General features: G+C 41.5%; 1 protein-coding gene across 1 annotated transcript; it reads left to right on the top strand.

Annotated features, from left to right (window-relative positions):
• Positions 1-17,753: 17,753 nt before the first annotated feature.
• LOC140573973 (neurexophilin-1) lies at positions 17,754-59,858 on the top strand. The gene is made up of 2 exons (XM_072693624.1): positions 17,754-18,325; positions 58,326-59,858. Exons 1-2 carry the CDS (start codon positions 18,272-18,274, stop codon positions 59,124-59,126), a joined length of 855 nt encoding a protein of 284 aa, XP_072549725.1. The 5' UTR covers positions 17,754-18,271; the 3' UTR covers positions 59,127-59,858.
• The last annotated feature ends 12,231 nt before the right edge of the window (positions 59,859-72,089 follow it).

Genomic DNA, 72,089 nt, shown 5'->3' with positions numbered 1-72,089 from the left:
ACCTTTTTTCTGACACATTGAAATCCAAATAGTGGAGTTTAACCCCTGTGAAACATGAGGCATTGCTTAGCACTGCTTTAATACAGATTTAATCTGGCAATGGATTGGACAGCCTCCACTCTGAAGGGGGAGGCCTAAGAGGGGTTCCTGACCCACACCCTAACCCATACCCCTCCGGACCCAGATATTTTTGGGTCTGTCATGGTTAAAGCCAGTTACTTAAAAGCGTGGAGGATGATGGATGGATGGATGGATGGTGCCCTCTCTGCACATTCAAGGGGGCTGACACATAGAGTATGAAGGCGGGACTTAGTGAGGAGTGGGCAGGGTAGAACTGAACCAGTCAGAGGCTTTCTGCTTCGTAAGTCTCTGCAGCAACCAGTGGGAGAGTCCGCATTAGAAAGCTCGCCAACCACCACACCACAGCGAAAAGCATAATCCTCACGGTTTCATCGTCAATTCAGAAGCTACAGATGCAGCACAACTGAATTTTCCGCATGCTAGACTGTAAAAAAAAAAGCACAATGGTTGCCAAAGACCTTAACTCTTCTTACACCGTGCGCAAGGCACACTGTGATGCTCATTGCTATCTTACACCCCGTCAGCAGTTTTTTTTTTTCACGCCTTCCGCTCTTACATCGTTTAAATAGCAATTATGCTTGCGAATATATCTATGCTGATGGGCATGTTGGTCTTCAAATGAGGTGTGTTCAGGTAAATTTCTGGCGTATTGCTAGCTTGACAATAGAAAACACAGGTGCGCCACTGACTGAAAACAACCTAAGCAGACGTCAACAGTCAGACGTTCATTGCTATCTTGGCAGTGAATACAACACAGGCAGGGCGCGTATAGCCCCACTTGTTACGCACACATGGACACACAGCACATAGCACGTACCAGTTGGCAGTCATAAAATAATGTTATTCTAGAGCTGAGGCGCTCCACCGCTTCAGCAAGCCTTCCTAGATCATTTGCTATGCGCCATTGAAATAGCAATCCGCCAAAGTCAGACTGCACCGTTTACTGCATGTTACGCCCAAAACACACCCATGATTAATTAAGAGACTTAGTACATGCTTCTTGCATGTTTCTAGATGTGCAAGGTGTACTTTTCCTATTGTTACGATAGCAAAGACACACTGGGCGCTGAGAATGGCAGCTTAGCAAACCTGGGTATTGAACCCACAACCCAGTGAACAACAATCAAGCATTCTAACCACATATCCACAACTGCCCTGAAAGGTTTTATTCTCGTCACATAACTGCAGCACTCCTGGAGCAGACAGAGTTCAGGGTCTAGCTCAAGGGCCTTACAGAGACAGCTTAGCAAACCTGGGTATTGAACCCACAGCCCTGTGGTCAGTAACCCAGTATTCCAACCACTAGGTTATCACTACCCCAGATTTTGCTTATTGGTCGACATGTGAGCATGTGATTTGTGCTGCTGATGGCTCACTTTTTCCACCACTATGCTCTTTGGCTGGCTCTGATTGGCCAACATAATAAATATCACAGAGATGTGTAAACATGCAGCGCGCTTGTGGGATTGATTCTCACACACTTTATCAAGACGGTCGGGTTTCTAGTTTACTTCTAAACATGAGCTGAGACATGACTGCAAAGGATGGATGTCTGTTCCTCCATTTTTCCACTCCCTCCACAGCCTTCCTGATTATATGTAAGTGTGTGTGTGTGTGTGTGTGTGTGTGTGTGTGTGTAATGGCCTTGGCCTCACCACTCACCCCTAGTGCCACTCCAAGCACTAAAAGCTTTTTTAATTATGAATTCCATTAGTCGGTCTCGCTTTCTCCCCACAAACACACACACACACACACACAAACACACACACACACACACACTAGTAACAGGCTGAAACATACACTGTCAAAAACAGACACCCTACTTACTTAAGACTGAGTGTGTATGTGTATATATGATGCTTGCCATGGCCTCCAGTGGCCACCTCAGACACACACAGTTCAGGAAGCATCACTCAGCCAGAAGCCCACAGGAGCCCCCCAGGGGATGAGTCCCATCAGGGAGAGGGAGAGATAAGGGAGGACTGTGCTGCATGATTGATTTTCATCTGAAGAGTGTTCTGACATGAACACAAAGGCCTCGCGAACACACTCCAGCACTCTGCGTTAACTGTGCTTACACACACCAAACACAAGAGACTTATTTTATGTAAGATTTTTTTTTTTTATTGGTTTAATATCTTCATATTGTAACATTCATGCCAATAAAGCACTTCTAAACTGAGAGAGAGATAGAGTAACCAGGCCTTACTGCATATGCAGCCACTGCATGCAGGATATTTATTAATTATTATATTACACTTCCAGCTCAAACTGCACAGCATTATGTTGTACAATCGCTTTCTGCACATATTGCACTCTGCACTTTACACTCTGAAGGTCTAATTACGGATGAAAAGTAAAAATGCATGTCAAGTCGTGTATTATTAATACACACGTATATTAATGAGGTCTTTCACATTGAGTCCAAAACTGATGGACTGCAACGCTGCGTAATTTTTTTTAGTTGAAGCCTGCTGTATTTTCTGGGTTTTACAGATGATCAAGGCTGACCAATCAGAGATCTGATATCATGTTTGCAGACCAAACAAATGAGCATTAAGACTGCAGAATTGTTCTCCACAGCAGAATGAAAAGGCTTATATGACAAACAGCAAAACACTGGCTATATAAATGTTAGAAAATATATGGTACTTTAGTGAGTCATTTACAGAATTTTGTTTAGGTAATTTACAGCAAGTTTGTCTAGGTGCATCCTAGTGTGTCCATGTCCACAAAGAACTGCGAGCTAAAGCCTCCATTGCTAATAAGCACTAATGAGGAGGAGGGAAATTAAAGAGGGCAAAAGTGGACAGGGAGCAGAGAAACAGGAAGAGTGGAAATTTAGCTATGAAGAAATGCACCAGACTTGGTGTGAAGGTTCCACTAAATTAAAACTCGTGCCATCTGAAAACATAGTACTTGGTGTGAATAGGCCTTTAATACTCCTTTCATACTCCTATTTTATATTACACACCAGCTGCTCACTTCATTCCAATTTCATATTTTTCCCTATATATTTATGTGTATATACTGTTAATTCTATCTTTATATATTTGAATTTGATCTCATTATCTCTGTATAGTGTCGCTGTCTGAAAAAAAATGTGTATCTCCAAAACAGCAACTTTTACAGGAGAAGGAAAACACCTTCTAAACTTTCGAGGGAAGACAATGTAGATGTCATTTCGGAGAACTGCTATTGGTCCATTCATAATGAAAGTCTGACACAGTGTAAAGTGAAACCATCGGTCTCGTCTACTGTTGTGTCATGTGACCGGACAGTTTTCAGAACATTTCACCACAAGTTGGGCAACAATGCATCAAATAAACTTTGACTGGATTTGATTAGCTCTTATAACCATTAACGTTTGATGCCAAAAAGCCTCTTTGAATTCATTTAACCTGAACTGACAGAAAACTCAATTTCATTAAAGCTGTATGACAGAAATAAGCCACTGAGTGAGAATTGAGTTATTAAGGACTGTGTGTGTGTGTGTGTGTGTGTGTGTGTGTGTGTGTGTGTGCACTATAGAGAGAGTGTGTAATCCCCCACTGCACACACATATGAAAACACTAATCTAATTGTCGCCATTTTCAGAAGAATATAGCTTACGTCTGACCCCTTGTTTCTAAAGGTCAGAGCTACTTCCTGTTTGGGTCAGTTCATCTGCACTTGGGGGGGGGGGGGGAGAGAGGGTGGGGCAATCTCCCCCCCCCTCTCTCTCTCTCTGTATGTGTCTATGTGGAATGATGTGGTAATTATGAATCTGAGACAGAAAAGCAGATCGGGACTAGACGACTGGGAGAGAGACAGAAAAAGACAGATGGAGACACAGTGAGAGAGAGAGAGAGAGAGAGAAAGCACAGAGGGGGATGGGTGTAGGAAGATATAAGGTAAGAGAAAGAGAGAAAAGGCATAGAATGGGGAGAGACAGAGAGAAAAAGTAAGAAACAGAAAGATACACTATGTGTTCAAATGTTTGCGGACAGCCCTACTAATAAATGCATTCAGCTACTTTTTGTGGCACCAACTGTTGACAGGTATGCAAATGTACACATCCTTACACAGCTTATCAAGTCCCTATAAACAAGTACTGCAAATAGAATAGGACAATAAACATGAATCTATTGGCATCATGGGAACATGGGATAGAGGGGTATAACGCAATCAAATCCTTACAGCAATAATCAATCAAAATTTAGTAAGAAGCCTTTTTCCCTGGACAGCAGAGACAGCTAGTCCAAACAAAGACGGATAAACTCTTTTGAATTCCCCTTGATTTCAGGAGAAACAATGAGTGAACATGTGTCCAAATACTTTTTCCCATTTAGCATAAATAGATAGACAAAGAGAGGGAGAGAGATTGACCTGCTGTCATTATTAAAAGGGAAAGTCTGCAGGAAAAGCAGTGACGCTCGAAGACTCTTTGTGGGAAATGTGGGAAATGACAGTAATAGAGTTGAGAACAAGCTCTGTCTTGTCTGGTTTAATAGGACATTTGGCTCATTAAGTAATCCAACATAATAACCGCGTTGTTTTGCTTTAAAGATTAATATGACGTAAATAATTAATGAGCTTTTAACTGATGTAAAAGGTAATTCAATTAGACAACATTTAAGAGATTGAGAGCCTTTCTCCTGCTCTCCCCGTTTGAAGATGGGATGACAACAGCAGAACAAAACGGCAGATGAAAGAGCCACCAGCTCTCCTCCCTCTGCTGTCAGGAGCGAGGGATGAAAGGCATCATTTGAACAGAGGAGTGCTCTAATGACAGATTTTCCTGAGACTTTAATGTTCAAGCTCCTACTTTCTCACACGCTGAGTCACACAGACTCGTATATACGTGCACGTGCGCACACACACACACCTGCACACACACAAACATACACTTGTAAATAAATGCAACCATTACGTTAACACCGCCTCATTGTTTCTACACCCACTGTCTATTATATCAGCTCCACTATATAGGAGCACTGTAGTTCTACAGACTGTAGTCTCTGTGTACTCTGTTAGCTTCCTTTCACCCAGTTCTTGCTGTGTCTGAGCCACTTGTACCAGCGCAACAACTGGTGTGAAAGGGTCTTTAGATCTGTGGTGATTTTAGCATGCAGATTTTATAATGGATTCTTTTTTTTTGGATAATAAAATGCAACATAAACCCCACTACAGTGCAGACCCCCCAACTCACAACACAGCATATGCTACTACATTAGCCCCTATTAGCAGACTAGTAACAAAACAGATCATTTTGCGGAGTGGAAGTTTTATGACATCTCCTTTATGTGCATGGAAGTGAAACAAAAACCCAACCCAGAACACTTACATGAAATGGACAAAAGTATTTGGACACATGATCATTTATTGTTTCTTCCAAAATCAAGGGAAATTAGAAAAGAGTTGATCATGCTTTTGTTGAAGTAACTGTCTTTTCTGTCCAGGCACCATTATTTCAGGGAACACAGTTCCACTTGTCCACAGCTCCATGCTGGGGGGCTTATTACCCCTCTAGCCCACGCCTGGCATTAGACATGGTGCCAATAGGGTCATATTTAACTGCAGAGAGTCTTATTCTATTGCCAATACTTCTCTACAGGGACTAGAAAAGCTGGGTGCGTGCAACTGGTGCAACTTAAAGTAGCTAAATGCATTCGTTAGAAGGGCTATCCACATCAGTGTAGTATATGCAGACATGATTATAAACCCACATGTGCAAATGTATATGTATATGCATACATACAGGCATGTGAGAATGCACACACATGCAGTGATCTTTCAGCAGTACACGGACACGGGATGAATGAATGTAAACAGACAGGTGACACTGTTGGGCTCCAAATAAGCCATAATTGACCTGAATTAACCGTCACATCCAATCAGTGATGCTAATTAGACTACTTCTGTACTCACTGATTGCACAATTACAATGACAGAGAGAGGGTATGAGAGGGAGAGAGAGCGAGAAGGAGGTCATCATTTTGGACTGTAGTAACTCAAGTGTTGGATCAGAATGTGTTTTGCTTGTGTAAATCAGTCAGTGTGATGCTAATGGACAAAATCCAAAATCCACTGCCGACCAAAACACGACCATGTGTTTCTGTCGGTCCTGTAATCACAGCGTCCAAGTGAAACAAGCCAGGAATACACTGTGGTCCTCTAACGGTCATGAAGGCAATGCGCTGTAGACCATGAAGACTTGAAGATGAAGAATGACAGTGAGGAAAGATGTGAATTAGACAGAAGAAGGTGAACGAAGGAAAGAGATGGACTTGAAATGCAAGAAGGTGGAGATAAATGGGAATTTCATATCTCCATATCAATTTTTTTATTCACAAATTGGATAGATTTTTGTATTAAAAAAGGGAGGCAAGTGTGAGACTTGGTGTTTCTTGTTTCTTGTATTACACTTTTATTTTGACAATAATTTGTCTTGATTAGTGACTTATTTTAACATCTCTTTGTTTATTTGTATTTGTGCCTTTTAGTTAGAAATGTTCTGTTTATTTGTTTGTATTAGTGACTTTTCTTTTGACAAAGTCTGTTTGTATTATTGACTTATTTTGGCCCAGTCTGTTTGTATTAGTGACATGTAGTTTGTCACAGTCTGTTTGATTGTATTTCTGACTTATTTTGAAACTGTCTGTTTTTATTATTGACTTCTTGACATGATCTTTGTTCCTTTGTATTAGTGACTTTTATTTTGTCACAGTTTGTTTGTTTGTATAATTGATGTTTATTTTTGACACATTCGGTATTAGTGACATGTAGTGTCACAGTCTGTTTGATTGTAGTTCTGACTTTTATTTTGACAGTTTGTATTATTGACTGTTTTTGACACCATCTGTTTTTATTATTGACTTATTGGCATGATCTTTGTTCGTTTGTATTAGTGACTATTTTATTTTTATTTTGTCACTTTTGTATTGGTGACATTTTGGCCCAGTCTGTATGTATTAGTTACTTTTATTTGGTCACAGTCTGTTTGTTTGGTTGTATTAGTGGCTTTTATTTGGTCACAGTCTGTTTGTTTGGTTGTATTAGTGGCTTTTATTTGGTTACAGTCTGTTTGTTTGGTTGTATTAGTGGCTTTTATTTGGTCACAGTCTGTTTGTTTGGTTGTATTAGTGGCTTTTATTTGGTCACAGTCTGTTTGTTTGGTTGTATTAGTGGCTTTTATTTGGTTACAGTCTGTTTGTTTGGTTGTATTAGTGGCTTTTATTTGGTTACAGTCTGTTTGTTTGGTCGTATTAGTGGCTTTTATTTGGTCACAGTCTGTTTGTTTGGTTGTATTAGTGGCTTTTATTTTGTCACAGTCTGTTTGTTTGGTTGTATTAGTGGCTTTTATTTTGTCACAGTCTGTTTGGTTGTATTAGTGGCTTTTATTTTGTCACAGTCTGTTTGGTTGTATTAGTGGCTTTTATTTTGTCATGTTCTGTTAGTAACAGTGCCAGTAAAACTGTATTCCACGCTGTTATGGTAAAATATTGGACATTATTTGTGTTTCACGTGCATCATAAACTGTGGCGGGCAATCCGTACGAATCCCAGATTATCCGTGATCTGTTCCACCACTAGCACCAGGGTTCATGTTGCAGCGTCCTTACGTGTTCTACTGAAGAGTGCTAACATAGCAATCGCTCCAGGGTTTGATTTAGTCGAACCAGACCTGTCGAGTGTGATCACACCCTTGATGGCAACTCTGTTCAGCTTATTGAGCATTTGTTATCTTTCATAGCGAAACTGCACGCCAGTGTTCCGAACACGCTTTCCATTAGCCTGCCATTTTTAGCTCTGCACTACTAGGGGACATTCCAGTTAATGGCACATCTCCATATTGATCGGGTCACTGGTGCTTTTTAAATCAATGTGTGACAGACAGGGGGCTTTTCTGTAGTGGCTAGTGTCCAGATATGGCATTGAAAGAAGGGGGCGGAGGGAGGGAGACAAAGGAAGAGAGAGAGAGACATGGGGACGGAAGGGAGGAAAGAGGGAGTGCGCATGCTGTATGAAATGCCGAAAACGTCACGCCACACTTGTGGAGTTGATTCTGACAGCGTCTGGAAGCAATTCCTCCAGCCAGACTGAGAGAAGGAAGAGAAACAGAACAGAGTGAAAGACAAGAAGGAGGTATTGAGATCGAAATCCATTCCTAATCCACACCATCATACGTCTATAAGCTCGCTAACACTCCAGCACACTGTATGCATACGAAAGTGTTTAAGACAGTGGCAGCTGGTGGTCAAGTTTGGGTATTGAGGACTATGGGAGAGACACAAAACATCTGTCAGTGAGAGGACATAGTAGCTATAGCAGTTGTGATAACAGGCTAACAGTACCTCTGAAAACTCTCTCAGACAGACACAATTCATTAAAAATAAAGGTGCTTCTAAAGGTTTTTAAATGATGGTTCCTTACAGAACCAGGTTTGTAACAGAGATGTGTGATCCTTGAAGAACCTTTACACCTCTACTTCCTCCGGAAGCTGAGAAAGGCCCGTCTTCCTCCACCCATCCTCACCCTCTTCTATAGGGGAACCATAGAGAGCATCCTAAGCAGCTGCATCACTGCCTGGTTTGGGACCTGCACAGCCTCTGACTGCAAGTCCCTCCAACGCATTGTGAGGACAGCTGAGAAGATAATCGGAGTCTCTCTCCCCTCCGTCATGGACATTTACACCACCCGCTGCATCCGCAAAGCAACCAGCATTGTGGATGACTCCACCCACCCTTCACACAGACTGTTCTCCCTCCTGCCATCAGGAAGAAGGTACCGCAGCATCCGGTCCAACACGACCAGACTCTGCAATAGCTTCTTCCCCCAAGCCATCAGACTCCTCAACACAACTCAACTTCTGAACTGATATCTTTCTGGTACATGTACACTCTCCCTCTCTCTCTCTTTCCAACCATTTACCCCAGATAACATGGGAAGCATTTTTTGCACAAGCATTTGCACTGATAACTTTACTACCTCACTGGACTCTATTTATTGCACATTGCACAACTTGCACACTACCGCCAATTATTTATTATTCTCTGTCTGTACTGTGTTGTGTTGACACTTGTTTGTTTGTGTTGCACTTGTGTCTTGTATGCACTGTCTATGTTGCACCATGGTCCTGGAGGAACGTTGTTTCGTTTCACTGTGTACTCTGTATGTAGTTGAAATGACAATAAACCCACTTGACTTGACTTGACTTGACTTGACACCAAGTGAATACAGAAGGCCTTTTTATTTTCAAGAACATACATGCTCGCGGGGTGAGTTTGAATCCCGAGCCATGACATTTTGCCATCAGTAGCCGGAGTCCAAGAGAGCACAATTGGCTATGCTCTCTCCAGGTGGGTAGATGGCGCTCTCTCCCCTCATCACTCTTAAGCGATGTTGGCCGGCACAGGTTTCGGTTAGGTGGTGTGATGGAGCTGGGAACCCAACACTTTCCTCTGAGTGTTTCAGCAGCCTGGCGATGCTACATTGGCAGCAGTTCGAGAAAAAGAAAAAGAGACAGTGGCTGGCTTCTCATGTATCGGAGAAGACGCGTGTTAACTCCTTTCCCTCCTGGTGTTAGGAGCATTGCAACTGCTAGGGGGAGCTACGAGCGGGTGGGTTCATTGCCAGCACCAATGTGTAGTAAAAGGGACACAAACAAATTCCACAAACAAAATTAGAGAGAAGGAAAAGATTGCAGACAATATGAAAGTAGGCCAGTTTAAGGCACATGATGGGAATCTGGAGAAATCCCAGGTTTTAGCTCCTGGTCATTGACATGGCATGTTTTCACACTGGATGATGGATTTGATTGGATAGCTGATGGGTCTGAGGTGTCAACTGTCTAATCAAAGTCTTCAGATGTACTAAACAGAAGTAAATGACAACACACAGCTGGTCTGGTCCCTGTAGAGTACTGTCAATAGAATAGGACTCTCTGCAGTAAATAAACATGAACCTACTGGCACCATGCCTAATCCATGCCTGATATCTTACCCAAAGTCTAGGAATCGTAGCAGCAAGGATAGTCTAGTGTGTTACAGTGCCGATTTACCTCAGAAAGCCTTTACATTTTCAACAGTAGTGTATCATTAAGTGCCAGCGGGTTTACTTTGAATGAGGCGGAAGCGAAAAACTGCCTGGGGTCCTCGTCAAGACGTAAGACGTGTGTCTAAAAGAAGTGCATATTTTTGTGTTTTTCCAAACTGGATTACTTGAAAATTCTTCCCTGAACATGTCGATAAGGGTTATTCTCAAATACTAACATTTCCTCATCCATGGACAGTTCAATTTCTTCAGCCTTGGCTGCAGGAGTGCTGCTAATGCTGGCGACAGCTCTTGCAGGAGACTTGGAAATTTGGCCACTGATCTGACTGTGTGTTTCCCAGGAATTAAAATTCGACACCGCTTGATTTGTCATGAATGAAAACTTGGCAGTATCGATGTAATGCGGTCGGTACCCTTAAAAGTATAGACTATTGACCAACCTTTCTCAATCTTTGGTCCTTTTGAACATGGTGGTCTGTTACAGAAGCTAGAGAAGACGGGCTTGAGTGGTCAGTCCAGTTTTAGTGAAGAGGAGGAAAAAACACAAGCAAAAAAAAGGGAAACAAATGTGTATTCTGTATCCGGAGCGCTCACTTCACACTCCTCCACCTAATCCCTTCTTCATTCTCCTTCATCTGCTCCTCTCACACTGCTAGGCCTCCTTCATCCCCAATCCCTTCACTCCCCCTTGTTCTCTCCTACTTCAGGAAATCACATCTGTAACTTCACCTATCATTTTACTGCTCACTCTCTCGCTCTCTCCCCATCCTTTCATCTCTCAGCTCTACACCCTACTTTCCTCACACACTCCATCAACATGGGTGGTCAAACTGAGAGTAAGGGAGAGAAAGAGGTATAAAAAAAGATAGCGAGCAAAGGGACATTAAGAGAGGGTGGAGGAAAGAGTGGAAGAAATATAAAAGAAGGAGAACGAGTGGAAGAGAAGGGAAAGGAGGACAGAGGGAGGGAGGGGAGAGAAAGCGATAGAGCGAAACAGAACGTAAGAGTGTGGAGAGGGTAAGAGAGAAAGAAAAATAAGAGACTGGAGAGAGAAGGTCCCTATCCTCAAATATCTCAAAGGGGAGAAAGAACAATAAAGACAGAGACAATAGAGTGAGAATAGAGCCACAAAAACAGGGAACAGGAACCCGAATAAGCGAAGAAAAAAGGGAGTGAGAAAGAGAGAGAGAGAGAGAGAGAGAGAGAGAGAGAGAGAGAGAGAGAGAGTGCCAGAAGTAGGACTGGACAGCATTTTCTCACTTCATATTCTAGATACATCTCAGACAAAAGTTTCCTATTCTCTAAAACACAAACATCACATCACTTCAAGACAAAATGAAAGATCTGCTGTTTGTGTATTTATTGTAAATTCCTGAATGTGCTGGATTATCAGATAAATATGTATCCCAGTCCAGAATGGTGGGTACATTTCCAGTATGGAAAGATCTGACTCCCAGCAGATGGGTGCCGGGACAGACAAGGTGTGTCCAAACTTGTGACTGGTACCATATGTTAATCATATTCCTTTTTTCATGAATTGTGTAGTTAAAAAAAGCTATTAGAATTTGAAAAAAAGAGAGGAGAGAGAGAGAGAGAGAGAGAGAGAGAGAGAGAGAGAGCGCGCGCGCGCAAGAGACAGAGATCAGGTGTTAATCTGTAAGTCTCTTGTGACACTTCAGGCCTGCTGGTGGGTTTATTCTTCTCGTTCACATCCTGCTCGTTTATCCCTCTCTTTCTCGCTCTCCCCTGAGAAAAGAAAGTGTGTGGGAGAAGAAGAGAAGAATGGAGAAATTCTACCACCAAACACACACACACACACACACACACACACAATGTCTCTGGAGTGAGGAGAAGTTCAGCTGTAAAAACTGATGAAGTGTCACAGTGAGTTTGATACGTGCTGACAAAGTACAAACCACACAGAAGATCACACACACACTCTCCACGACTACACACCACCGCACCACACTGCACACACTTGATCTACTTTACTTGAGTCCATATAGACAAGAAACTCCACGGGAAACAAATGTTCGGAATCTGCTCAGCATGTTATCCAGCTGCTTAGTTTAATGAAGACACAGTTCATTCAAGATGTTGGAATTTAAGGATAAAGCAAGCAGAATCTGTTCCAAACGCAGCTGAGATGGAGCAGGACTTTGCCGGCAGTTTCGATGTTTCCTTGTTTAGTTCTGTAGTGAGTGATTTCATAATACAACCACTTTTGTTTTCCAAAAGAATATTTCAGTGTGAGATCATTTAAAGCACTGAGATATGAGAGTGTGGAGAAGCGTATTATAATATATAAGCTGAGAACCTCTTCATCATATACAAGCTCTGTACCAATGTCAGCATTTTCCAAAAAAAAAATGTCCTCCCAGTGGTTCCTGGCTTGGATGTACACCAATCAGACATACCATTAGGCCTAATACTAAGTAGAACCTCCTCATGCCACTACAACAGATCTGTGCTTTCGCGCTATGGACTCCACAAGACCTCTGAAGGTGTCCTGTGGTATCTGGCACCAAGACGTTCTCAGCAGATTCTGGAAGTTCTGGAAGTTGTGACATGGGGCCTCCATAGATTGCATCAATGAGCCTTAACTACCCCTGACCCTGTTGCTGGGTTCACAGGTGGTTCCTTTCTTTATTCACTTTTGGTAGGTACCAGAAAACCTCCACAAGACCTGCCTGATGTTTCAGAGATGCTCTGAGCCAGTCATCTTGCTGCCTAATATATCCACTCTTGACAGATGTCTCTGTAGGTGAAGGTAATCTGTGCTTTTCCAATTACCTATCAGTGGTGCTAATGTTATGGCTGATTGGTATATGGTTCCATGGTATGCCAGCTGATATACTGATAAAATTGGTGCAGAGCTGAGCCATTAAACTTTAAAATGGCTCTGTCTCGCTTACAAAAATAGTCCTTCAAAGGACCATTACAGGTTCTTTACCCTTCCAGAAGCATTGCTCTAAAGAGTCCTTTAAAAGTGAAGAGCCATTTAGGAATCTTTCTACAGTGTGTTTTGTTGCTTCTCTAAAAACCAACCACACACACACACACACACACACACACACACACACACACACACTCAAAAATAAAGTGCAGTGACTCACTATCATGTTTTTTGTTAGACATTTGCGCCCCCTAGTGGACCAAGCATGCTTGTGTTTTTGCTCCTCTGTTCTCCACCGTTGAGGCTAAACCCCACTGTAATGTCATCTTCTGACTCCTCGCGGGTAAACATACAGTTCATGATCTACATTTAGAGCTTAACTGTATTCAATTAACCAGACGGATGTGTTTAATTAATTGATAAATTAATTCATTAGAACACGAGACGGAGTGTGCTACCGTAGAATGACAGCACGGGTGTGATGAGGCAGTCACGAGCCGAAAGCGAGTGTCGTATTTCAGCACAGCCGGGCTGTAATTTCACTAAAACACGCGACCTTGAGTCTTCCCTTGCTTTTATACAACAGTTTGGAAAGTAAATAAAGTAAGACATAAACCGATCGAGTCGTGAACGCAGCATATGGTTGATATTTTTAATGTTTAGTGGATCCTTCCGCCAAATTATAGTTCCTTACCAAACAGGCCTTAAACTCCGTTTCCCACTTACATTTGTTTTTGTTCTTGTCCATTAATTTGTTGTTATTGTGTGTAATTCTTGTCTCAGTCCTTTTTCATTTTGTTTTAGGTCGTTTTGTTGTCTTTAGCTCATTTAAGTGACTGTCTGGTTCAATATATGATCAATAGCGACGTGGTTCAGCGGAGTGATACAGTGATTGTGAAAAAACCGTGCCGTTAACAGCGCGGTATGAGCGCTTCTCAGCCAATCAGCTTCCTTCTAAAGAAGAGGACCTGCAGCTGAGGTTGACGGCGCTGAATCTAAAACATCCACCCAAACGTCTGCTCCAACCGTTTTACCGAGGAGAAACCAACACCAGAACATCCGTACCCTGAGAAATGGCTCATTTATTAGCTCTTATCTAAATTGGCTCTTTGGGGAACCTCTTAACTAATACGGCTCCGCGTGAGCTGAGCCTCAGAACCTTACCCTGTCCATTTTAGTGCTTCCCCTGCTGCCAACACATGAACATCCCCTTCAGAGTCGCAGGGGTGCGTTAAAGCAGGACAGTGTGCCTCTTGGACCAGGGCTGAGAAACACTGCTCTAAATAACATTAAATAGCCTAGTTTGAATGTTGGGTCAGCTCAGCTAGCCACTTTATGGACCTTTATGGTCAGTTTTCACAGCAGTAGCCTACTTCAGATTGCATTCACTTTTAATACGATATGACCGTAAGCCATTAGAAACAAAATGATTTCTTAAAGGCTTTGGCCATTTTTCTTAAACACAACCACTGCAAATGATTTCACCCCCATAAAGTCCCCCACAACTCTCTCAGAATGATTCATTTATGTTTTCAAATGAAACAAATCCATCAATGAGTGCAATCAATAGCACCATAATGAAATGACCCCTCATTAAAATAACAGCCCAGCAAAAAAACTAATGAACATGATTTATCATCTGGTTCATGCTAATATAACAAGTAATAAAGTGTTATTAGTAAATACTGGGCTTAGACCGTCCCCAATCTCTAATGTATAAATACGCACTAAAAACATCCCCAACTCATCGCAAAAGTATTGGATGGAGCACCATCTATCATTCCAGAGAACACCAGTAATTCCAGTTCCTCCACTGCTCCACAGCCCAATGCTGGGGGTTTATACCCTTCTAGCCCAGGCTTGACATCAGGCATGGTGCCAATAGGTTCATGTTTATCTGCTTCAGACAGTCCTAATCAATTGGCAATACTTTTCTACAGGGACTAGACAAGCTGAGTGTGTACATTTTAATATGTGTCAGCAATGGGTGCCACCTAATGTAGTTCAATGCATTCATTAGAAGGGGTGTCTGCAAACATTTGGACATACAGTGCAGTCCAGATCAGATCAGAATCACTTTAGTCTATAAAGACGTAGCTCTACGTAGCTGCATGGTGGGGCAGTCAAGTTAAGTGAGTGTTAAAATTTTAGCCTTAATGTTGAAATTTAGCTCCATCCACACTTTTAACAGACCTGTCTATGTAGTTGTTCCAGAGATTCTTGGAGCGAGTAAATTAGGATTTTGGTATGTATTTCTGGGTCTTGGGCACCTAAGGCTTATTGATGTGATGTTGATGTTAATGTTGGTGGTGTCTACCTCCTTACTGCCAGATGTCTTTTTTTTTAGCATGACCCTTAACTTTTGCTGTGAAATCCTCACATGCAGCCTCTATGGAACCCAGAAAACATATACTTTTTTTTCTTTACATAAAATGATCAATAGAAAATGCTCCAATATGTTCTCCAATCCTCCAATATTGTATAAACATTACTGCAACGTCAGTTACAGATTCGGCCACTAAGTGGAGCCAGAGATCTGTCAAATCAACAGGACAGCTTCAGCCTGTTTGCTGCTTTATTACTGTCTCCTCTGGAGAAACACAGACCCCCAGTACAGCAGCAGGAAAACACCACAGTAACATCACCAACCAGCACAGTGACACACACACACACACACACACACACACACATATATATATATATATATATATATATATATATATATATATATATATATATATATATATATACACATAGCTTTAACAATCTAATAAATGCTGAATGGTCACAGGTAGATGGAAGCTACACAATTAAGAAGCAAGGTGTTTATTGAGTCTAAAATAAGCTGGCAGTCATCAAGAAAGAAAGCTGAGAAGAGTTGGAGAATGTCTGCTTTGTGTTTGTCTGTGTGTGTGTGTGTGTGTGTGTGTGTGTGTGTATTATGTTTAAGCAGCCACCAGGAGAAATAGAGTGAGTCAGACAGTAAGCTTTCATCAGCGTTTAGAGGACTATGAAGAGAGCATTGGGAATGAAACACACACAGCGTAGTATTAGAGTTCATTTACTGTGGTTGATTATCACACACAGAGCCCATATAGCACAGTAGCAGGACCACCCACGCACTGAAAGACATATGGATGGACAGACGGACAGAAAGGTAGATAGATAGAGACAATGACAGTTAGACAGATAGATTGATGTCAAATGGGCAGACAAACAGACGCATAGACTTACTGATAGACAGACAGGACGACAGACAGTGCATAGACAAATTAGCAATTTTTTCACAGATAGACAGACAGGCAGGCAGACAGACAGACAGCTAGATACACAGTCAGATAGCTAGATTAATTGACACACAGAGACTAACAGACAGACAGAGACTGGCAGATAGAAAGAGACTGACAGAGTGAAGTCACTGATAAATAGAAAGAGAGACTGATAGACGGACCATAATTGAGATAGATAGACCTACAGAGAGACTGACAGACAGACCATAACTGACAGATAGATAGACCTACAGAGAGACTGACAGACGGACCATAACTGACAGATAGATAGACCTACAGAGAGACTGGCAGACGGACAATAACTGACAGATAGATAGACCTACAGAGAGACTGACAGATAGACAATAACTGACAGATTGATAGAAAGACAGACTGACAGACAGACAATAACTGACAGATAAATAGACCTACAGAGAGACTGACAGACGGACCATAACTGACAGATAGATAGACCTACAGAGAGACTGACAGACGGACCATAACTGACAGATTGATAGACCTACAGAGAGACTGACAGACAGACCATAACTGACAGATTGATAGAAAGACAGACTGACAGCCAGACAATAACTGACAGATAGACAGAGTGACGGATAGATAGACCTACAGAGAGACTGACAGACAGACAATAACTGACAGATAGACAGAGTGACGGATAGATAGACCTACAGAGAGACTGACAGACAGACAATAACTGACAGATAGACAGAGTGACGGATAGATAGACCTACAGAGAGACTGACAGACTGAAAGCCTGAAAGATAGAAAGAGAGAGAGAGAGACTGACAGATTGATAGACAGGCAGGCAGACAGACAGACAGATAGACAGACAGAAACATTGTTGACAGATTTACAAACTCTTCAAATTCTTCATGAGCTCCTCAACTGGCTTTCATGCAGATGAGCGCGCGCTTGTCCGCTCTGGTACACGTCATTATTGCAGTGAGGAAACGGGTCTCGCGCTGCGTGGCGCCGTTTCACATTGAGAAAAGTTAAAGAAACGGGGCGCGCGCTCTGCATGAGCGCACTGAGGATGATGATCAGCATGATAATAATAAATAATAAACAGCCGTGACGGTGTGAGGTGAGGTGGGCGGGGCCTGATTAAAGTGGAGGCTTTTAATGCAGTTGGATAGTTTGCGTATGTTTATGTGTGTGTGTGTGTGTGTGTGTGTGTGTGTGTGTGTGTGTCCCAACTCTTGACTCAGTCATACAGAAGACAGGAATGCAAAATACATCCACACACGCGCGCGCGCACGTGTGTGTGTGTGTGTAAGCGAGAGAGAGAGAGAGAGAGAGAGAGAGAGAGAGAGATAAAGAGGGAGGGGATGAGGGGGACCTGGCGGGCTGGGCTGGTGCGGGCTGACTGGTGTGGTGTGGGGTGGGGTGTGCTGGGGGTGTGAGGGGGGTATTAAAACGTTCGCGCGCGTGAGAACCTCGCTGCCAGTCTCCACGCGCTTCCAAGGAGAGTTTGGCGCTCCGGATCTTGCTCGCGCGCTCGCGCGTGTGTCTGTCGGGCCGTGCCCAGCGAGGATGGGGGATCTGTTCACCCCCTTGTCCTCCCGCTCCCAAGCTCACGTGCCCATTTGCGCGCGCTGAGCGGACTCTCCCTCTTTCTGACTCTCCTCCTCTCGTGTTCTCTGCACCCCACCGCCCACATTTCCACCCTCCCTGCGCGCGCTGCGGACATGCCGCGCGCCAACGGTCTTTCTCTGGCACCCGCGAACCCCGCGCGCCCCCGCTGACATCCGGAGTTGTACCGCGCAGCGCCTCCAGTTATCAACCAGGGGGAGAAGCGGGGTGGCTTTTGGGGAAGGTTGCGCGCGCGCGCGCCTGCACGGCCGGCCATGGGCACGCACCTCGGCCACTGGGGATACGGGATACAGTAACGGACGGAGGAGGAGCGGCGGCAGCGGAGGACGGCTAACGGAGACGGCGCGAGTGCAAGGGAGGAGCGCGCGCCGACGAAGATGCGCGCGGACCACGGCTTCATTTTGCTGCTCCTGAATGGGACGGCGTGCTTGGTGAGTTAGAGAGGGCGCACTGTGTGTGTGTGTGTGTGTGTGTTATGGGGGTTGTTAGGATGTGAGTGATGCACCGGTGGCGCGCGCAACGGGAGAGGGATGCCAGGGTTGGCACGCAGAGGTCCCGCGCGAGAGCGAGTTAAAGTGTAAGTGTGTGTGTTGGGGGAGAAAATGATTGCGGGTGTAGTTTTTAACCTTAATTTAACAGCATTAAAACCATAGTGAACTTCTTCATTGTGAAGGACAACTTGACAAAAAGACAGACTGACGTCACTGTTTGGAAAGCTTCCAGACATTTACTTTTGACAAATATTTAAAAGACAGGGTAAGTTTTGCTACCTGGTCTCTCGTTTAGAAGCCCTTAATTAATTAGCGCTTAATACCTTCCAATTAAGCAGGTATCATTAATAGGGACACTGATCTGAGTGACACTTCATAGGGCAACGTTCATAAGGCTGTAAAACACCTGTATAAGCCTTCTATAACGTTTATAATAGGCTTGTTCCAAAGCGCGCCAAAAAGAAATGACATCACAATCGACAAAAGCAGCCTTTATGACGACAGACTGTTGTTGGAATGCTGGTTACTTTTGTTAATTGTTATGTCACTCCCTGGCCCTGTTTGAAACAAGCCTTTTGTAGATTTTATGAAAGGATTACGTAGGCGTTACATCGCCTTATGAAAGCTGCCCCTGAAAAGCATGAAAGCAGACTCTTAAAAATGAAGGTACTAAAAAGGGTTCTCTGAGCGGTGTCACAGAAGAACCATTTTTATTAAAGCGATCTGAGCGTGAAGAACCTTTACATTGACTTCTTTACTTTAAAGGGTTCTTCACACTCTTTTTCGCTATTTCTATTACACAAATAGTTCTTTATGGAGCCGAAAGTGGTTCTTGTATGGCATCACTCAAAGAACCCTTTGGAGCACCTTTATTCTGCCTTGATAGACTTGTATAGATAACACACTAAATTACGGTAATTTCTAATGTATGTCTGTAATCCGCCTCCTCCCTGACACTGATCCGAGCTACTTGAAAACACTGTAAAAGGACCTCAGAACAAACGTTCCTGCACGGTCCCAGTGCCTTTGGTGAAATTCTCAGCTGGGCAGTGGAATTATTCATATGTCCTTAAAAAAAAACAGCCAGCTTTTAATCCGCTTAATTCCTGTAGGACTGCTGAACACTCTCCTTTCAGCTGCACACACATCCACTTCCATAGAGGACACAGCAAAGGCTTCTGGAGCTTAATGAGGAGACTCCAGGAGATTTAGAGCGAAATGTACATCCTTCACTACCACATTGCACTCTTGCCCCCCCTCCACCTGCCCACCTTCACACTGCACCGGTGCCCCACTGGGGTCCTACAAGCATGTCTGTTGAGGGAGGGAAAGTGAACAGCTAGCTGATGATGATGAATCTCTGTCAGTTTAATCGCACAGCACCTTCACGTCATTAACAAAGAGCTGCAACTGCTGAGGGTTAATAAATAAATGAATGTAATAACGAATTCTAACCTTAATTAATCACCTAAATAAATTAATGAACAAAGCTCAATAAATAGCCAATATGACTAGGCCTATTTAACGGCATAAATAATCAACTCACTAACTTAAGAATAATTAAATATATGTATATAATTTATAGAAATGAATACTATTAAACAATTAAATAGAGATATGACTTAATAAATACCCTAAATACATATAAATAAATAAATACATATCCTTGCTGTCCAGCAAAAAACATGTATCTTCAAAATGATCATTTTACAGGAGAAGGAAAAATCATCCTCCTATTAAATGTGTGTAATTAACCAGGCTTATCCCCCCCCTCCACCCCCACTGTTGTATTGTGTCTTATAGACACCAACTATGCTTCCAATCACATGTTACATCAGCAGGACACTGATAATGTAATTGGCCCAATTATCATACAGCACGGCTTGTGGTCATTAATTTACCACCTCATTTAAACCCGAGGAGGAGGCCTGCGTGTCTCGCTGAGACATCGTGGGTAATTCATTGCCAGTGACAGCGCTAAACTATAAAGTAATTAATATATTTCTTTCTCTTCATTGCATTACCGAGCTGCGATTAGAAGACATACAGCATACATTAATAATCAGCTTTAATTTTCTGCAGGCTGAAATGAGCCAAGATATTAAGAGAGCTTTAAGCACATTTGGGACCAGTTTTATCCCTGTTCAGCTCTTACAGTGCTAAAGTTTAGACGGTATGTGCTGGAGGCCGTGCTTTTTATGACATTAAGTCGTTAGGGAAATGGCACGTTATCAGTGGCCAGCCTGAACTGAACACAAAGGGCATGTTTACTTCATTAAAAATGAATAAACAATGAAATCGATATATTAAAAAGCTCATTACACAGAACAGTCTAATATACCCTGACACGCTATAGAAGTGTAGGCTGTGCCGGTCACACAGAAAAGGGGCATTTACTCTGTATTCTTGTTCTGCAGTGACCCCTGTGGTGTGCTTGTTAAAGCTTGTTTGGAAGACAAAGTCCTGTCCTCCAACACAGTTTAAAGTGTTTTGTCCCCCACCCTCTGTTTCCCCTTTTAATGATTTAAACAGGCTTTCCATAACAGGGCAGCAGGCAGTGGGCTGCGGATCGCAGGCAATTACTGCATTAAATGTGTTTATAGTGCTGATACCGGCGCGGCATCGCTCTCATTACCAGCTTATTAAATTAATTCACTTACAAGATGCAGCAGAACGCTGAGACGGCCGCACACCTACTGCAGAGTAATGGAGGAAAATAAACTAACCACCGCATCCAAATTGGACAAGTCTGTCCAGAGCAGGAGAGAGAGAGAGAGAGAGAGAGAGAGAGAGAGAGAGAGAGAGAGAGAGATAGAGTGCGTAAGAGAGGTGAAAGACAAGACACAGAGAGAGAAAGAGACAGAGAAAAAAAGAGAGAGAGAGAGAGAGAGAGAGGGACAAAATATATAATATGGCAGAACGGAAGAATGAGAGAAGGAGGGATGGGAGAAAAAGAGGTAGACAGATAGATAGATAGATAGATAGACAGATATATATATAGATAGATAGATAGATAGACATATATATATATATATATATATATATATATAGATAGATAGATATATAGATAGATAGATATATAGATAGATAGAAAGACAGACAGATAGATAGATAGATCGAGAGATAGATCGAGAGATAGATAGATGGAGAGTGAAACAGAAAGGATAGTGAGAAAGGGGGAATAGGAGAGATAGATGAAAAAAGAAAGACAGGGAGAAAGGGGGTAAAAGAGGGGCTGGATAGAGAGAGCAGCTGGAAAGAGATGGATAGACTGATAGCGAGAGGGGGAAAGCAGATAGACTGTTATGCAGAAAGACAAAGAGAGATAGGGAGAAAGAGAGACAGACTAAACTGCAATATCTCTCCTCTATACAACATCAGGGGAGTTGAACCACATTACTCATACTTCAGCTATATCCCATATTCTGCAGCTCCCAGCTTTCCTGTTCAGCACTGGGTCACTCTTTGGTATGAACAGCAGGTTTTGCATAAATAATGACTCCACAGTTTCCTAATTATTAAACGTCTAATGTGTTTCCTGTGCTCTCCCTCTCTCTCATACACACACACACACGCTGACTCTGGCAACAAAGACAGCAGTGCATCTAAAAGCTGTAGTTAACCTTGTGCTGTAAACACATATTTAAACCAAGCGCAAAGTCAAAGGACATATCTCTCTGTAAACACACAAAAACCCACACTTAATAAAGCCCAGGGCATCTGCATCTCATGGATGGAGGGATGGGTAGATGAATAGATGGAAGGACACATGGGCAGAGGGAATGAAGGACATTTAATAAGGGCAAATGACAGAGTACTAATCAGAGATGGAAGATAAGCTAAAGTGATGTAGATATCCAGGAGCCGTGATGTGTCTCTACGCTGTACCTGTGAAACTGTTGGTCTGAAGAACGGCAGGAGAGATTTACATGCTGTGACTCAGCTATTCTTTAAAGTGATAGTTCAGTGATGAAAATCTCATTTACACTTCTCTATGTGTAAATGTGCTTGCTGACAATTTCTCATGTGCTTTCTGACACTCTTTGATTTAATCTATAAAAATGGACAATGAAAAAGACAAGACAAGACAATCGATGTCTTGGATGCTACTTTCTATCGTTGCTCGGCCTACCCCAGCCTTGGCATGCTGCTAACTGCACAGTGTAACTTTGCTGAAGCAGGCAGGAAAATGCTCGCAAGAACTGCGTAATGCTGCGTAACCCGAGTCATAATTGTGTAAGATCCTGTAGTATTACTCTACCGCCTCAGTCCACATGCTACGGTCACTTTCAGTGACGGTTCTGTATCTCTCAGCTTGTCCATAAATGCATGTGTAAAGCATGTCCTTCAGGGATGCTCAAACATGAATTACTGCCCCCTATTGTAGGTAAGCCTAAGAGCAAGAAATGTGAATTCTCGCATAATCCAAACTTATCGTTAAACTATCATAATTCAATGTCTCAGACATCAGCTTTCTCTAATGTAGCTTGGAGGGGTTTAACATAACATAGCACTTAACATCTAGGACATCTGGTTCAATGCACCACCACAGTGAGCGTCTCTAAAACGGAGCATTTCTCACCAAACCAAACCAATCTGAATTTAGTGGAATTCCTCTTTACCTACACGATGCCATTTAAGGAAAAGTCTGTGAGGTTTGAGGCATGCAGTTTGCACAATGCTAATTGGTGCGCAATTAGCATTTCACTCATTAGCTTCATTAGCCTGTAGCTCTACTGTAGAACTATAAAGCAAACCTCCGACACCAAACATGGTCTTGGGTGGTTGGCGGTATTAAGTGTAAAGGGTATTAAGTGTACAAGGTATTTTTTTTTATCAAACTGCCCCTTTAAAGCTTTTCCCTTTCTTTCACAATGACCAGCCCCAAAAGCATTATTAGGACCCTCACACTGCTCCCTCACTGCACCCCAAACAATGAATAATTGTGTGTTAATTCTCATTCACCTGTGTGCTCGCGGATATTGATGCAAGAAAATCTATTCAGCGCTGTCTTGTCGTACAGTAAACACACTCGGGCTGTTTTTAGCCCTTGTTGACTTACAGTCAATCACAAAGGCCACACGGGGCGTGTGTTCCCGGCCTTATGAACTACGTCTTCAAACAGACCCTTATTTTATCCTGGAGGCAAGTGTTTACAGCGCCTTACTGAACATTCAAGTCATATGAAAGAGAAAAGAGAACAGCAGAGGCACAAACAGAAAGCACTGTGAGTGTATGAAACACACTGAGGGGGAGAGAGAGAGAGAGAGAGAGCAAAGTGGAGACGGAGAGAGTGAGAATGAGAAAGGGAAAGGGTAGAATGAAAAAGTGAGAGAGAAAGTGGAAGAATGAGAGAGAGCATAGAAAAGAAAGAGAGGGCAAAAAGAGTGGGTGAAAAAGGGTTGAGAGAAGGAGAGCAAAAGAAAAAAAAAGAAAGCGAGCAAGAAGCACCAAAGAAAAATGAGAGAGAGTAAAAGCAGATGGGTAGAAAGACAGAAAGAGAGAGAGAGAATGAGAGAGAGAGAGAGAGAGAGAGAGAGAGAGAGAGAGAGAGAACAGGGGGTAAGCTAGAAAGGATGAGAGAGAGTAAGCAAGCAAAGACAAGAGAGAGAGAGAGAGAGAGCCTGCCGACGGAGGGTGAGCTATAGGGGTAAGGAGAATAAGTGGTAGAGTGAGAGAGAGAGAGGGAGCAAATGAGAAAAAGAGTAAACAAGCAAAGAGGAGACAGAGAGAGAGAGTATGCTGGCCAACGGGGGTGAGCTAGGAAGTGAGGAGGAAAGCGAGAGAGAGAGAGGGCAAATATAGGAAAAAGAAGGAGTGAGCCAACAGGGATGAGCTAGAGATTGAGGCAGAAAGAGTGAGAGAGACAAAGCAAATGAGAGAGAGAGTATACAGGCAAAGGGGAAAATTAGCGGCCAACAGTGGTGAGCTAGAGAGTGAATGGGTTAGAGTGAGAGAGAGAGGGCAAATGAGAGACAGAGAGTAAGCGAGCAAAGAAGAAACAGATAGAGTGAGTGAGCGAGTCAACAGGGGTGAGCTAGAGGTTGAGGGGGAAATAAAGAGAGGGAGAAAGCAAAAGAGAGTGAGAGAGAGAAAGACAGAAAAAGAGAGTGATACATGTAAAATTGAGAGAGCTATGGAAGGTAAGGGTGGGGGGGAGGGAGGAGAGAGAGAGAGAGAGAGAGAGAGAGAGAGAGAGAGAGAGGTTTTATTAGGCGGGTGTCGAGTCTTCCTGCCTGGAGTATTAAGCAGTGTTGATTTATGCACAGGCATGGCCCAGTCGACCCCTGGAGCTGCCCGTTCAAGACCGCCCCGTCTCGCCACCCTGGAGACGGACACCATTGGCAGGGCCCTCACGAGCAGGATTTCCCCTCGGAGATCACTGTCCGTGCCAGGCAATAACATGTCTGCTAGCTCAGACACACCTGCATGTGAACGTGTAGAAAAGGCACCGCGGTTTGGTCATTTCAGGTTTTTCAGCAGGTTTGTCTCTCAATGTGTGCGACTGTGCCAGCAAGATTAGGCTAAGATTACATAGCAGGTGCATTTACATGCGCACACACACAAACTAGGAGTGATTGTTAGGGTAACACTTTATTAGGCCCTGATGATGATTTGTAGGCCCTGATGATGCTTTGGCCTTGTCATAAAATTACAATTACAAGTCAATTCACTTGACCTATTATGTATTTAGTAGTTTTAGTTGTTCTTTGATATGTATGTGACTTTAGTTGGGGTGGAAAAAGATGCAGTTTTACAACCCTGTTTACCACCCCGTTTACCACCCTGTTATTTTGCCAAAAAATTAAACATGCTGATTTTCCATTTATGGTGGGCTTGTGAGAAAAAATATTTAAAATCTCAGTTTTTATTGGCTGGTTTGTGTCACTGCGGCAGCTCACAGCCCTTTTAGGACTTTTAGGACTTAGCAGATAGCAAGGCGCTTCCCAAAAAATATGAGCATACCTTAGCCTAGGCTGGCTTAGCTTTCAACACTGTGACAAGAACTTTGTGTAATTATTTGTGACTCATCGCCACTTCTTCTTTCCCCATTTCATATGATGCATCTGTGCACATATCCAAGGAAAAAGTACACATATTTAATTATAAATGATTTTTTGGGAAGCGCCTTGCTATCTGCTAAGTCCCAAAAGTGCAAAGGTGAACATATTAAATTCACGCAAACTTTATCGGAGATGGAAAAACCCTTACTTCACCGAACTTTCAATGGAAGTCGATGTAAAAAGATTTTGGGGCATTTTTATTAAGCATTCCTTATGAATGTTGGACACAAGAAAAAAGAAAAAAAGTGAAGAAATATACTGCCAGATGTACATTATGTCAAAAAGTAGAATACTGCTTTTTCTATGTATACATTCTATGGACAAAAGTATTGGGACACCTGCTCATTCATTGTTTCTTTTGAAATCAAGGGTATTAAAAAGAGTTGATCCTGCTTTTGTTGGAGTAACTGTCTCTACTGTCCAAAGAAGGCCTAATACAACATTCTGGAGCATTGTTGTTAGGATTTGATTGCATTCAGCGGCCAGAGCATTAGTGAGGTCTGGATGTTCGACGATCACTACCCCACCTCATCACTAACTCATCTCAAAAGTATTGAAATAGAGCACCAATGCACGGGGGCTTTATATCCCTCTAGCCCACGCCTGGCATTAGGCATGGTGCCAATAGGATTTCCAGACTAAGAAAGTAGAGTGTGGTTTCGTGATCAGCAGAAGACAACACTTTCTGGAGTCTCCTCCTGAGCTATTGCTTCTGTCACTGCCACGTTTTTTTGCTAGAATCAGCCGCTGTCTCTGAGCAGTTGACGGCTGCCCACAGTGCCCACTAGTGGATACATTAATCATCTTTACCAGTCTATGCAACCCCTATCATCCACACACACACACATAGAGAAAGAGAGACAATAATTCTAATTACTTGCAAGTCAACAAGATAAGAGCCCCTCCGAAGGCCGGTCTAGATTCGCCTCAGAGGAGAAAGTCATCAAATGATGCAGACATTAATTGCCATCACTCTTTGTGATGAAGCTCTGGACATCATAGACGTGCTAAGCTAGAAACTTCCCCGTAAGAAGGGAAAAAACACACTAATAACACTCCAGGGATGGATTTTAGTCAATGAGTAGAAACAATCGGTTTTGAACAAAAGCCCATTGAAGTGTTGGATCGATGGCAGCTGGGAAGAGAGGACAGATTTGTTTGTGTCTGAGGGGCTTTTGGACATCAAATAGTTCTCTCAAGTACAAACAGATTTGGAGAGAAGCGCTCAGACGGGCTGCGTTTCACGGCTCTGGGTTATTTGAAGAGCGGACATCTGCCACCATCTGCCTGGATAGACAGACGTTATTGTTATTGTCCTTTCGGGCGCGTTTACGTGTCTCGCTGACCTCGGCGGGGCGCGACCAAGGCATCTGCTGACATCACCAGGGCGGGGCGCAGGCGTCTGGTGACTTGTCGGGCTATGACGTGAGCAGCTGTGGATGTGAAATGGTGTACGGCAGCCCGAATTGTAAATGGTATTCTGGTATTCTGAAAATTGTGATTGACCATTTCCAATTTGCCTAAATCCTTAAAGGATCGCTGTCAAAACCCTTTTCAGTCAACTGCAGCTAGCAACTATTGCTGCGTGTTTCAGGCCTGTTTTACCTGCATGGCATGCTACAGGACTCATTGCACACCTAAGCAGTATAACTGTTGGTTCAGTTACTTCAATAATCTAACAATCTATCAATAATTTATAAATAGTTCTGACCAGGATGGATGGGGGATGGGTCGGGTCTAACCCCAACCCTAACCCTAACCTAACCCTAGTCTTGGTTCCTCTCAAGGTTTCTTCCTCCAGCTCTGAGGGAGTTTTTCCTGGTGACTGTCACCGTTGGCTTGCTCACTGGGGGTCTTAGGTTTTCTTGTCTTCTTACATTGTTGATTTTTTGTCTTTTTACTAATTACTTACTGATTGTGTAAAGCTGCTTTGTGACAACACCAGTTGTAAAAAGCGATATACGAATAAATTTAATTTGATTTAATATCATGGAAAAATGTTGCAAATATTAAATACACAAATATTATTAGAGTAGATGTTCCAAAACATACACTCCCAAGTTTATATGGTTTATATGTGGAAATAAAGCAGTAAAACATCCTTTTTTATATAGTCAGAAACATATTTGCATAGGAATGCCCCTATTCAACCTTCAGCAGTTTAGCCCCGCCCATTCAGACAGAATGTCTTTAAAAAAACCCGAACATAGGGCAGCCTATTTAGGCAACTCAGGCATGGAGCCTAAAAGTTTGTGTTTATCTGCTCCAGAGAGTCCATTTCTATTGGCAATACATCTCTACAGGGACAAGGCAAGCTGTGTGTGTGTGTGTGTGTTTGTGTGTGTGTGTGTGCATTTGCACGTCTGTGTCAGCACTGGGCTGACACTTAAAACAGCTGAATGTATTCATTAGAAGAGGTTTCCACAAACATTTGGACATATAGTGTAAGTGTGAACAACGTATGCATATGGACTCAAACCATAAACTCTCCCTCTAATAACTGTGCATCAGTTCTATCCACTTAGAAAGACTTCATCTAAAGACTGGAAAGGACGTCTAGGGACATAATGAACAGATCTTTTTTTTTTTTTTGGCTCTGCCTGTGTTCTCGTCATCCTCCACATTTACTTTTACACATTATCTCTCGTTCTCTTGTACCCTGAGGTGCTGAATGAACACATACCACGCTCATGCTCCCATTGAGTCTCTGAATCCATTCATCTCCGTAGCCAGATTCCTCACGTCTTTCTCCTCTCCCTGTCACTCACCCGCTCTCTTTCTCTGTCTGTCTCCTGTGTAAAGTGTTTCATGAGCAGATCTCTGCTAGGACAGGCAGCACTGGATAGATGGGATCTGAGTGTGAGGCTCTGTTCGGGATATACTTAAGTGGAAGGCCTTCAATTTTTGCCACTTGCACTTTTGAGAGTTGTGAACACCACTGGCTGCTGTATAACTCAGACGCTTTAACTATGGAGAGGTGGTCAAGAAGTTTAATGCAGTGTAGTAAGTTCACCCTTCGGCTTAAGTTAATTAATTCCTTAAAGGAGAATGCATTGATTTCTCAACATCTATGCATAATTCAATGGTTAATTCAATGGTTGCAGCAGTTGAACTGTATTCTCTGGAATGATGAATGGAGCTCCAGCCAATACCTTTGGGATGAGTTGGAGTGGTGGCTATTATGATGGAGACCTAAATGCAGATACTAATGCTCTCTAATAATTCAATAGTAAAAGATGTAATTCAGGCAGGTAATAAAGGAACCAGACAAGAAGGTACTTCACAAGCTATTACATGATTAGGTGGGGTGGGCACTAACTCTCTTGTTGCTGAATGCAATCACATTCTCAAAGCAATGGGCCATAATCTAGTAGAAAGCTTTCCCAGGACAGTAGAGACAGTTACTCAAACCAAAGCAGGATGAACTCTTTTTTTAATACCCTTGATTTTGGAAGAAACAATGAATAAGCAGGTGTCTCAATACTTTGGTCAAAATAGTGTATATAAAAACTTACACCAGGAGAAATGAAGGCGGTTTGTTAATGTGGACACATATAGCAGGTGCTCTCTGAACAATAGATTCAGACCCATTGTCCCAGTGTAGACGTCAGTAAAGCCTTAAAATTTTTTTAAATCTTATTAACTTAAAATTCTTTATTCGAATAAAACAATTGAAACATTGTTACAGTTTTAGAACCCCCAGTCCAAGCTGTACATATATGGAATATAAGCATCAAAACCAGTATTTTTGATCTTCTTGGTAGAGATGTAACAACGATGAGCACTTATCATTTACATAATAAATAACTCATTTATCCTATAGCAATTTAGGCAGCCTGTTCCTGTTAAGGTGATACAAATTATTGTTATTTACTAATATAACATTGCATGGGTCTCCAGGACCAGCAGCCATACATTTCAGCCTGGACTGTATTTTGAATGAGGCAAAAGAAAGAAGCCAACTAGAAGAGAGGTCAGCTACATATTTTAAAGGATATTCTAAAGAATAAACAGAGTTTGGAAAAAAACAGTGCTGTAAAAATGAATTACAACTGCTTTAGTTCATAAAATCACTACACACAGTCTAAGTGGACTCCAGAAGAAATATAAAATAGAAGAAAAGTGTGGAATATGGGCCCTCTCTGCCTGTATTCTCTCCACGTCGATATGTGCGATGTAGAATTCTGATCACCCATTCAGGTCTTGTTGTCTGTCTTGGAATGGCAAATGAGCATCGTGTCCACTGAGGAACCAAACATTGAGCCTGTAGAAAATGAATGCACATGAGCGAGGACGCCTGTGCACACTCTTAAATGGAAAGGGGCCAGAAGGGCTCTTTGGAGTGACGCCATAGAACAGAGGTGCTCGAACTCAATGTTTTTGTTAGGCCAAAAGCCAAAAGGACTAAACAATGTATAGAATTTCGTAAATGTATGTTAAAATGTATAAAATGTTATTTATAACATTACGCTATACGTTACTGCTTTAATGCTAAGTTAAAAAGTTGGGTATCAGGATATTGTTACACTGTATGTCTAAAAGTTTGTGGACACCCCTTCTAAAGACTAAATTCAGACTGTTGAAGTGCACCCGTTGATCGCACTTAAACAGCTTGTATGACCTTAGAAGGGCCTTTCTAATAGAAGGGGACACTCTGGAACAGCCACATGTGAGCCTTGGGTCACCATGCCCATTGGCGAGCATTGGCTAGAGTGGTATAAAGTTCCCTAACATCAGCTGTGGAATCGCATTCTCTGGAAAGATTGGTGCTCCGGCCAATACTTTTGGGATGAGTTGGTGGTCATTAGGTCATCTTAATGAAACCACATTCTTGCAATAATGATTTGAAATCATGTGTAAAGCCTTTTGCAGAGGAGTGGAAGCTGTTGCTGAAGCGATGGAGGAGCTCATTTGTAAAAGCTTTGATTTTGAAAGAAACATTAAACACAGATAAGCAGGCATCCACAAACTTTTGGCCATATAGCGCTAGTTTGCTTTCTCATTGGTTGAGAGGTTGGGGTTAGGGTTGTTTTCTGGCATGCCAGCTTTGGCCTGAACACCACACATTCGGGCAGCCATGCCACAGTCGAACGGATTTTGGTTTCCTAAAGAACATTGGATGGTTCTGTAGAGCGTTATTGTAGTTCTAAGAAATTAAGGAACCTTTTAAATGGATGGAAAACCTCCAAATGATGTAGGATCCATAGCAATCGAAGGTTTCTAAGAGCCACTGATAGCTCCAAGAACCACTGAGGACCCTTTATTTTTCTGAGTGTACATGGGTGTGTGCGGAGGAGGTGGAGTATAAGGGTTCAGTCTTGCCATAGAGATGGTGAAGGAAGAGAAGGAGGTGGATTAGTGGGCACTAGTGACCCCCTTGAAGCTGACGTAAATTATTCATTAAGAGTCAAGTGTTTCTTGTGAAATTACCTCCCTCCCCACTCTGTCTCTGGCCACGGTGTGGAATAATTAGTTATAAGGGCACAGCCGTTCTTCTGATTTTAATCATGTAACAGAAGGAGAAATCTCACAGCGTGAACATATTAGGTCTGTCCAGTGAAAGGGGGGGTTGGGGGGGTGGGTGGCGTAAGAGGGAAATAAAAGCGCTAACGAACAGTTAGCAATCTGAGTGGGAACCGAGGCCTTTAATTAAAAATTGATGTCAAATTAGAGATGGAGATTTCAATCCAACAGCCAGAGGAAACACAAATGCAAAGAGAGCTCTTATTAAGAACAAGAGAGGAACAGCGAGAGAGGAAGGTAAAGAGAAAAAAAGGAGGATGAGATGGAAGAACAGTGGAAAGATAGAGGGAGAGAGAGAGAGACAGAGACTGATGGGGGGAAGAGAGATACACTGCGTCTAGCCCTGCTTCTCCCTCAATTATACAGAGTGATTTAGAAAATGAAAATTTAATCTCTTATGTATTGTTTTCTGAGTTAATATTCAAACTTAATTTGACACTCAAGTTAACCTCAGCGCCTCACCAGCGGGACCTGTGTGTGTGTAGCAAGGACATTGTGATTAAAACTGCTGTGTTGATTGAAAGAAACATGGATACAATAGAGTTATAAAAATGCACTTGTCAAGAATCATGACAGATACTATAAGTACCAATAAGATTCTAAAACACAGAACAACAGCAAAACATTGTCTGGATGCTACATAGAATTATTTTAGAGGAGTCTTTAAAGAACCATATACAACATGGAGAAGAACCATTTAACCACCTTTACACAACCGTAAACAACAGGTTGTCTATCATGGATAAGAAACATTTAACTAGCTTTACAGAACCATATACAACAGGTTCCCCATCATGGAGAAGAACCATTTAACCAACTGTACAGTATCATTCTTCATTCATGGTTCTTTATTATAACCATCTTTACTCGACCATATATAAAATGTTCTGCATCATGGAGAAGAACCACTTAACTAGCTTTGCTGAACAATGTACAACAGGTTCTCCATCATGGAGCAGAATAATGTAGCCATCATTACAGTACTGCACACAACAAATTCTCCACCACTGAGAAGAGCCATTTAACCAGCTTGGCAGATTCATTCACAAAACAGTGCACATCATGGAGAAGAACCATTCAACCATCTTTACAGAACCACAAACAGCAGGTTCTCCATTACGAATAAAAAATCTAGCAAAAAACATTACAGAACAATATACTGCAGGTTCTCCATCATAGAGAAGAACCATTCAACCATCTTTACAAAACCATACAAATCAAGTGGATAGAGAAAAACATTTAACTAGCTTTATAGAACCACATACAACACGCTGCCCATCATGGAGAAGAACTGTTTAACCATGTTTCCAGAACTATAGACAAGTTGTCCGTCACAGAGAAGAACCATACAACAGATTCTCCATTGTGGAGAAGAACCATTTAACCATTTTACACAGCCATATACAACAGGTTGCTGATCATGTAGAAGAACCATTTAACTCTACAAAACAATATGTGAGGTTCTTCGTCATGGAGAGGAACCATTTAACTAGCTTTACAAAACCATCCAAATCAAGTGGATATAGAGAAAACACTTTTCACTAGCTTTATAGAACCACTTACAACAAGCTGCCCATCATGGAGAAGAACCATTTAGCCATCTTTGCAGATTCATTTACACCTTATAGAAAGGATGGAAATGATTAGAGAATTCTGTATTTACATTGTGATTCAGAACATGCAGATTCATTTTTACTATATGTAATAATAAGTTGGATAAAATGTGAAGCAAGCGGATTGGTTTAGATGTTTGGACTCAATATTTCAAGCATTTTAAGATGAAAATTAGAATTAAATAAAATAACAAACAGTATAATATAATAATGTATTCGATCAGCACTACTGAAACGTGAGGCATTCTGTATCAGCCAACGAAACCCAGGAACTATATGGCTGCCCTCTGCTTTACCCATGATGAAGCTTCTTTGGCAATTCTAGCTCACTTAGGTTACAAACAAGAACAAGGGTTTATTATATCCACCACTGTCAGTGTGCAAACCACATCTTTCCATAGTTTGTGCTTCACATGATAGCACAAGAAATGCTGAAAAATGACATCATGACCTTTTGCTGAGTAATAACTGCATTCCATTGCTGATGTAAGAAATGCCAGAGCTTTATACGAAGTGTTCTTCACATCTGACAAGTTTCAAAGTTCTTTTATTGGTCCATTAATCATGAAATGATCACAGAATGTAAAGACCAGCTGGTGTTTTTTCCAACAGTCTAGAGGAAAACGCAGTTGCAGTGTAGCGTCTGCTTTGCTCTCCAAATGCATGAGCTCAGTTGTTGTTTGAGCTTCTGAGAGGTTGTGGAGGCTCAGTTAAGGCACAGTGAGGGTGACTCATGTAACTTTGATGGTTCGGTGGTAAATTGACCACCACCACCATATGTGAGTGGCTGTAAACAGCAAATCAGGCCTGCATGTTCCTACGCAATAACTTTGGGTCACTCCATCCGGTGATGTCAAAGAGATGCACTCATGCTGAGGCGATCAAAACCCCACCAACAAGACAAAAACAGCATCTTCAAAAGGAGCTCTACTATAGCTTTCCCTTTTATGGTGAAGTCCCACTGGGCTAGGCCCATGTCGCAAGCATAACAACAAGCATGAGCCCAAGAGCTAAGGGATGAATTGGGTATGCTTTTGATAAGCATGTCTATTACAGGAGATCTATTGGTATCTAAGTGCTAATAAACAGTAAATGGAGTTTAAGAAGATGCAGTGACACTTCAAAGCCACACTATCTGAATTTTAAAGCTGTTTTCTTACAACAACTCTTTGACCTTGTCATGAAAAATAGCCTACTTTTCTTCATCCCACTGCCACAAAGAATGACATTACAAAGAAAGAATATAGGACCATTTTAAGGGCTTATTTTTCTTTACTGATGATTGCTTCATGCACTTAGATGTGTCTATGATACCAATGTCAACATACTTCAGACTTCTTCGAATGTAATAAAAAAATACATTCTTAACAATGAAGGTGTCAAAAGGGGTTCCTAGGAGTAATCTCATAAACAACCACTTTCAATTCCCTAGAGAACCTCCACCTTTTAAAAACATCAAAGGACATCCACATAATATGAAGGTTCTACACATTTAATTAATGCTTCTAAGCCAAGAACTGTTTATGAGTGTGGAATGAATTTAGCTCTTAAACACTTCGATCAAAGCAAAGGATCCTTAAGAAGCTGACGTTGAACCGTAGACCCAGCTCTGCTAGTGTCAGAGTGAACCTTCCAAATGTTGTATCTGTCTATTCTCCACTTGCTGAGGAAGAGATATTGTAGAGGGTCATGCGCAGAGGCTCATTTTAGAGTTTTCCTGTCCTCTGAGGTAATAAGGTTGATGCTTTAAAGGTTCCTCAGAGAATGAGACAGCTCTGTACCTTCCTTCAGACCTTATGGGAATGTACACCATCAGACAAGACTACTAGCTACGTGCTCATTTTTACGATCAAATAAATTAAAAGAACATGAAGAAATGTATGCATAAAAAGTCTGATATGATACACTTATATTGACAAAGGTATTGGGATGCCTGCTTATTCATTGTTACTGTCTCTACTGTCCAGAGAAGGCTGTCTACTACATTTTGGAGCATTTCTTTGAGAATTTGATTACATTCAGTTACAAGGACGTTAGTAAGGTCAGGATGCTAGATGACCAACTTAGCACCATCATTCCAGAGATCACTGCTCCACAGCTCAATGCTTGGGGGCTTTATATCCATTTAGCCCACTCCCCTCTAACATGCCAGTAGGTTTATCCCCTCCAGAAAGTCTGCATATCTGTGAGGAGGTACAACATCTTTGACTAATCTGGTATGAAATTGCAATATCTGCACTTATTACAAAGCCTCAAACATTTTATATATATTTATATACACACACACTGAATCATTTCTGCTGGACAGGTTTATTTTGGTGGCTCTATAATTTAAGTAATTACAAACTACAAAATCTTTGATTAATCTAGTATGTATGAATTTGTAATATGTGTTGTGTTTACTGATAGACTGATAAAATATCAAACATTTGTGCAGCCAAATAACTCAAACAGGCATCAAAGAAAGTTGTAAAATACAGCGCTTTGCAATCTAATATTGACATATGCTTCCTGTTTTGCATTTTTGCTTTCAGTCTATCAGAAAGTTCTGCCAAAGCTATTAGAATTCTTTTTAGAAAGGATTTTCAAACATTTCCTGCACAGCCACTGTCTCTTATGAGCTCTTATATAAATATAAAACCGTTATTCCAAAAACTTTCATCCAGTTTTCAGCCTCCTCTACAGTGCTACGCTAGTTGTGAAAGATAGTGGATCATAGTCTCAAAAGTGGCCATTAGTCGAACTGCTTGGCGTCATAAGAAGACACTGTCTCACCGGTTCTAGACCACAACAGCTCCTCTACTCCTCTACACATTGGGAAAATTGACAAATATCCAGAGACTTCTCTCTTGCATTCGTTCTAGCAAGGCTGGCATGCTGAAGCAGACATCTTTTTAAACAGTCTCAGTAGAATGCAGTTGCTGTCCCTTTAAGGGGCTTATGTACCTGTCTTTTTTCCTCCAAACTGGCCAGAGTGAAAGTGTGTATCTGTCTTTTTAAATGGCTGTTTATTGCCCCGGGAGCTGACAGCACTGCATTGGTCATCTCTGCTTTCTTCTTCTGTCTAGCTCTTCTCATTTTTCTGTTTCTCCCCGCATATCCCATTCTCTGTTTTCCACTTGTTTTCTTCATTCTTGCTCATTTCCTGTCTCTCTCTCTCTCTCTCTCTCTCTCTCTCTCTCTCTCTCTCTCCCCTGTGTCGTTTCATCTCTCCTTCTCTGTCTCTTGCCTGGAGATGCACCTAAAGCCGGCGCTCACTAACGCTCAATGAGTCACAATTACCACGGCAGTATCACAGCCCCCGGACCCCCAGAGAGAAGGCCCCCTCCCCCTTCCCACCCCTCGCTCTCTATTCAGCTCCTAGCTCCATTGACTCAGATTGACGCACAACTGACAAACCAACCTTACACACACACACCTATGTAGGACCATCCTAACTTTCTTCATTTTAAGGCCAGTTAATTGTGAGTCAACCACACTATATATATCAGAAATGATCACAAATCAGAAATGATTCTCAGGATGATGAGGATAAAGATCCACTTTGGTGAGGAACGCTGATTGCATTCAGCAATCAGAGCATTAGTGAGGCCAGAATGTTGGATCCTCAGCTCCCTAACTCCTCCCAAAAGTACTGGATGGAGCACCATCATTCCAGAGAACACAGTTCCACTGCTCCACAGCTCAATGCTGGGGGACTTTGTTGCACTTAAGCCCACACTTGGCATTAGGCTTGATGCCAATAAGGGGACTTTTCTACAGGGACTAGATAAGCTGCATGTGTGCATTTGCACATTTGTGTCAGCAATGGGTCCAACATAAGTAGCTGAACGCGTTCATTAGAAAGGGTGTCCACAAACATTTGGTCATAGTAGTCGAATACTCAGATGTGTTCAACTCAACTTTGATTGCTTATGAATTGCTTTGCATAACTGCAAAGTTGCACAGTGATGATGCAACCAGTCAGTAGATGTGTGAAAATTGAAATGTGCATAGCCGGGCCAGAAAGGCTCATTTGCATATTCAAATCAGTACATATTAGCGACTCTTCCGACTGAACAACAGCACTTGTTCGATTTAAACAGTTTCAGCAGGACGAGGAGAGTTTCTAGAAAAATGGCATATCTCAGCTCCTCTGTTGCTTGCGCTTTAGCGGCTCTGGCGTTCTGCACCATTGCCTTCCAATTCCATGAAACCGTGTGTCATTCATTACCGGTTCACTTGTGTTCACGCCGTGGTGGCCTATTGAACATGGCATTTCACTGCCACCATTCTGCTCTCCATAATGCAATCTGCAGAGGCATTACCTGCCCCGCTGCCGCTCTGTTCGGCATTACAAAGTCCGTCACAGCCCCATTACGCCTCACGCGGCTCGTCTCAACTCCGTTTAAGCCCCCACACATCCCTCCGCTTGCCCTGTCCCACCAATTCTCCATTTCTCTGGATCCTTCTATCCCTCCCTCCACCCTTTACACAACCTTCCGCTTTGTGACTCAACTCCACAGTTTTCTATTTTTTTCCCCTCCTTGTTCGCTCTTTCTCTCCTCCCTTTCGCTATTTGCCATCTGGTGCCTGAAGCCGAGTTCTTGTCCTCTTTTGTTTTATCACCCTGGTAATCAGCCATTAAAGCTGCTTCTACACGCGGACACTCAGCCGCTGCCGGCGCTGACGGAGTTCCGTAACTTTCACATCCTCAATTCTTTCTCCTCTTTTTGCTTGCACTCTCTTATACACACACACACACACACACACAGGTGTGACTGTGAGCTAGGCCACATATCATTCTGTAGCCAGTTTTGATTATCGTCTTCACTAAGAACAGTTTACTGGAGGAAGTCTGAGTGTTAGATTAATTATCAGTAATCTGACAAAGTACTGTCATTTAATTAATTACTGAAAACATCTGTGATTTTCATCCAGTATGAATCTGTAGCTCGGTAAAAGTCTGACTGTAAGGCTGTGTTCAAATTACCAGGCTGAAGTGATTGGTTTGTGATCTAATTGTGTTGCTTTAATCTGACACAGATCTAAATTTTTCAGGACTATGTGAACATGTCAAATTCAGTCTTTTCAAATCAGACTTTCACATCGGATAAGCATTCAGTTCAAGGGAATGTGACATGAATGTGCAATGTCAGATTTCGGATTGTCGGATTTCATGCACCTTGTAAACATGCACTTAGTGCTGTTGTCATCAGCCAGCACCGGCAGGTGATGGGGTCGATGGGCAAAAACGTATCAGTGTGTGAATGTGTGCTGTTTCAGGAACAGATTCATTCAGATACAGCTCACTTACATTTAAGAATGTGAACCGTAAAGATAGCCAAATACGACATGAGCAAAAATTCTAAATTGATTAATGAGGCTTGTAATGTGAATGTGGCCTAATAGTTCACAAGTGAATTATCTTCTTATTCCAGAGCTCCCTCAGCAAAACCCAATTCAAATCCGTATAGTCCTTAATCCTTATAGTGATATGATGATAAAACCTGCTAACAGTCATGAATAGTCATGAACCTCCAAAGTTGTAACTGTGAGGCAAAATCACGCTGTCCTTTTATTGTAACGTAAGTTAAGCAAAAACTCCACCAACCTTTTTTTTTGCACATACTTGCACAATTCTTGCAATTGTTGTAAACAAAGTCATTCGGAGTGTGGTTTGATGTCTAGAGTGTGGTTTGATGACCACTCTAAATGTGTAGATTCAGCTCTTTCTGTGTGCTTCCATGCTTTTATCATTGTATAAAAGATGTACAAGGTGTTCGTTCTTGTTGGATACACTGTGTTTTTTTCCTGGGTGAGAAAGCAAGCTCTTTCAGAGATTGGCAAGCACTTATTATTGTTTTTTTAATTAAAGAGGTAAATGATAATGAGTTCCACTTTTTTCATACTGTCATACTGTGTCAAAACATTCCTGTAGAATATAGTATTACTAGGTGCGGGTAGCAGCAAAAGTAGAGCAGATGGTTTTACATTTATGCAGCTTTTTGACAATACCATCCTGCATTATTTAAAAGAATTAAAATATGATCCAGTACAAAGTTCTGTTTGCTCACAGAGTGACAAACTAAGTGAACACCAGCACAATCTGAAATCAGTAATTTAATAAATGTTAATCCGACACTCTGACAGAAACTGCAAATGTTAAACTACTCTGAATCAGGAGAGAGAAGCTGGTTAGCATCAGCTTAGCAGGGTAATCTGATCACCACCAGGAAAAAAAATGCAGGTCTGACTTAACTTGATAAACGGTTAGACAATAATGACCCAGATTGAGCGACTGGTGTTGAGAGGACAGAAGGACAGGGTTTTTCCTGTGGTTGTAGATCTGTATCTCACTCGCCTTTACTTACCTAGCTCAGCTACAGATCCACCAAGTATTTGACAGCCCAGTGTAGCTGGTATTGAGAAGCTAACTGCTGAGCACCAACACAAGTGAACTCCTGTCTAAAAGAGTGAAGTTGAGCGAATGGTGTTGGGAGTAACAGAAAGGAGAAATGATAGACCAGTCCTGCTGTGTCTGGACCTGTACCTATCTAGGCTTAGATAAGTTAGCTAGCAAGCTTAACACCACAGTGCAGACTGTATTCCAGCACACTGAGGCTTAAACTCCACACGTTTAGAGGATAAAACCTTGTATTCGAGTCAGTTGTCAAACATTTTAAATACAGCGATATATGGCATTATGGTTATACTCAATACTCCCAATACTCAAACTCCCATTACTTACCAACCCCAAAATTCACAAGACCAAATGACCACTAGCAGAAAATGGACATAAACTACACATTTCAGCAAAATCGTTGATTCTTACAAAAACAGCATTCACATTTTCCATTGGCGAAACCAGCTTAGATACAGGCATTTAACAACGAAATGATGACGCATTCTCAGAGGTCTATTAAACGTTGCGCCTGTCACGGAACACTGATGTGTCTGTCCAAGCTCTGGCATTTCTTTCCATGCCGTCTGTGGTAATTTAAGGAAATTAGAAAGATATTTTATCCTGTATGAATCGAGCAGTCAGCTATCTTATAAATGACATTACAGAGCCTCGTCCGATGAAGCTAATTCAATCACAACAGCACTAAAGACGCCAGACACTGTCATCATTAATGTCACTAAGGGAAGGACAGACAGATATAGCCATAATCCACTTTCTTTCTTCTTTTATTCATTCATTAATGCATTCATTATTCCATTAATTCTGCTTTTCACCCATTCTGAAAGAGAATCTATTAAATATATTTGATATTTGATTTATCCTGTGGAAGCATCATTATCCTAAGAAAACCTTTGGTGCTACCAAAGCAGCTCTGCGGCCGTGAAGACCTCTTAAAAATACCCAATATTTAGAATTCATCAACAGGTTTTCCCCCAGCACTCTCTTAGCTTTAAAACATTTCAGTATACAGTAACACAGATTTTCTATAAAGTATACACTGATCAACCTTAACATTAGCACCATCTGCCTAATATTGAGTAGGTCCCCCTTGTGCCACCACAACAGCTCTGATCATTCAAGGTATGGATTCCACAAAACCTCTGAAGGTGTGCTGTGGTATCTGGCACCAAGACATTAGCTGCAGATCATTTAAGTCCTGTAAGTTGTGAGGTGGGGCCTCCATAGATCACATTAATGAGTCTTAAGTGCCCACAACATAGTTGCTTTTTCACTGATTGTCCATTCTTAGGGCACTTCAAACCAGGAACTCCCCATGTTTGTGGAGATGTTCTGACCGAGTCATCTAACCATCACAATTTGGTTCTTGTCAAAGTGGCTCAGATTCTTACGCTTCTCCATGTGTCCTGCTTTTAACACATCAGCATCAAGAACTGACTCAACTGTTCATCTGCCATGAAATAGCCTTAAATTGTCAGACGGATTAGTGTTCCTAAAGATCTAATGCTAATGAAATACTGCTAAAGATCAGCCAGACATCATCCTACTGCCGCCCCACCCAGCTAGTTTCCTCCACCCAAGGCTCCTTGCCACTCTGTGCACTGTAATCCACACACGCACAGATGGATTTAAGGATCACAAGTGTTGCGAGGTCTAGACAGCAGCAATACTCTCAATCCTGTCCCGCTGCCTCCGGCTATGTTCTCCCCTGGCCTCCGCAGAGCACACTGCTCAGCCTGCCAAACCTGAGATCGCATTACCACACCTGCCGAGATGATCCTGCTGATGTATGCCCTCCTCTCTGAGACATACGGGGATGACCATAAGCTAAGCATGACCTTTACAGCTGCCTAACCTATGAATCAATTGATGAAATGATTTGTTCGGACATGAGGTGCATGTAGATGTGTGTGAAAAAGACAGCACTAACTAAAGACTGGTCAAGGCTAAATCTACTGGTTGTCTTTTGAGATGTAAAAAAAGTCATTCCCAGCATGTTAAATGGCGCAATGTAGAGAACGTCAAGGACTCAGATTCTTTACAGTGGTATTGAAAGATGTTGCGATGCCAATATAGGCATTTTATTTACCATCCATAATTACCAGTGAACCTACTGGAGTCCTGTGTGCTGTCGAACACAACAAATAACTACACCCTGAACAGATTCCCAATTCCCACCCACTTATTAGGACTTCTCTTATCAGAAGTCTTCCAGTGCTAGGAGTGTGAAGGCTATTATTACACCATATCACACAGGGCCATGCCAGCCAACCACACCTTTTTCAAACGGCCACTAATGCATTGGACAGCTGAACATGCTTGGAGGAGAACACTAAATTGCATGCTCTGTTTTTTTTAGCAAACAGACTCCCACACTGACTAGCATTACGCTGTGCAATTAGGCATGGCTGCAGCATCACCGGTGATAGAATTGGCAATGGTAGGGCTAACACTCAAATGGTTGCACCACTCAGGAGCTCAGGCATTATTACTTTTTTATATGTCTGGTTCCCACCACCACCATTGGTTTCTCTACAATGAAGCATTTTACCAAACCATTCTTAAGGACTTTGTTTACATCTTAACTGATTCATTAAAGTAAACATTTTGAGGAACTGATGGATTCCTCAAGATATGCTAGCTATCTGAAGTGTGCTCTTTTTTGTACTACAGCTACAGTGTTAATGTGGTTCAGCAATGAAAGCCTGGTTCCCATCAATAAGCACTGTGCTAAGTCGGCGTTAAGTCATCTTTAATACACTTGCTTATGTGGTTTCTAATGGGCAAAAGCCTGAAGCCTTTTGCTTGTATTTTATCCGGTTTAACAGAAAACAGCATATCATACAGTGTCGGGAAGCACATAAACTAGTCTGTTTGAGATTTCTTAACTCGCAGTACCCAAACAATGTTTGTAATACGTTCAACTAAAGCTACATTAGCCTCCTAGCTACAGCGCAAAACCATGTTTGGCATGTTTTGGCTGATCGGCTAGTTTTGGGAAAGGATGAAAACTTGATTTTATACCAAACATGTATATTGGATTCTGTTAAAACAGGAGGGTTCATGAGGGATGTTATTTATCCCAGACTAATCATTTTCTACAACTTCTGTATTTGGTATAAAATCAAGTTTTGATAAGAATTCAAAAGCCAAAAGTTCAGTCTATTTTTACACTGAAATGCCAAATTGATCTGCTCAATAAAAGCACAACACATGTATTACAGTGTTGATGGTAAGGGGATTAACCCTGAGAGCTGGGATATGTTTCGTCTGGCGTATGGCGGGCAGCCCTACTCAAAGTTTCTGCCCTCACAATTCCAGTCTCTTTGTAGAGTGGGTGGTTTGGACAGTGTTGCTTCTCAGCCCACAGTCTGGTCTCCTCTAGGCTTTTTGGTTTAAAAGCAAAGATACTGCTGTTCCTGGGTCAAGTATTAATGTGTAGGCTGTGACTGGCTTGACTCTCTACATGGTTTGATTTTAGAAACAAGGTCAGTGAAGACTACTAACATACAGTGTTACATATACATATACATGATATGGACAAAAGTATTGGGGCACCTGCACATTCATAGTTTGTTCTGAAATCATGGTATTGGATAGAGCACCATCTTTCCAGAGTTCCATGGCTCCACAGCTCAGTGCTGGGGGATTTATACCCCACTAGCCCACACCTGGCGTTAGCCATAGTGTCAACAGGTTCATGTCTATCTGCTCCAGAGAGTCCTATTCCATTGGCAGTATGTCTCTACAGGGACGAAGAAAGTTGTGTCAGTGTGTGTGTGTGTGTGTGCATTTGCACATCTGTGTCAGCAATTGGTGCAACTTAAAGTGGCTAAATGCGTTCATTAGAAGGGGTGTCCACAAACATTTGGACATTTGTGCTGTTTTTATGCTTTTTAATGGAAGAAGAACAGTACAGTAGTCACTATTATAACAATATTACTTACATATATATTTTTTTTTATACTAATTGCTGAGTATCCGTAAAGGGCCCATATAAGGGCCCACATTCCTTGTTTTTATGCTTTCCCTAAGATTGAGAACACAAAAACAAGCCTAAGCCTACTTAAAGGGTTAATACACATTGAGTTTAGTGGGGATATTGTTGTGAAATGTACTAAATGTAATGCGGGTCACATAAATACATCAATACTGACGGTGAGATGAAGGTACTCTGTATCACATAGAAATTTCGGCATTCGTGAAAAATTACTGCCCTCGTCTGCATTAAAAACAGCTTGCGGATTTCTTTGGGCAAGGCAAAATCAAAGACATTGAGTGAAAGCTCAGCAAGCTTTGACACCATGGATGTCTGTGCACATTTCCCCTTTTGTGGACATTGACTCTGATTATGCAGTAGACTTAGTCCGGTCTCTCTCATCAGTTCTTCATACCGCTCCTCCAGTTTGTACTGGATTAAACCCACAGTGAAAGCTGAGTAATGCTCCCTCTCCATATGCTGCCCCTGCCTACAGATGTTTTGATTAATTACATCAGTGGAGCTATTGATTAAACTGCCCAGAATCATTTGTAAGAGTTCGGAAAATAAGCAGAAACTTCAAAGCGAGGCAAAACCATATTTAGGACCTTGTTTCCCACACATGGATTACCTCTAACCTTGGACTGAACTGCAGTGACGAGAATTAAATCACCATTTTAAATTCTGTTTAATGTAGTTTTAGGCAGAAAGTGGATCTGGGAAACTGGCCCTTAATGTAATAACCTGGGTCAGTCAGTTCTCTTTGAACAGAATAGAGTAGAAGTGCAATGTACACTACATGGACAAAAGTATTAGGACACACCTCTTTATCACACAAAATAAATTCAGGTGTTTCATTCAGTTCCATCGCCACAGATGTATAAAACGTAGCCATGCATTATGCCTTTATACAGAATAGTGAAAGAATGGGTGGTTCTAAGGAGCTCTGTGAATTCCAGCGTGGTCAGAATTGTTGTCCTTACTGGATATTACGCTATCAAGTGTGACCAGTTTGGAATCACAGCCACTCAGTCATGAAGTCTCAGACCATGTAAAGTTACAGAGCGAGGTTGCAGAGAGCTAAGGCTCATACTGCATAAATAGTGCAGAGACAGAGCTCCAAACCTGCTGTTAGAGCTGCAAAGGTGGGACCAACGGGACAATGTGTAGGTGTCCCAATACTTTTCTCTCTCTCTCTCTCTTTATCTATCTATCTATGTATAGAACATGTTTTGTTGTGAACATGTATTTTATATGACATTTATATGGGAGCATTGGGTAAGAGTAGCAGCAATAATTTCAGCCTTTAGCATATAATGGAAGAGGGAGAGTCATCCCAGTGAAAGGGATCTTCTTATCCGTCTTTTTCCTGGTCAGGATCGCAGTGAATCCAAAGCTTACCCAGAATCTTTGGGTGCAAGGTAAAAATGAAATGTGAACTACACTCCCCACCTGTAGGGGGAGCCCATGAGAAGGAAATACCAATTCTCGCATAATGTTGCTTTAAAACAGGCAAACGTTACTGAATCCCATCATTCACACAACAAAATACAGTTTATAGTTTCTGTCAGTCACGAATCAGTGTAACTGCCTAATGTGAGGCTGTTTAATTGCCTCTGTTCTAATTAGCTTCCTAAGGTAATGATATCCACCTTCTGAAGGCTTGATTAATCGAATAAGGTGCATTCATTTAGCAGCATGTAAATGATTAAACACTGCTCAATATGAGGGACCGTTAATAACAAACCCCATGAGATTAGAATAAGACTTATTACAGTATAACTAAATGGGATACTTTGGGAAACTCTTGCATAAACTAGGTGTTAATAAATATATTATAATTGTTAAAACAACACTGCTTGCCTCCACTGCTTTTGCATGTAGCATGTACATACAGTATATTTTAGGGTTTTGTTTATTTTTATTATATTAAAAACTTCACTGAATGGCAGACAGGATGAGATTTGGCCCATGGCGTAACGTCGCTGTCAAAAACCCCCTCCGAACTCTATTTTTAACGCTTTGATTTTTGTTTTCGCATAAACTGAAAGCTGACATTCTCCTTTATGCCCTCTGGTTGTATGGATTTGAAAGTTAAAAATCAACACTGACGTTTGACGTTTCATGAAGTCTGGGTCAAAACAGTTCAAAACACACATTTTTCTCCACTCCATAAAACTTGCTGTACTGGAGCTGTATTTTCCTGGCAGCTCTGAGGACCCACATTAGAACATTAGAGTTAATTAATCTAACTGTCAAGGTTTTGACTAAGCTCAGTGCTGTGTGAGTCATTTAAAGTCATTTACTCATGTACATAACACCTGAGAGTAGTTTGAAGGGGGTTTTAATAGAACTACACAGTCCAATCAGAATATTATGACCACTTACCTTATAGTGTGAATTACCATCTTTGGCTTGGATGACACCATGTCACTCCACTGCTGCGTTCTCTTCACTGGCTTCCTGTAGCTGCTGCCCGCATCAGATTCAAAACCCGGACGCTGGCCTACAAAGCCAAGAACTGAATCCACGGAAGACAAGCGTCCAGGCTTTGTTCTGTCCTGCACTAAAGTGGTGGAACGAACTTTCCCTGGGTGTCCAAATGGCAGAGTCGCTCGCTGTTTTCAAACGCAGACTGAAGACCCACCGTACTTGAGCGAAAAGCAAAGTGGTCACCTTATTAACTTGTGTTTAGTAGTGTCTAAACTTAGAGGTATCTTTGAATTATTAGCCTTTTCAAACTAGCTGAGGTTTTTCTTGAGTAAATAGCGAAGCACCTTTGTAAGTCGCTCTGGATCTTTGATAATGCCTTAAATGTAAATGTAAATGACACAAGTAAGACATTGTGGCATAGACTGTATGAGGTGATGGAAGGCTTAACTACTCCACAGTGGCACGCTGATTTCTCTGTACCGCTCGCTGGAGTCCCCTCTGGCATCAGTGGTCCACGGGGCACCACTGTTATGTCGTTGGGAGCCACTCAATGTGTAAGTGGCTCCCAAAAGGTTTCTCTAGGTCGGGTCTACCACCCTTCGCTCACTGTCAGAGTCATATCAGAATATTATGCCCGTTGCTGGAATGAACTCAGTTCGGGTGCAATTCTGGTGCTGTGTCAAAGAGTTTGCTGTACACCAGTTTTAGCAGAGTGTGATTGTCAATCATTGACAAAGGATGCGATTTTATCAATGTCTAAAAGGGCATGATAAAAGGGTACCTGGTGAAGAGCCTTGGGCACCCATGACCTGGTTCACCAGTTGTCCTTTCTTGGACCACTTTTGATAGGTCCCTTTACTGCATACCGAAAACCTTCTGTTGTGCCACAGTGCTGTAGATTCCCCACTGGTCCTGTTCACAGTCTCCCAGAGCAGGACAACCTTAATGAGAAAGCCAGGATCGTAATATTAACACGATGTGTGGTGGAACATAAATGTGGCATTTTTGACACAGCTTTGTTCCCTTTACAATTATTAGGATGCAGATCTATATTTTTATGTAGTTACACTTGATGTCCAAATGTTTGTGGACACCACTTTTAATAAATGTACATAGCTACTTTAAGTTGCACCCATTGCTGGCACAGATGTGCAAATGCCCACACCCAGCTTGTCAATGCCCCACTCTGCCGTACTACAGTAGCAAAAGTAATTAAAAAGTAGCTTACTTTAAGTCAAAAGTACAAGTACACAGTGAAGCGAAATGACATTCCCCCAGGACCATCATGTGCAACATAGGACCAGAACAATGCAATAAATATGATAAATACAACAAACATAAGGTGCAATAAGGTGCAGAGGTATGTAACGTGCTATGACCTATAGGTATACGCAGTCTGCTTATAACATGTGTGAACACAGCCGATACTGAGGTAGAAGAGAACAGTATAAATACAGTATACAGTATTTAGCAGCAAGAAACCTAATAGGTGTGCAAGCAGTCACATGATGGGAGCATCAATAGAGATTTCCACCTTTGCACATTTGATGGCAAGATTTAGCGTGCTAGCTGGCTAACGTCATGTGCTGGTGACTTAATAAGTCAAGTTTCAAATTGTGAATTAAAGTAAATATCAAGTAGTTCACACTTACTAATTCACATATTTATGGTTCCTTACCAACAAAATCCCACCTCCGTTGGCCCCCGCTGCAGTGGACTTGAGTGGGCTCCCTTTGCTTTCATAAAAGGCTGTTAACTTCTAATGCTGCTCCTGCTCCCCTGCTGAGAGTGACTCCTAGTGTACTGGAGGTGTTAAAGTCACATCATGCGTCATCTCTATCTTTTAGTGGGCTCTGCTAAAGTTGACCTTTTAAACTCAAATCTGAGAATATTGTCTCTGGATCTAGAGACTTGGCTTGGGAAGGCTGTCTGAAAAAAGTGTGATAAAGATGCTTTAATCCTGAGGCAAACAACAGCTATTTCTGCATTTTTATAATATACAAATATACATATTTCAGAAAACCTTTTGTCAATGTTTGTCAAGTGAATTTGTCCCAGTCATACACAGCACAAGAAGCATTGTTGTGACGGCTGTCCAGTCAGATACAAAATCAAGATAAAAAGACAGGATGAAAAATAAAAATGAAGATTAAAATAAAAGATTAAGAATTAAAAAATAATCTTAACATCTAAAATCAGATAAATAGCAATACAATATACAATAACTAAAGATAAGGAACAACAATATATGTATAGAATATATGGGAACATTTAAGAATGTTAAGTGATTAAATTAATTAGCAGTAAGAGTTTCCAACTTTAACAGTGCATCCAACAATAAAGGCAGCATAGAGCTTCATTAATATGATGACAGAAACACAGACGGAGTGGATTGTAATGAGTGAAATGAGACAGAGCCAAAGTCTATAAATGTATCCCCAAGTTAGCGATAGAGAGGACAAAAGAGAGCGAGAGAGAGAGTATGAGAGAGAGAAAGAGAGAGAGAGAGAGAGAGAGAGAGAGAGAGATGGATGGATGGATGGCTGGAGTGAGAGTGGCAGGGGGGAATGCCGCAGTTTATCCTCATCAGCCCACCTCCCCGGCTCCCTGAGTCCACACCATCCTCCCCTCTTTAAAGAGAGATAGAAAATAAATGAGAGAAATGAGGGAGAGGCCTGAATAGATTAAAATCAATACGTCTGCCCTGCTTCTTATTTTTATTCATTATTAATCCAGGCCTGGGAGAGGCCTCTCAGGGGGGATATCAGAAAGATCAGATTTGCTGGCAGCTCTTCTCCTGCAGGCTCCGGCTGAGGCCGTTTTGACTGAGTGGGAGAGGGTGTAGAGTGCAGGCTGAGAGGGGAAGATGTAGGGTCATAGATCTCCCACCCAGATGAAAGCCTGAGCTTGCCTTACACTGCATATGGGAAGCAGAGTACTACTGCACGGCTAGCGGTTAGACCACAGGATGGGCCAATGAGAAAGTTATAATCGGGTGCTTTGTCATTACTAGGCAAAGTGAGTGATTTTTGAGTAGGGCACCTACCAGCCCTCACTGTGTGCTGTTGTAGTGTAGTGTATTGCAGGGGTGGACAATATGGCATGACATGACACAAATTCTCCTCCCCAATTTAGATGGCCAATTGTCCAACTCACTCATTAGGACTCACTCCTGTTACCTGCAGTGCACTCTTACTGAGAAAAAAAGGACAATCATGATTTAAAACAAAGACATAACAAGATTGTACTTCCACACATGGTTTAGGCAATACAGGCAATAACAGAAGAAAATAAACAAACATCTGGAAAACATTTGTCTCATAAACAGTTAAAGCAGATATCGTGTTTTTTTATCAGGTTTTTTATGTTCTACACTATTAAAAGATCCTTGAGGAACTTATGGAGGTTCTTCAGTTTGAAACTATGGAGGAACCTCTTAATGTGCTTTGAGGAACCTTTGAGGTTTCCTAAAAACCTTTTCTTGAAGGTTCCTCAAAGCTCCTTAAGAGGTGGATTAACTGTGTTCATCCACAGTTTCAAACTGAAGAACCTCCAATGTGCCTTAAGGATCTAAAACATTTAACAGTGTACTATAAAATACCTCCACACTGTAGACTGAGAATGAATCATGTCTGGTAATGGCCCCTAGAGGACGCCAGTGGGTGCTTTGCTAGAACACAGTGGTAAAAATAAAGAATCAGATGTGGATCTGGCTTAAAATATGCCTGAATGCCTACGTAGTATATAGTACACTGTTAAAGGTATACAATTCTTGAGGAACGTTTGGAGGTTCATCAGTTTGAAACTGTGAAGGAACCGCTTAAAGTGCTTTGAGTAAACCTTCAAGGAATCCTCTCTAATAACCTTTTTTGAAGGTTCCTCAAAGCACATTAAGAGGTTCCTTCACAGTTTTAACTAGAATCTAATACTTTTAACAGTGTATATAATATACCAGTGGTAAAAAATAAATGAACACCTATCAAAATGACTGTGGTGATGACCAACTTCAAACAGGGGAAAGGTGCCATAACTGCTGCCATGCTGAATGAATACTGATAACATTTCATGCCATTGGTCTTGTAGGTTTTTTTAATTGGGAGTCATCTCTTATGGAAGTGTGAGAAATGCAAGTTAAAGAGCATATTTTTGGGTGGGCACTGTCCACTGAAGGCTCTTGCTATTCTAAAAAATATAAAGCCATCTAGTGTACAAGTCTTAGTAGTGGCAGTCAAGGACACACTTGCAAACGTGGCATTGAAAAAAAACAACAGTAATTTTATGAGTACAGTATGTCAGGTTGATGCGATGGACGTGCCGCATAGAACTCACATTCCGCTTCAGAACTGGGAGCTTTAATACGAGTATGTGTCAAGACTGACTGGAGGGAGTTAAGAAGGACACAAGTACAGATAGGGTGAGGGGAAAACTTTCTCTTGAGTCCAGAGAAATAGCCTGAAAAATAGCAAAACAGCAGGGCACACACACACACACACAGACACACAAAGAAAATAGTTATGGGCTTTCGGGGTGAGTCAGGAACTATTTCTCCTTGGGCAGAATTCAGGCTTTCTCTCTGGCCTTCAACCGCCTTCTGTGAGAGTAGAGAAGAATGACATAACAGGTGTACAAAAGTAGCCAATTAGCCAGACACAGTGCAGACCACACCCCTGCCTGATACAGTGGATATTTCTAGAACAACATAAGAAATCTGAAGATTTAAAGCCAGATGTGGCAGAAAACAGATATAGATCACAATGAGAAGCGCAATTGCTTTTAGACATCCACTTACTGCATTCATTCACTGGTTCATTGATGTTTCTTATGGAAACACTTGATAAAGAAGTGTTGTGGGTGGTAAAGTGTGGCATTACTTTCCTTCCTCTTAGGTGGAGGAACAAAGCGAACCGAGGAAGAACTCTTAACTGCTACACTGTAAAATATCAGAGCACAAAAAGCCAGCTCAATTTAAAACGGTCAACCACTTCTTGGTACTTAATAAACTTGAATACATCAGAGTCCATTCAACTCAAACGTCTTAGTTTAGTTAACTTAGTCAGTTCTTCTTACTCACATTCTAATTCTCAGAATCTCAGTTTTGTAAACAGTTTACAAAATATTTTTCATTTCCACTCAAATCAAATGTATTTGTACAGTGCTTTTTACAACTGATGTCACAGCAAAGCAGCTTTATAGGAATCCAGTAATAAGACAAAAGACCAACAACACATAACACACAAAACCTTGGTTAACAAAAAAAGGCGACAGTGGGAAGGAAAAAGCCCTTTAGAGCTGGAGGAAGAAACCTTTGGAGGAACCAAGACTCACAAGGGGGACCGATCTGCCTCTGGTTAAAACTACATAAATTATTGTAGTTTATTGTAGTAAATTATAAATTATAAACTCATAAATTATTGATAAAAAGTTACTGTATCACCACTCTACTGCTCAGGTGTACTGATATAGTCATAGTAGTGATGGTAAGATATTATTATTAACAACAACAACAACAACAACAATAATAATAATTATTATTATTATTAGCAATAAGAAGATTAATAGATAGAGCACTAGGCAGTTCTTTCTCCTGAGCTGGCCAGTGGAGAGTAACTGTAGCATCACTGGTGTCTGAACTAAACAGTCACAACTTAGCGGGAATACATGCTTAGACAGCCTCTGACATACATTTCTGTGTCATGAACATGTCGTGAACATGTAAAACTATGTTTTAACATAAAAAGAACCAGAGCTGGAATCCAAGTGGTTCAGTGGACTAAGGCACTGCCACTATGAGCTATGAATATTGCTGGTTTGAATTCCAGGTCATACTGCTTGCCATCAGCAGCCGGAGTGAGAGAGAGCACAATTGGCCTGGCTCTCTCTGGCGTTAATGGCACTTCCTCCCCTTGTCACTGCTACTGTGATGTTGTTCAGCATGGAATCTGTTAGCTGCTGAACCAGAGCTGTGGTGCCACACTTTTCTTTGAGCACGCTGGCTCCTAGTGTTTGGAGCATTGCTTGTCATAGCGGGAGTTCACAATGAATGTGGATTGGGAAAATGGAGAAAATGGTAAAAAAAAAAAAAAAAAGAGGCTGATTGTGTTGGACTAACTACACCGGCTAACTATTTTCTTTTCCAAATTCTTTGCTACATTTGCTCTGGGTAAATAACAAATCAACGCTTAGACAATTCAGTGAATGTCAAGGGTGGAAAAACTAAAAGTAGAGAGGTACCAAAGGTATCAAAGGTATCAAAACTGCACTGTAAAGTGGAAGCCAAAAACACTCTTACATTAACATTTACATTTACGGCATTTAGCAGATGCTCTTATCCAGAGCGACTTACAAAAGTAAGTGATACTCCTTTAAAAAAATGGTTGATAGTGTGATGAAGTGTGTGATGAAACCATGGTAGTAGTCCTCACACATACACATATTATCATAATTTACTTTTTTTTTTTACACTGATATTAATTTGGTTGATGATATCATGGCCTTTTACCTTTTTTACATTGAAGGTCTGAATGATTTAAAAAGTATAGAGATCCTAGTAAAAGTAATCTCAGTGGACAGCTGGAGATCAGTGATTAGAGTGCTGGGCTATCATGGGTTTGATATCATGGTTTGCTCAGTTGCCTCTGTTGGGCCCTTGAGCAGGGCCCTTAACCCTTACTGCTCCAGGACCCTGGCCTTCTAAGCCGGGTGTGCAAAAGCAGGAATGTTGCTGTACTGTAAGAGTGTGCGTGTATAATGACTATAAACATGAGTTTTAAGTGGTTTTAAGCATCTGTCATTTTAAGAACTGAGTGCTTTTTAAAAAAATCTAATTTACTGTGAACCAGGTGAGTTTAAGGACATGCTGGTGAATTGTTACTATGAGCCCATAATAAATTGGAAAGTCATACAATACTGTGCTCAGTTTCATCAGAAAACACCTCCTGCAACACAGTCCCACACCACACTGGAGCAAGGGCACCAAAATCAATACCACTTTTGGACACAACACCCCCTCGGTCAGCCTGTCAACGCATGAACAAACAGGGCTGACAGTGGGATCAATTAGACGAGGGGACAAAATAAATAACCGGGGGGCTCAACTAATTTATCTTCACCCAGTGAACGGCATGGAGGATCCTAATATCAGGGTAACAGCTTAACCACTTGTCACTACAGTTGCTTTTGTACTGAATCTTGCATACATCATCAAACACACACTTACAAAGACACACTTAGCTGTAAACAGCAATTAGCCAACATGATAAATGCTTAGAGGTGACTAATGCTTGATGGTGATCGCTTTGCCATCGGAATGCCTTAGTGGCTATGGCAGAAATATTTTAGAGCGTGTGTTTTTTTTTTGGACTGCTGAACTAAGGGCCTAAAGCACTACATTCGTGAAAGAAAATAAACGCCACAACACACCAGAAGTCTGACCAACCCTAGGAGGCAAATAACCAAGTTTTTATTACTGACAAAATACAAACCTAAAATCTCCAACAAAACACTCCCCAGGCAAGTCCCCAGCCTCCAAACGTTTATATAGCTTACAAAGCTTTATATACTGCCCTTGTTCAGCTGACCTTGCACTTATCAAACCAGCAGTGCCTCACAATGCATCACAACTCTCACACTTTTCATTGTTACTTTAGAGACTAACTTCAGTAGATCTGTTTGTTTTTTTGTGGTCATAAATTGGTCAGTTGAAAACCCAGCTACACAGTTCAGCCACAGCCCCACTAAAGAATTACTAGTTAAGATGTCCACAAGCCGGGTAAGCTAGTCCAATCTTCTAAGATCAAGGCCTAATCACAGTCTGTGCAGAGTATGCAGGCCCTTGAAACTGATACATAAGCAGGATATCACACTGTTGTTTGAACTACAGCTGTAGGCCATATGTACAGTACTTTGAACATGCAGCTCTTAATGTACTTCTTAATGTCTGTGGTTTAAGAGTATGGTGGCATTTGTCAAATGCTATTCTTAAAAATGGCCCAAAAATGTATCTAATAGTTAATAGTAATAATAATAATAATAATTTTTTTCATAATAATTTAAAAATTAAATAATTAATTAATAACAAACACATTAGTTAGTCTACTGATGCATCCTACCATGTTAGTTCAATGCTAGGCTCCGTAGTTGTACAGGAAACACCCCCCGGCTGGTGGTGTAATAATGTTGAATATGGTGTGCAGCCTCTAGTGGCCTAGCACCACTGAGCGAATTTACTTTTCCGTCTGACAGCATCGCTAGCTGTGAGGAAATGGTGTTACAGGGCAAAATGAGAATGCAAAGCTGGGGCACAGTACTTCGACTAACGGGGCATACGTTCCTGCCAATAATACAAAGATCTGCTGAGGAAGGGAATTACACAACTTTTTTTTTCCTTTTTTTTTACACAGAGTAATTCAATTTAAAATTCATAACTCTAATTAGCCGGCATGCCTCCGTTTCGAGAGCTACTTTTCCAAAGCTGCATAACAGATTAGTGGATTTGAAATGCATCTAATGTAGGATTATTCAGGCAACAGGGGTATTATGACTACGCCAAGGCCGGCTATTAATCCAAGAGTTTTGCTGCACAGATATTCAATGCCTTCCTCCTTTTCCTTTCAGGAAAAAAAGCGACTAAAACGTGGCAAAAAGGAGCCAGAGCTGGAGCCAGATGAACGGAATGAGCGAGAGGCTGAAAAAGACTGCGTAAGCCTGAATTAGAGCAAAAGCGCCGTGCGCTAATCCTGGCTGAGTAAAATGGACTCAAGTCAGTCTTATCGAGATGCGGAGATAGGCAGGAAAAGGTGGAATGAGGCAGGGAAGGCATGAGTAAGCCTGATTAAGCTGGAATAAGCCAGCGTAAGCCTGAATAAAGAAGGCGTGGAGTGCAAGAGTGGGCGCAGGGATCAGGGCTGAGGCACAGCTCCATGCATTATGGAGCAGACACAGCCTTAAGAGCAGAGCATGGAGCCTGCCCTGACAAGAGACAACACACACACACACACACACACACACAGCTACATGCTGACTGAGTATGCACAGTCATATATCCTGATGGCTCGGCCATGCATGCAAACAGCTACATGCTCTCTCACATGCACAGACACAGCTTTGTATTCCTGTCTTTGTGGGGGATATATAAACTAGAAGCTTTGACATTTGAAGTATGTGGTGACACGCTCCCAAACGTGTAGAGATAAGAGTCAAAACATCTAACCTTGTGCAAAGGTGTTAACATTGTAAATGTAACAAATTTACCAAGAAATAGTGTCAAGTGTAGCTTCACAATTTCAGTCATTTTACTCTTCATAACTTTTCATCATGTAAAAGTTGACAATTCTAAAAATGTCTAGGTTTTGAGTGTGTTTGGACCCCACCTTATATTGTTAAAGCTAAATTCTGCTCTCCTACACTAGCCATAACCTTAACCTTAACCTAACTGCACTATAATGTACAATAGTGTATGGTATTCCTTTTTGCTGCTACTTTTTTAAATGTTCTATAAGAACCATATACTACAGGCTTTCCCTGTATTTAAAGAAGAACATTGCAAAGAACCGTTCAAATGATTGTTTTAATTGTTTGTTAGTTAGTTTGTTTAGTTCTATATAAAACCACTGCCTCTAAAGTGATACTTTTTAAAGCACCAGTCCTTAAGTTTATTATTATTATTATTATTATTATTATTATTATTATTATTTCAATAGAAAGCAGTAGTCCTTCTGAATGAAGATGGGCAAAAATATTGTAATAAATGGTATTAGTGTGCTGCGCAACCATCCCTTACAAAAGCCTAATATAGTCATTCCAACAACAAAGTGGTCTGGTAGGCCATGTCAGGCTTTTACATCACATGCAGGTATAATATATATATATATATATATATATATATATATATATATACATAGCGAATGTCTTCACAATTTCCTATAAAAAATGATCCCATTTTTTTGTTGTCCTGGGGACATTTGGTCTTCACAAAGAGCTAAATACATGACAATACACACACACAGTCATGCTAAACACAAGTTAAAATCTGAGAGGTTTTAAGAGAGCATTCACTTTCCCCACCCACTGTGCTCACCGCTTCTCTCTTCCTTTATTCCTGATTCCGAAATACGTGCACGCACACACAGGCACACACATTTCGAGCCCTTCGCATTCACAGATATGACACTTCACAGAAAGGACACATTTCCAGTTTGGGCCCTCCTGGTCAAATTACTACTATTTTTCTAGGTAAAAGTAAGTTCACACCATCATGTTTCAAATAAATAAATGTGGTGTGTGCAGAAAAAGATTCAATTCAGCATGTCCCCCACAAGGGATCTGGTGTTTAGGGTTCAATCCACGCTCTGTGCTCTGTCTACCCTACAATAGACTGTCCAGCAGGTATTCTTGCCTTGATTCCGGGTAGGCCCTGGACCTGGCCATAGAAAATAGCTGAGGTTTCTCTAGGTGCTCTGGTTTCCTCCCAAAACAGACACACACACAGTTAGAAAATTGGCTATGCTAAACAGCCCTTGGCAGTGTGTGTGTGTGTGTGTGTGTGTGTGTGTGTGGTACCCTGCGATGGACTGGCAACCTGCCCAGGGGGTCTTCCTGCCTTGGACCCATTGATTCCGGGTAGAAATGATTGGGCTAGTGTATTCCAGCCTTACACAAAATCATTGGCCTAGTGTATTCCAGCCTTACGCTGAATTATTCCAGGTAGGCTCTGAACATACCATGACCAGGAGCAGGAAGAAGTGGATAAGATGATGGTTGGATGGATGTTAAATTCAGACAATTAATAGGAATTAAACGTGTCTTTTATAAATATTTTTACTTAGACATTTTGCAGAATCCCCACACTTCTGCATAGAGCTGTATAGTCCATCCTGTGTGCACTGTGGATATTTTGCACAATGCCGGACTACTCAAACAGCGCAAGGCCAAGCCTTACTGAGCACCAGAGCAGACAAAGCATGAACAATGCATCAAACAGATAGCACTCAGCACTGATGCACCACAAGCACAATGTCTACAGCAACATAAAAAGACACGTGCACACACAAACAACCAGACAGACGAGCAGACACGCATCGCCCAAACTAGCTTGTATTCCTGTCGTTCTGAGGGATATTCACTGCTGTAGCTGAATGACGCTATGTTAACCCATTCCTGTCCTTAACCTCACTGACCAGAAGGAAATCTTTGGGCTAAAAAGAGCTGTCTTTCTTTCTCAGTGTCTAATAGTGACCAACCAGCTGTCCCCACAATGTCAAAATGTTCAAGAGCTAAACACACACACACATACACACGCTGAAAAACCACTCACACACCCTGCGTACTACCTGGTCTGAAAAGCAGAAGCTCTTCAGGTTTGGCCTTGGTAGTGGATGGTGCATGTTTGTGTTCTAACAGAATATTACCATGTAATAATTATCCATTACACCCACTCAACCACTTCACTAAGCTATACGAAGCAGGACAATTCCGTCCTCCGTTCTCTCTCTCTCTCTCTTAAGCAGGCACCCACACTTGCACTTCCATCTGACCTCTTCTCGTTCCCTATCTGCTCCCTCAATCTCTCTATTCCTTTTCACTTTCGCTCTCCCTTTTCTCCCTCTATTCTCTTGCTTACCTGACAGCTTTGCGCTTCTGTCGATAGTGATATTTTAATTAAAACATAAAGGTCTTAATTGCAAATTGAAGCCTGTTCCCAAGCCTATACCCTCCCCTCCATTCTCCTTCCTTCTGCAGGTGATCGTTTCTTGTCTCAAGTGCTGCAGGAGCAAGGAATTAAATCTCTCTCTCTTCTACAGTCTATTGGAGTAAAGCCTCAGTGTCATGTTAGCCATGGGGGCAGTACAGACTAGGGATGTCATAAGAACCAATACTTTTTTTGCTGTTTCTGACGTTTTTAAGCAATAGAGGGATGGCGTCACTGTCACAGCTCGTCTCCCATATAAGGAAAGACGAGAAAGGGAGTGGCTGCTCTGCCTCTTTGCACACAAAATTAAAATGTACATTTCAGAATAAAATAAAGATACATAAATAATAAATACATCAATAACAAATAAATAATAAAGGATATTAAGGACGACTGACTAGTATTATAAAGGACCTATTGTAAATATAATTTTCAATATAAAACTGTAATATTTAATACAAAAAACACTCTAAACTATACAAAAACATTATTGCATTTAAAGCTCAAAAACACCATAGATGATCAATGTCCAGCAAAAATTGTGATATGTGAACTGTTTTAGTCTTTTTAAGCAAATGCAGAAGTACATTTTTGATCAAGACATGGTCAAATTCATGCAAATATCTAAATTCTGTCTCAAATAAAGACATATTTGAGTAGTCCAGGATTCCCTGAAAATAAAACATCTGGCATGTGTGGCTATCTTCTATAAATACTAACTTTTAGGCGAATAAAAATAAATCCAACCATCACATCCTGCACAATTGCCCAAGGTCATAAAGGTCAAATAACACATAATAATTTCATTGTTTTTATTTTTTATTGTGTTATTTTTTGTTTGTGCTATACAATTTAGTAGTATTGGTATCAACTATCACATTTCTGGTATAGTGACATCCTTAGTATAGACTATATAGTACAAACAGATATCAGGCAATACAGTGAGCCACAGACCACGTCAGTGCGACATAAACTCATATAGGTAGGAGATATATAAACTATGGGGTATGGCCTGTATATTTGATGCAGTAAATGGTATTTGCCATGTTGAGATAATATATGTGACGGAATGGACACTAATCTATGTCTCTGTTTCATTTTTCTCTGTTTCATATGTGTTCTGTTGCTCATTCTCTTCTATCTTGGTCTTTCTCATTCTTTGTCATTTTCCGCCTCTCCTTTCATCATTTCCATCCAATCCCATGGTATCCCTCTCTCCCATCCCATCTGTGTCTACAGCTGGCTCTGGGACAGGAAGCTCTGCACTCCTCCTCTTCCTCTTCTTTGAGTACAAAGTCCTCATCCCCTGCGGATCCCTCTAAGACTCTGGGTGTGCTGGGCGGTCAGGGCTCCGTCTCGCCCCTCAGCCGCTGGGTACTGCACAGCCGGGGACGGGCAGCCAATGCTTCAGCGCTGGAGCTGCCCTACCGCTCACCCGTGCCCTTCTCTAAGCAGGAATTCTGGGAGATGCTGGGGAGCGACCTGCTCAAGCAAGACGCCACCATCGACACCGATCCTTCTGGGAACTCTCGGGTCAAGCGGCGGCCCATCGTCAAGACGGGCAAATTCAAGAAGATGTTCGGCTGGGGCGACTTCTACTCTAACATCAAGACGGTGCGCCTCAACCTGCTCATCACAGGCAAGATCGTGGACCACGGCAACGGGACATTTAGCGTCTATTTCCGCCACAACTCCACAGGCCAGGGCAACATCTCCGTCAGCCTGGTGCCCCCAGTCAAGGCGGTAGAATTTGACCTGGAGCGCCAGAGCGTGGTCTACCCCAAGGACTCTAAGATATTCAACTGCCGGGTGGACTATGAGAAGGTGGACCGCAGCAAGCGCACCTCGCTGTGTAACTACGATCCGTCCAAGACCTGCTTCCAGGAGCAGACGCAGAGCCACGTCTCCTGGATCTGCTCCAAGCCCTTCAAGGTCATCTGCATCTACATCTCCTTCTACAGCACGGACTACCGGCTGGTGCAGAAAGTGTGCCCAGACTACAACTACCACAATGAGATGCCCTACCTGCCTTCTGGATAGAGGTGGACTGGAGGGTGGAGGTGGACAGAAAGAAGGGAATAGGATCTGAGAAGAAGCAAGGAGAAGATACAGCCAGGGACGGTGGGATGCGGAGAAGACAACTGGAAAGAAAGGAAGGAAGGGTTGGAGTTAAAGATGTTGTAGATGTTCATACATTTACAAAATCAGAAGGGAACACATTCTAAAGGGTACAAAAGGTTCTCCTCAGAGTGTAAAGACTGTAGAATTCCCTGCCCAACTTTGCAGAGAATCTTACACGAGCAAGCTCTTTGGAACAGGATCCCTTTGCAAACTGAGCATTTTTCCATGGATTGTGTTTGATCATCTGTAATATTACCAAGGTGAATGTAAGGCATTTTTGCTCTCGTGATAAATGTCTTGAAGAACCTCTCTGAGAAACCTGACAAATGTGACCTGCAAAAATCTATATATGCAAACCAAGCTGTCTAGCACAGGTACATGGACGAGAGCACATGCTAATGTGAGGTCATGGTGACTGGCAACTCCCACCAGAGTGCATTTAACAGGCACAAAGAGGAATTACTGTGTTGATTTTCATCAATTCCCTTATAGGCAAATCTGTTTACTCTGCGGCCTTCTTTGCAATGCCGGGTAGTTTTTTTCCAGGCTTCTATATCTGTAAATGGGAAGACACTGGAAACTGAAGGTCAAATTGCCATTTCTAAAATATGCATTAGCATTCAGCTTAATAATGCACCAAAAAAAAAAAAAAAGGTTTGTTCTGGCTACTGCGCTTATGCATAGCTTTACTTGGGGGGGGGGGGGGGGGGTTCATGTCTTCCGGTTGCATCATACCCCGCAAGCCTATTGGCTCATTTTGTTGAAAGACGGAACTTTGTCCGTTATCCGACCCCATGTTGAACATTACAAGTACTCCCATTCCCATTTCCCAGTGGCTGGTCTCCTCATTTATATTTGTCTGTTTCCATGCACCTCCCTTCTATGCAGAAGCTGGGGGTGTTTGATTTAAGCTTTCCTGAGGGAAAAGAAACAAAAAGAACCTCTTGGTGCATTAATCAGGCTAAACTCACCAACGCATTTAACCCAAAAACACATGCCTCTTTGACCTCTTGGTTTCCAAGACCTCAAGGCAAAAAGAAAAAAAAAAGAATGAAAGAAAGAGTTGAAAGACTTCATCAAGACTGTGGAGAAGGTAAATCTAGAAAAAGTAAGAAAGTGACGGGCGGGAGAAAGAAGACAAAAGTAGGGAGGGAGTTCTAGGATCTATTTAATTAAAAGAAAGCAGAGAGACAGAGATGTTGAGCATGAATTGAACTGCTTGCTCTATTGTTCGGGCCATTCGAGAAGAGGGGGAAGGAAAGATTACATTTTGTTGCCGTCAGGATTCGTGATTTCACAGATTGATAAGTTACCCATTGAACACAAGTTTGCGCCGTCCTTCTCTGAGCAAGCCACCCCCCCTCGAGTCAGCACCGTTATCTCTGATTAAAAAGAGAAATATTATTACGATAATTATGCATAATTCTATCACACTTAAGACTTAATTAAAGAGTCTGCTAAATGGATTTGCTAGTGGTAGATTCTCTGATTCATCTGGCCTGGGAGATGTTTCTACAGCCAAATTACCACATTAGACAAACAGCAGTCAAGTTGACCTTCAATAGCTATGCGATTTAACGATGATCACGGTTCGGGAAAAACAGTCATTAAAACCCAAAGAACATGGCAGACTACAAGCGTTTTTCCATGAAGCCCCTTTTCCATAAAGACTTAATCAAAACACTTTTTAGGACAAGGCCATGTCGAGCTAGCAGCTTAGCTTTGACAGTCGCTGAGGAATTAAGAAAGCGTCAGAAAGGAAGGGAAGAAGGTAAGGAGGTAGTGGGAGGTTTGGAAAAAGGCGTGCTGACATGAAGATCCGCGCAAGGGAAGAAAGGGACGGAGGTTGAGGAAAGATTGAGGGTTGGAGAACAGACGACGAAGCAGCTAGTTCAACAGAGGCAGATGAGGTAAGGGCATAAAAGCAAAGCGGAGAACAAGAGAAATGACTTGATGATGGAGACATCACTGAGGAGATGAAAAAGTGAACCAAGAAAGCCAAGCATTGAAGAAAGCGGGTGAGAAAGAAAGAAGGAGAAAGAGAGAGAAAAACAAAGATTAAAACAAACTTGTGCTGCTAAATGTGGTAACATAAAAGCACAATGTGGAACATCAAAGCGTTTTGCTGTTTGATTCACTGCTGGCGAATGAGAGAGAGAGAGAGTGAGAGAGAAAGAGAAAGAGAAAGAGAGAGGGGGTTTTATGGAGCTCATAACTAAAAACATCCCTTGCCTGAAGTTAAAGCCAGCGTGGTGAATCCGTCCCTGCAGGCCCTCACATTAGCGCTGTTATAAAGGCAGGTACATCCTGAATGATGACTGTTTATGCTCAGTCATAAAGCCTTCGCTACTCTCTCAATTTTTCTCCCTCTAATCTTCATGCCTTCCTTATTTTATGTAGGCTTGTTAGAAACCGCTCGTGGAGGCATCTCCCAAATCCTCGGGTTGAGTGGGCTGTACTTGAACGAACAGTACTGCATTTAATTAGATGTAAGGTCTGTCTTGGCCGTGAACAGCATGTTACTGAATAGCAAAGGGCTCATATATATATATATATATATATATATATATATATATATATATATATATATATAAACAGGTGAAGTGAAACACATTGATTATGTTCATCTACAGTGGAATCTGTAGGGTTGGATTGATCAGGCAGCAAGTGAACAGTCAGTTCTTGAAGGTGATGTGTTTAAAGCAGGACAAATGGATAAGCATACGAATCTTGGGCCACTTTGACAAAAACCAAATTGTGATGGGTAGACGGTGGTCAGATCTCCAAAACATCAGGCAGGTCTTATAGAGTTTTATTGGTATGCAGTGGTCAGTACTTACCAAGAAAGGACAACCGGTGAACCAGCAATAGGGTCATGGGCACCTAAGATTTATGAATGCAATCCATGGGGGCCCCACCTCACAACTTACAGGACTTAAAGGATCTGCTGCTAATGTCTTGGTGCCAAATCAGATACCACAGGACGCCTTCAGAGGTCTTGTGGAATCTAGGCCTCAAATGGTCAGATCTGTTGTGTGGTACAAGGGTGACCTGCTCAATAATAATTAACCCTGCCACTGTAGATGAAGATAATCAATGTTTCTCATTTCACCTGTCAGTGGTGCTAATGCTATGGCTGTACTACATCACTGATTGATTAGTAAGATCCCAGCACAGTGCTTTCTGGCAGGTTAGCTACACTGTATTCTTTATTCATGATGGACAGATAATCAGATAATATCCGGTTATGGTGTTTTGATATGACATCAACGATGTGCAGAGACTCACACACAGAATGGTGTGTGTGTGGGTGTCTGTGTGCTGCTGTGGTGTGGTGGGTCTGTATCTGGCCTGTTGGTGAACTGTGCAGTGAGGCGCTCATCTCCCAGTGCCCCATTCCTGGAGCCCGGGGCAAAGCTGAGCCTGCTAATCTCCTCCAGCTTAACTACATGACCCACTGCAAAAGAGAATACATGCTCTCTCTCTCTTTCTCTCTCTCTCTGTCTCTCTCTCTCTCTCTCTCTCTTTCTCTCTCTCTCTTTCACAAACACACACACACATACAGACACACTAGGGCTGCACAATATGGACAAAATACTATATTGCAGTTTTATTGCTAGGCTGAAGAAAATAATGCACTGAATGTCTTTATTTAAATATAAATAAAATATACTGCAACTCAGTTATTGGGAAAAGTGAGGAAACAGAAAGATGACATTATGTCGATGTATATTTCTAATATTGTGAAAATGATTTGAATCCAGTTGACGCCAATGCATTTGTGTGTTTTAGTTTCGCAAAAAATATTTTTGTTTATTGGATCATGCGCATGTATCCACAGTTTACACTGTGCAACCCTCAATACTACCAGTATTGCAAAGATTTATATTGCAGTGCAAAGGTTATGTTGTGGCATTGATGTAGTAAAGTGTGGGAATAACATTTAGCTGTGGCCTTAAGTAAGTAAGGCATGGGAATGAAATTAGTTGGGATTATTTAGTTGTGGCTATGATTTAGTAAAACATGGAAATGAGATAATTTAGTTGAGATTACTAAATTGTGGCCATGGTTTAGTAAGATGTGGGAATATGATCATTTAAAGGGTGCATATATTTGTCATGTGTCCTCCGCATTTAACCCATCTGTGGTAGTGAACACACACACACTAGTGAACTAGGGGCAGTGAGTACACACACACACACAGAACTCCCAGCGCCCGGGGAGCAGAGAGGGTAAAGGGCCTTGCTCAAGGGCCCAATAGTGGCAGCTTGCCGAGCCCGGGAATCAAACCCACAACCCTGTTATCGATAGCCCGGTGCTCACCACTGTTCTAGTTGAAATTACTAAATTGTGGCCATGATTTAATAAAGTGTGGGAATGAGATAATTCAGTGGAGATTACTAAATTGTGGCCTTGATTTATTTAGTGGGAATGACATAAGTTAGATGATTATTTAGTTATAGCCACAACTTATTAAAGTGTTAAAATTAAATAATTGAATTGGCAACAATAGAATAAGTCATGAGAACAAGATAATTATCTTGTTTCAGTGACTTAATTATCTCATTGCTGTGACTTAGTAAATCATGACCACAACATATTATCTCATTCCCATGGCTTAGTACATTGTGGCCACTCATTATTTCTATTTAGAGGAGCAGTTTCCAATGGGGCTTTTCAGGCGAGATGTCTGATGGTTTACGTTTTATCCTATATCGTTTCTATTGGTTCCTTTGTCTAGTGGGTATACTATTAGTATAGCAAAGACCAATACTGCAGTACAATGACAATTAGCACATTATATATTGTGCAGCCCTAAATGTAAAGCCCACACAAACACATTCAGAGTTTCTCTTCTGCAGTTTGTCTCTCAAGCATGCTTGCTTACATACACATATACACATTCAGAAAGTCTGATTGTGTTATGCTGTAGCTGCCCAGCAGAAACAGTGTGGATTCACCTGGGAAAATAACCTTGCTGTAACTGCTCAGCCAGCACTATTGAATCTCTCTCTGTCTTTCTCTCTCTGACCCTCAAATCCTGCTTTTTCACCTATCTGCCCCAGCAGCTGGGCCAGCACCTGCCACACAACTCGCACATCTGGAATACAACAGTTCGCCCTCTCATGCCTAACCTTACTATAAGGCTGTCCCTATACAGCAGACGCATAAGCCTCACATCATGCTACTGAATCATTAAGAGTAGCTAGGGGCGCCGTATGCTGGCAGGGTTGTTAGATTGATTCTAAGGGCCTGTGACTGAAAATTGGGCCCTAAAAATGTACAAACTGAGTATTTTTACAGAATTGTTAGAGTTGTGGGGGGCAGTGTAATATCTTTTCATGGGGCCCAAAATCCCTGGCAGCACCCCTGAGAGTACAGGGGGTGCAGCACATTTTTAGTGATTTATTTAAAAGTTGCTCGCTTTGTCAGTATGTCTGTAATGCCAGTACATCTATAATAAACAACATGCTGTATGATAATTAAGTTGTGGCCATGACTGAGTAAGGCTTTAAAACAAGGTAAATATGTTGGGATCATTGAGTTGTAGCAAGAGAGTGAGATAATGATGCCATGGTCACAACTTAGTAAGGAGTAAAAGTTAGATCATTTAAATGTGTCCATGATTTAGTTACGCTTGAGTAAAAAATAATCAAGCTAAAATAATTCATAATAATAGTTTTGTCTGCACCTTAGTAAGGTGTGGGAATGAGATACTTTAGTTGTGGCCACAACTTGGTAAAATGTGGGAATTAGATTATTTAGTTGTGGACACAGCTTAGTAAAATGTGGAATGTGATCATTTAGCCATGACCACAACACAAACCAAATGTGGATTGAGATATTTACTTGTGGTCACAACTTAATAGCCCTAACCCTAGTAATTAGAATAAGATAATTAAATTGTTTCCAGGACTTAGTTGTCTTATTTCTATGTCTTGGTAAGTTGTGGCCATGCATTCTTTATTTTAAGAAGAGCTGATACCAATCTTTTTATTTTATTTCAATTATTTATCTCATATAATGTTAACAAAATTAAAAACTCCACATTATGCTTGTGTAGAAATGTGTATAGCCTATTGCAAAAACTCCAAGTGGTAATACAGTAAAAAATTACAGTCACTAAGCCCTAAAAGGAGTCGCAGCTTCATTTTCCTGATTGGCTATGAGTGGGGGGTAGCCAGCCAGTAAGCTAAACCCAGCTTAAATGGCTATTTTACATAATGTAGCATCTGTTCTTTACTGATTCATGCCTCTACAAAGCTGATTATCATGTTCAAGTGAGCTGTCCTTGGTCCTGACAGTAGTTCAGCAATAGCCCTCAATCAGACAGCGGCAGCAACAGGGTGGACTTACGCTGTCACACACTGGTGGGTGTTGCCAAGGAAAGGATAAAAGTTCAAGTGGCGGAACACTTTGGTTGTCATAGCGACCGGCTCCTTCTGCCGGCCCTGTGGAGTCTGGACAGAGCGCTGGACACTCGGGTCAACCCACAGACTCAGAAACTGATTTAGCGTACTGTGCTAGCAAAAAAACTGAACACACAGCCGTCTAATGGCAAATGGTACTGTAGGTACTATACAAAAAAAAGAAAGAAATCTATCACTATATTAAAAAAGATATATATAAATATATTATATATAAATATATCCTCACCAACCCTACTGTGGGACTCGATCTAATGTACGGGCCACAGTAGAATCTGTAATTCATTTTGAGGTTATTTCTCTATTTTTTACATTGTTTCTTTTTTCGTGCGTCATGTTGATGTACTGTATGGATGATAATGGTGGCATTTATTGTGTTTTTTTTCCTGACGGAGAAAAAAAAAAGAGAAATCAATAAACTAGACAGGTGTACTGAATTTCCTTCCTTGAGTTTTGAAGGGCTAAAGTGGCTCCAGGTTGAAATTTGCTTGTGTTTTGATGAATGTGTGACAGAAGGGGGGACGTGTCAACAACTCGGAAGTCTTTATTATCCCTGTATTTGCATGCTCCTATTGAATGCCCACGGCAAGACGGAGACATGACAAAAGGTGCAGGTAATAGTCCACGGAGAGGAGTGCGAGTGAGCGAGCAGGAGAGAGAGAGAACAATTGTGTTAGAGAGATTAATGACACAATACTATACACACACTCTCTCTCTCTCTCTCTCTCTTGCAGCTCAGGAATAGTTGCTTTGCTCCCCCTTTTACTGTACTATGATTTGTGCTTTCTTGCTGTTATCCTTTAGCAACTACCCATTGGCTCCTATTACAAATACGGTGCTGAAGCATCTGCTCATTGACTGCTTGTGATTATAAGAGTGCTTTGAGCGAGTGTGTTTAGTAGAGTAAGCCTCTATATTGGTTTATTTGATGTTATTATCATCAATATTAATACTAACCCCTATGTAGCTATGTAGCACCGTTTTCAAAATGTACTATATAGAATCACCTGCAAAGCTTTTCCACCAAGCTGAAGAACCTGCCTTTACTTGCCAGGCACAGAACCATGTAAGCATTAAAATGGTTATTTGAGAGGAATATGGTTTTCAACTTTCCTTCTGGAGAGCTTCCTTTTAGCAGGTACCCAAACACAAATCTAACACACCCGATTCCACAGATCAAGAGCTTCTGAAGGCAGGTGGGGTGAATTAAGGGTAGATCCAAAGTCTGCAGGAAGGTAGCTAGCTCCAGGAACTGGGTTGGAAACTACTTTCTATATGAAACCACTGGCTTTACTAACAAACCCTTTATCCCTTTTTTTGAAGAGTGTACGAAATAGCCTTTCTTGGGATTATTAACAATTAAGTAAAGATTGTATGTAAATAACAATTGATACGATATGATTCCTTTCCAAATTATAGGCAAAAAACACATATTAAAACTCTCTATATCATATAGTATTATGTATCATGAACAAATGCGAAACTTTTATCTGAAATAAAAGAGTTTGATGTAGAATACAAACAAGTGCCATTTACCTCCTGCCATGCCATTAAAGCATTGTTTTTGAGATGGCACATATTATCAGCCAGTTCAGTCTAGCAGATCAGCCCCACCCATTCACACTGTAGTTATAATGAAAGTTTGGAAGCCGTCGTTATTAATTTCTAAATATTAAGTGTGGTGCAAAATTTCAAAGTACTGGGTAATTATTTCTTCATTATCATAATATCAAAGAGATCAAATAATAATATAAAAATTCTTAGATATTCTATTCTGAGGAACACTAAAATAGTCAAAATTAAATTACACTGAAATTCTAAAGAGGTTGTAGTTATTAGGCAGATAAATCCAATCTCTAGTTAGTACATATCGTTTATAAGACTTTTATGTAGGGATGATGATATTTTATCAGATTTGTGTAAAATTTGGTTATTGTGATACAAACAAGTGAATCGTTGGGGCTTAAAGATAACTGACCAACTGTACATTAATGAAGTGCAGCATTTTCTTTTAATAAAGAAAAGGTCACTTATATATCATCACTGTTCTGCCAAGAGTTAAACTATAGTAACTAAACTATAAGGAAAAGCCTTCTAGCTGTACAAATGAATTATATATAAAACTACATCTATAAAACTACAAAAATAGGAAAGTGGGAATTTAATGTGAAGTTTTAGCATCACAAAGCAGCAAAGAAAATGCTACATATGTCTGGTTGTCCCCAGACTTTTGATGGGCTACGTATGTGTTTCTTTCCTGTTCGACTTTCTCTCACTTTTTATTTGCGGATGGCCATTTTTCCCCCATTTTGAGCCGTAATTGACATTAAATCTGGCTGGCATCTTAATTAAATCCCAGACTCCTGCTAACGAGCAGATGAGTTCAAACAGTCAGAGCGCTACATCGCTTTAAACAAGATCGATTACGGCATTTCTGTCTGCACCTCTCTCTCTCTCTCTCTCTCTCTCTCTCTCTCTCTCTCTCTCTCACTCTCTCTCTGTCCTTCTCTCACTCTCTTTCTCTCTCTTATCTCACTCGCACTCTCACCTTCTCCTTGCTCCCTCCATCTCCCTCTCGCTCTCCCTCTCTTGCTCCCTATCCATCACTCCTCTCCTCCCTCCCCTCCCTGGCTGACACCCCCCTTGTTCCCATAAAATCGCAGCCCGCCTCAGGATAACCTTGGTGAGAATGATGAAAGGAGAGGGAAAAAGTCAACAGGAGAGAACACAGATCTAATTTGGGAGGTCGGCTCCCACTCAACGCAACATAATGTAATCTAAAGCAGCACAGCTCCTCCACAGCAAAACAACCAGCAGCCAAAGAGAGAGAAAGAGAGACCGAGAGAGAGAGAGAGAGAGAGAGAGAGAGAGAGAGAGATCAGACATGAAGAAAGTGAGGGCTGAAAAAAGGCAAAATCAAAGTAAAGAAAAGCAGAAGAAAAAGAGGAAATGTAAAAAGAAGGAAAAGAAAAGAAAAAATAAAAGAAAAAAAAATAAAGAAAGATGAAACAGACAAACATTAAAAAAACTAAGAAAGAAAAATAAACAAACAGAAAGTATGTAAGAAAGAGAAAAGGGTAAAAAAAAGAAAAAGGCAGAGTGAAATGAAGGAAGAAAGGAGAAAAATGAAAGAACAAGAGAAAATAGAAAATCAAAGCAAAGAAAAGCAAAAGAAAAAGAAAAAATAAGAAATGAAAGAAGAAAAAAGGCAGGGACGAGGAAAGGTAGGAAGAAAGAAAGGTAGGAAGGAATGAAGATAAATACATTTATAAATTAAATAAATGGAGATAGAATAAAAGACATGGAGAACAATCAAAGGTAGGAATGAAGAACGAATGGGAGGGAGAGAGGCAAGAGAAAGGGAGACAGAAAGAAAGAAAAGCAAGAAAGAAATGGAGGAAGAAAAGAAAAGGAAGAGAGAGGAAGAGGAGGAGGGGAGAGATCTGCTGAACGCAAGTCTGGACTGATCAGAGAGACTTTAACTCTCTCAGTCTTTATTAAGCCGTTGATTGAGGAGTCTAATTTATTCACTCTGCCATATGAGTCCATATTCATACACGTTTCCACTTATCTCATTATAAAGTGTCGACCTTCGCTTTCTTTCGCTCTCGCCTGCGGTGTGAGTGTGAGGTGTGAAAGCCACCTGCAGGCTTTTGGAGAGCTCTGAGGGTGTGCTCAGAAACGGTCAGGCAGCTTGAAAATCTCAGTGCACTCCTGCATGCATGGAGCAGTGCTGGAGATGAAGAGAACATGAACAATAACCCTGTGGAAAGCATCCATCCATCCATCCATCCATCCATCTTCTCATCAGCATCTTCCCGGTCAGGGTCGCAGTGGCCTACGCGGATCATTGAGCACAAGGCAAGAATGCCCCCTGGACAGGGAGCCAGTCCATCGCAGGATCAGACTAAATGATGTGATTCCATGCATTTGAAGGGTATTGTTGTTGTTGTTGTTGTTGTGTGTTTGTTTGATTCTGATCTGCATCTCATGGTTCTTGATCACGAACAGCCACTTAAGACTCAACAGTTAAGAGCTGAGCCTTGTATGTAAATTGCATTATGTTGCTGTTGGTAACGTTTTTTTTAGGAGAAGAAACTTTCTTCAGTTAAAGGTTTAAGAAATTGTAGTCCAAGTCATTTTGAGGCTTTTCTATTGGTCAATTCATCATGAAATATCCTCACAGTCCACAGAGCAGCTGGAGTTTCCAAACGGTGAAAGAAATAAAAACAAACAAACTAAAGAAAAAATGGACTTGAAGGTTTTCTGGTGACAGTGAGGATATGGATAATCCGCTGGCACCTGTGCTAGGAAGTCTCACAGTAGATCATTTATAATGTCCAGAGAACAGACAGAAGAAAGCAAACAAGGTGAAGAAGCTTTCTGAGTGATATACCTTCAAAAGGCCGTGAAAAAGCTAGAAAAACAAAAGAACATCGCAGCATTTCTTTCCCCCCTCAGCACATCACTCATGGTCCCCCTTTAGCGGGAAAATTCCAGCTACCCTTTACGTCCGAAAACCAGTAATAGACCTATGAAGACATGACGTCATTCTGTAGTCAGCATCATCCCGCATTAGGAATGCCAGGTCTAAGCTGGATCGGAAAAATTAACATACTGTGTACAATTCCCCCTCAAATGTTACTGGATTCTTTGAATTGATCAGATGATAAAGGAGCTGAAATAGGAATAATCCATGAAGTAATCCTTGCTATCCAACAGCAGGCTGACACTTCCACATACTGATATGACGCTGCTTGTAAGTAATGCTACTTTTAAACACTATTATAGAGCAATACCAAGTATTTAAAATGCAATCTACTACTGCTACAGCGATTTACCTACCACACTGGATAATGCAGGTTTGAGTGGGGTGCTCCATTCAATTTCTTAATGAGAAATCCTGCTTAGTCCCATAGATCCTCATAATCCTAAGGTAGAGATATCAAAAAGATGCAATAAGCATGATGTTTGTGTGACAGCTTTTGCAAAATCCTGGCATGCAATAAAATTTTGATCACACAATTTTTGGTCACATAAAATTATGTAAATAAACTGTAATCCTAACAGTTGTTTCTACCCAAATAAATAAAGCCATTTGTAATAAATCTGGATCTATTTTGAGCTGTTTTGAGTTGAACATTTGTGATTATTTTACAGATCTTTGAGTTCTATCAACGTAGCTGAGTTTATTCACAGCACACCAAAAATAAACTGCACTAATGTTAGATTTAATCATCAAGTCAAGTCAAGTCAAGTGGGTTTTATTGTCATTTCAACTACATACAGAGTACACAGTGAAACGAAACAACGTTCCTCCAGGACCATGGTGCAACATAGACAGTGCATACAAAACACAAGTGCAACACAAACAAACAAGTGCGGACAGACAACACAACACAGTACAGACAGAGGATAATAAATAATTGCCAGTAGTGTGCAAATTCTGCAGTGTGTAATAAATATTGAGTCCAGTGAGGTAGTAAAGTTATTAGTGCAAATGCTTTGTGCAAAAAAATGCTTCCCATTTTATCTGGGGTAAGTGGTTGGAGAGAGAGAGAGAGTGTGCATGTAGCAGAAAAGACATTAGGTCAGAAGTTGAGTTGAGTTGAGAAGTCTGATGGCTTGGGGGAAGAAGCTATTGCAGAGTCTGGTCGTGTTGGACCGGATGCTGTGGTACCTTCTTCCTGATGGCAGGAGGGAGAACAGTCTGTGTGATGGGTGGGTGGAGTCATCCACAATGCTGGTTGCTTTGCGGATGCAGAGGGCAGTGTAAATGTCCATAACGGAGGGGAGAGAGACTCCGATGATCCTCTCAGCTGTCCTCACAATGCGTTGGAGGGTCTTGCGGTCAGAGGCTGTGCAGGTCCCAAACCAGGCAGTGATGCAGCTGCTTAGGAAGCTCTCTATGGTCCCTCTATAGAAGAGGGTGAGGATGGGTGGAGGGAGACGGGCCTCTCATACTGATATCTCTCGTGTCTCTCGTACTAAGGTTCCTCAACAAGTGCAGTAAACTGTGCCAGCTGTGCTGGGTCAGTAATATACAGTGGGTTTGTGTGTGGAATACAACCCAGTTAAGTAAAACTCACAACTTTTCTATTGGCTCCTGGCACCACCTATTTGCATACTGGGTGTGTCTTTTCTATCTTCACTCACCATCATTGTGAAGTCATTCCCCCCTGAGCTACTTTCCCCTACGTGCTTACATACAATCCCTACAGGGTATTACTGCCTGTTCTCCATGTTGAAGTCTGTAAGGGCAGGTTAGTGTTGTTTTAATGTTGCAGATGTATATCAACAGCTTTTGTGAGGGTGGTAATTGTCAGTATCATGTCACTTCCATGTAAAGCAAAGTTCAGGGCTGGAAGCTGGAATGAGTGTCTTAGTGAAAATATGTTCAATGTATGTTGAAATACATTTAAATAAGGATGTGGGCGGTGGTGGCTCAGTGCAC

This window comes from Salminus brasiliensis, chromosome 12, assembly GCF_030463535.1.
Source record: "Salminus brasiliensis chromosome 12, fSalBra1.hap2, whole genome shotgun sequence".
NCBI classification, from domain to species: Eukaryota; Metazoa; Chordata; class Actinopteri; order Characiformes; family Bryconidae; genus Salminus; species Salminus brasiliensis.
The sequence above is the reverse complement of the archived record's forward strand: the minus strand, read 5'-3'. Positions and strand labels throughout refer to the sequence as shown.

Coding starts and splice junctions, on each gene's coding strand:
- LOC140573973 (XM_072693624.1), top strand. CDS start 18,272: ATGCGCGCGGACCACGGCTTCATTTTGCTGCTCCTGAATGGGACGGCG. Junction 18,326..58,325: donor TGAATGGGACGGCGTGCTTG/GTGAGTTAGAGA, acceptor CTGTGTCTACAG/CTGGCTCTGGGACAGGAAGC.